Raw genomic sequence first — 72,089 nt, 5'->3', positions numbered from 1 at the left:
TTTTGGGGAAAATTTACGACACTTCATTTGGAGTTCCGTAGCTCTAGTTACAAATAATTTAATGATTGTTGCTCAAGAAAACAGCTTGTAGTGAATCTGTGATTTTGTTGTAAACATTGATGAAACTAATTGAGTTGCTTATAAGCTATTGCTGAATTGATGTACAAGATAAATATATAGGTGGTGAGGCCAAAATGGCTAAAATTTAAATTTGAGTAAGTTATCCGAATGGCTATTTTATAAACGTAAGCAATGTATATGAAATATGTGTTGATAGTTTTATAAATTGAAGGTGTAGTGACTTATATGTTGTTTAGCCGAATGGTTGTCATGAGAAGAATGTAAGTCGTGTGTGTATTTTCTTATTTAGTTGGAAGTTTATTGAAAGGGATATACATATATATATATGTATTAAAGTCGAATGATATTATGACATGAAGTTAAGGTACATGCTATATGCTTATATTCGAATAAGGTTAATGAATTACAATGGTGATAGTTTGTGTGAAATGTGGTAACATGTGATTAAATATACATGGAATTTAGAAAGTATCCGGGTTAAGACTCGCTGACTACGTGATGTGGCCTAATGGCTCTGGTGAAATGAGACTAGCTATATTGAGATACGAATAAGCTCGAAAGTGATACCTTATTAATGTGTTTCCGTGTTGGAAAAATCGAAGGTATGTGAATTGATGTGTATACAACTTTGTGAATTAGCTATGATGATATATTCGGGCTTAAAGTTCCACAGGCTTGGTACTGGTAACTGGATTCGGATTTTTTTTAAAAACCTAGTAGGCTATGGCTAAGTGTCTTGAATTATTTCAAACCGAAGACCATTTGTATATCTTTAAGATAAGGATTTAATTAGTTTCATAAACATTTATTAATTTGAGTTGTATTCGCAGATGTGCAAATACAAGGTATGGATTATGCTTTGGTCATTTATGTATATGTGATAAGGAATATGTTTAGTCCCTTATATACGTATACGAAACTTTAATACTTGTCATGATTTGATTATTTGAAATATTATTGTGAATATGAACTAAAGAACTAAGCTCCTAAATACATATATACATTTATGTATGTGCACGAAATGAGTGCATATGATTAAGTGGTTAGAGGTATTGAAAGATTGAATTGGTAATTGGTAACTATGGAAACGGTAAGTGTACAAAGGTTAAGTATATGGTAAGTGATACTTACTTGCTATGTGAACTCGATTTCGTTTGTATTACAAATGTACCTTGGGAATCACTTATGAGATGGTTATAAGTTATATTCAACGAGTATTGACTCTATCAAATTGTTTATGTAATATGAAAACATGAATATGTGTTTCCAAATATGGAAACCGAATGTGATTATAGTGTTATGTGTTAGTTCGACTGATTAAACTAAAAATAGCATTGATGTTTTTTTTAAATGCGAAGGGGTATATACTCTTAAATTTAGATGAAATAGATGAATTACATGTGCATACATAGGGTTTAATCTATTTGACCGAATGGTGATATATCTTGACATTTCAAAACTTGATTTGTGTAAGGTCTAATCTTAAGCGACATAGTAATAAATCAACAATTACGGATGTTCAGCACATTAAGTTGGCCAGGTATGTATTATGTACTTGTGTAGGCTTATTAAGCCCATTGAGACTTCACTTGGATTTTGTGGAAGTTATAAATGTATTTAATCCAGCAAAGTTAATTGTTTTACTTAAGACTTACTAAGCCTTGAAAGCTTACTCTGTTGTTACGTTTCTCTGTTTTATAGATTATCAAATTTGGCCTTTGCTCGGGGATCGTCAATAACTCGTCACACCATCACTATGCACTGTATGGTACTACTATGTTTTGGATTATTTAATGGCATGTATAGAATAGACTAGTAGCGGAATAATACTCTGGTTAATGTATATAAGCCATGCGAAAATGGCATCCTTTGAATGTGTACTTATAGAAGTTTAATTTTATCCTCGGTCAGATTTAGCATTTATCTAAATGAATGATCTTTATTTCAAGAAAAAGTCTAAAATTTTACTGTTCTGACATGAGTTACAAGTCTGGTAATACCCCTTTCCTATTCCGACAACGGTTACGGGATAGAGGTGTTACATAGTGGTTGTTTCAAAAATTTTTCCCTTTTTCTAAAACTCTCTGCCATTTCTTCATCTTTTTCTCTTTTCTTGCTACCGAAGTCTACTTCTTCCTCCCTTACCCTTGTCGTTTCTGTTTTTTTCCCTGCTGCAATCGTTCCTCTGTTGTACAACCTTCATTTCCATCTGTTCGGTAAGTGGAATAAGGTGGATTTGGTTATCGTGCATTAACTCCTATTTATGATGCTGTTAATGTTGATTAGGGGATTAATCGTCCTCGTGGTCTCTGGTTGGAGACTTAGTTCAGTAGTAATGCCATTGCTCGGTTGAAGGTAAATTTTTTAGGAATTTTGGGTCTAATGTCTCGATTTGCTTTCATTTAAGTTTTGTTTTAACACTGAATTGGGCATTGGAATATCAATTTTTAAATTTCGTTTTAACACTGAATTGGGCATTGGAATATCAATTTTTAGGTTCTAGATTGCTTGGGGTTACTTTAGCTCGTGTGATGGCCAGACAGGCCGTGTGCTGTACACTTTGGGCTGTGTGGGCAACACGGGCGTGTGAGCCCACATGGGTAGTCGACATGGGCATGTGGGATTCTGGGCTAGGCCGTGTGATCCACATGGCCAAGGCCAAATTGGGCTTTGTGGGCTATACGGGCATGTGGGCCTGCACAGGTAGGCTATGTAACACCCCTAACTCGTATCCATCACTGGACTAGGGTTACGAGGCATTACTAAACATAAGTACAGTTCTGAACATTCTCAAATTAACATAGGTCATACTCATATATATACATGTAAAGCATGTAAATAATTACATATTAAAAATGCATTATAAATATATTGTAAAAATCAAACTTTACATTTCTTAATTCTAAACGTGCGCATATTTAACCAAATAATATTATCACAAGGCATTTATTCCTTAGCAAATAAATATACATTAAACAAGCTTAACGTCTGAACTCATGTTTATAAATAACTAAACTGTAATATCCTGAATTAGGGCCTAATTGGAATAGTGGTTTCGTGACCACAAATCCAAGATAGAAATAATTATTTTATAATTATTTTGATGTTCATGATATGATTGCATGATTGTGTGAAAATTTCGTGATGAAATCCTATGCCTAAAGTGCTTAAATTGAAATTAGGGACTAAATCGAATAATTTGCAAAATTTGCATTCTAGGAGTTTTTAGTATGAAATTGCTTTGGAATATTAATGAGGAGGTCTTAGATATTAATTTGACCAATTTCTAAGTCTATGGACAAAAATTGGACATGGATGGAATTTTTGGAAAGTTTAGTAGTAAGGGCATTTTGGTCATTTGTATATTAAATAAAATAAAATGGGGAAAATAACACAAAATGATCATCTTCTCCATATTGTTGCTGCCGAATTTTACCTCTCCCCATAGCTAGGGTTTCTTCAACTTTCAAGCTTCATAGTAAGTGATTTCATGCCCCGTTTTTAATGATTTTTATGTTTTTTCGATAGCTCGAATTAACTTATGCTAGCAATAATTCAACCTAGGGTTCATATTTGGAAATATACCCAGGTGAAATTTGTGTATTTTGGTGTTTTATGATAGAATATGAGGTTTTAAATTATGTTAGACAACTTGTGCTACTCGATTTTAAGCGAAAACGAGTAAAAGGGCTTAATCGGTAAAAATACCTAATAGTCATAACATGTTAGAGTGTGAATTTGATGTTCCATAGAAGGGAAAAATGATCAGCATGTCATAAAACATAAGAATAAGGGATGAAGTTTAATTCCCGAGCCTAGGGGCAAAAGTGTAATTATACAAAAGTTTAAGGGAAAAAATGTAATTTTGCCAAAGTTCGTATTAAATGTTGTTTTGATGAATGTATGTATTAAATAAGATTAATTTGGCATTATAGATCAAGAGAAATGAGATTCAAGTCGCGATCGAGGGAAAAACAAAGTTTACGAAGAATAGGCTCGATTGCTAATATTTTGTATCGGGGTAAGTTCATGTGTAAATGTAGTAACATAATTGTCATTTTGAGCAATTTAATGTTGTTTATATGATATGTTGCTTATTATTATCATGAAATGTTATGTTTTGTGGTTATTGTTGAATAATATGTAATTATGTGAATTACTTGATGAGTATGAACTATCACTGAGTATCAGTTCCAATATTCCGTGGAAGACGGCAAAGATGTGAGATCGAGGAAAAAGCCCGTTTGAACCTTAGGAATATATTAGAATACAAGTGACATGTCACTAGGATAGTTGAGTTCCGAACTCGTTGAGTTGAGTCCGAGTTCGTGAGATGTAACTAGGCATCCGAACTCGTTGAGTTGAGTCCGAGTTCACTTATGGATGCGAATGCCCGAGCTCGTTGAGTTGAGTCCAAGTTCACTTATGGGTGGGTTACATGGTAGCTTCGCTACATAAGTTCCGCAGGCTATTGAGTTTGTCTAGCTGTGGGTATGGCACTTACGTTCATGAAATCCGTGTATTCGAATTATATTCCAATGTGTTCAACGGGTGAATCTTAAGTGAATGAGAAGAATGCCTAAAACGAAGGTGACATATTGGTAAGTGTCGTGAATGAGAAAATTTGACAGGTATGTGTTTAAATCCTCGGGTTGAGAACTTGGTATGATGAAATCGTAGAAAGATATTAAATGCAAATGAAACATGAATGTCTTGGTGTTGTTTATGCAAATGATGTTTTATGTGGAATTTCATGATTATGTTACTTGCTATTTGCATGTGAACTTACTAAGAATTTATGCTTACCCCCTCCTTTTCATTCATTGTAGTTGTTGACAAGCCGACTTGAGGATTGAGATAGGTCGAAGATTCGTCCACACTATCCGAAGGCCTAAATTGGTAAAATGGCTTGTGTATTTTGAATGTGGCATGTATGGCAAAATACTCACTTTGTGTAAATGATCTTATGATATGGCTATGGTTTGGCAAGAAAAGGGTTTGTAAATGATTAGCCATTGGAATGGCCAATCTAAGTCATATTTGATGTTATGTATGTTTAAAATGCTATTTAGTCCATGAAAATCTATAGTAAAGTAAAATTTGCCATAAAATGTAATCGACAAAGAAGAGTGATGTAAATTTGAAAATCACTAAAAATAGTAAAATGGAATTAAATAATGAGTAAGTTATGAAATTGAAGCTTGATGAGTCTATTTTCATATGGATGGAACAAAATAGGTATATAAGTTATATTTTGTGAGATATTTAAGTTTTGGTGAAACAGGGTCAGAGTGATCTCTGTATCCCCTGTTCTGAATTTAAAAATTCACTATAAATTGTACAAAAACAATTAGGAGTTTTATTTTACATGTATGAAATGTTTATGAGAAATAAACCGAATAATCATTGAAATTCTTTATATGGAGATATCTGATTCTTAATACACAGAGGTCAGAGCAGTCGAACCCTGAAATAGGGGAGACTTTAACTAATAAACTGTACTAATTGGCTCGAGCAAAAATTATAGAAAAAAATTAGTAAGTAGATATATGAGTATAGTTTCAAGAAAAATTTACAGAATTGGATTTCTAGTTTCGGAACTCGAGATATGAATTTTTAAGCAACTGTGACGCAGATTGCCAGCTTAATTGGAAATGTTAAAAATAAATTGTTTGAGCTGTTTAAGTAATGAATTAAGCCCGTTAACACCTCGTGTTCGACTCCAGCGACGGTCTCGGGTACGGGGCATTACATAAACATACACCAAATTCGAATCATCTAACCATTTTTATTCAAATTTATACACACCATAACCGAATTGTCAACTACAACCAAGTCCACCAATCATTTTCAAACTATTTCCAATACATATAGCACCAATCAAACAAATACCATTCATTCATTTCATATAACATTATAATCAAAACGGAATAAGCCATTACCAAACATAACCATATCCAAACTTAGAAGTTAAGCCATATTTGTATGGCTCAAATTATACATACCAAGGTTGAACAAAATACATATTAGCCTATACATGCCTTAAGTTCAGAAATAGACTTTTAAAAGTACCGTAGGTTGACAATAGTGTGGATGACTTTGATAACGATCCCTGAGCTCGTAACTTACAACCAAAATCTGTGGCAGCCTTAAAACGACCCTAGCCGGAATGTGGTTTCGGGACCACAAAACCGAGGCATAAAAATAATTTAAAAATTTATTTTGATGCCTATAATGTGTGTTAACTCATGTGTGACATTTTTGATGTTTTGATTTAGAGTTATAAATGTGAATTTCACTAGAAAGGACCTAGTAGTAAACTTTGAAAGTATGATGGGGAAATGTGTGATGACTAGTTGATCATGCATGCAAAATGAGGGTTTGCATGTCAAATTTCCCATTTAAGAACTAGTGGCCGCCATGACAAGGGGATGGGCAAAACATGTCATGAAACATGTTTTGTAAGTGGTTTATGTTGGAATAACTAAAATAAGGAGTATGGAAAAAAAATGTGTGTGATGGCTTCTCCCCCCCCCATTGCCGTGAAGGTAAGAAAGAAAACAAAAAAAAAGTGTTCATCTTTGAACATCTTTGGCTGAAAAATTGAAGGAAAAAGGGAAGAAGGGAGTGAAGCATTCGGCTATCCTAGGTCACTATTAAGGTAAGTTTGATGTTGTGCCATGAGATTCAAGCATGTTTTAGTAGTTAGCTTGAGTTCTAACTAGCCCATGGTTCAAATCTTCACTATGTCATGGAGATAATGTTCGGCTAAGGTGGATTTGTGGATGTCATTTGCATGCTAAAAGTAAAGCTTGTAATGATGCATGGGATGGTGGATTGATGACTCTTAAATCTTCTTTTTAGCATTTTTGAGTGAGGCATTATGTTCCTTGTTCAACCATGACCAAAATTGAAATGGTATGGTGTTGTATGGCATTCGCCATGGTAGGAAGTAAAAGAAAACTATGGTCGTTGTTCATGTTATTTGAATGAGAAATGGTAGTAAGGTGAGGTACAAATGTTAGTGTTTGATTTACTAGTGTATATGTGTGTATTAGCCTAGTTTTGAACTTGAAACAAAATGGTGTTTAGTCGATACAAGTGACCATACTTGTAGAATGCATCAAGTGTTGCAATCGGCCTCAAAATAGATGTGTATGTTCGGCCACATGAATGAGTACATATGTTGATGTGTATGTTCGGCCTTAGGTAGCCTATTGATGGCTTTAGCTTGACTTAGAAAATTCGGCTAAGGGGGAAATATTAGCTAGTATGTTGAATTCGATTCGTGATTTCGTACACATGTGACTCTAATGTCTAATGGATATATGGGCTAAGTACCTTGAGCTTCACTTTGATGTTTGAATGAATTGTATTGAATTGCTTGATGTAATTAAAAATGTGCATGACCATTGTGTATTCGAGCTAAAGGGTGGCCATATGACCATTTAAACTCCTTGTCATATTCGGCCATAAGCTAGCATAATGAGATTTTAATAAGTTAAATTTGTGTGAATTAGCTCAAGAGCTTAGAGGACCACAGTTGGATAAGGGGAAGGAAAAAGTGATCGAATAGCCGTCGAAATCGCTCGACCACGTCTGAGGTAAGTCTTCGAGTAATGATCCTACTTGAATTATATTGAAACGATTTGTCATATTATGGCGGATAGCCGAATGTGCGTAGGGACTACGTTGTAAAGTCAATTGAAATCATGCTCTTTGTGTGTGGCTATTGAGCCAAATTGGAAAGGTTTGATAAATGTTTTGTGTTTGAGCCTTAGTAACGAAAATGAAATATGGATGTGTCGTGATTATTGATATATGTGTGCGTGAGCAATTGAATGATACCGGCTAAGCCCAAGGCATTTATGCTAGTGATTATATCCGTGTTAAGACCAAGGCATTTGTGCGAGTTGCTATATCCGGTTAAGACCAAGGCATTTGTGCGAAGTTGTTATATCCGGCTAAGACCAAGGCATTTGTGCGAGTTGCTATACCCGGTTAAGACCAAGGCAATTGTGCTTGTGGTTATATCTGCTAAATTCTGAAGAAACTTGGTTTGAAGGTGAGCACTTTGTGCTGCAATAAATTCAATTAATACGCGAAAAACCCAAACGATAAGGTATGTTTGCATGTGCATCGGAAAAGTCAATTCGTTTGAAACAAGATTCGCTCAATCGACTAACGAACTTTCGGCTCTTAGATAGGTTGATACCTTGTGTGTGTATATGTTGATGAAGTGTGAAGTAAGTATGATTATGAGAATGTGTATTAATAAAGTGATTCATTTAGCTATGTGAATGTAATACTTTAGTCAAAGCTGATTTCATTACTTGAGACTTACTAAGCATTAAAATGCTTACCCGTTGCTTTGGCTCTCTGTTTTATAGATTTTGCTCGTTAGCTATCGGATTCGGGATCATCAAGTCAAGTCATCCACACTATCAAAGCCCTTTTGGTACTCTTTTAGTTGAACTCTGGATATGGCATGTATAGGACTACCCTTTGCTGTTTTCAAGCACGCTTTTGTGATGTATGTGTGTACACCATGCGAAAATGGCTCGTAAAAGTGGAGTATGGCATTAGACCATTTGTGTTTATGTATATATGTATGGTTTCATGATGTGACTATGGACTGGAATGGAAGTGTTGGGCAAATGATCAGCCATTGGAATGGCTAAATATGATTATATGTGGACCTATGTATGACAAAACTCTAGTTGGTCCATGGAAACCACGAAATAGGTAAAGTTTACCTTGAAAACAGATGCTGACAGCAGCAGTGGTGTGGATTTGAAAAATCACTAAAATTTGTAGGAATGGAATTAAATAGTGAATAAATTATGTAATCGAACCTTGATGAATCTATTTTCATATGAAAGTAACAAAATGATTATATGAACAGTATATTAAGGGATATTAAAGTTCTCGTGAAACAGGGCCAGAAAGGTTTCTGGATCCCCTGTTTCGACTTTGAAAATTTACAATAAATTACCCAGAGATAATTAGAAGTCATGCCTCATATTTATAGATTCCCCTTTGAGTCTAGTTTCATTAGAAACAAACGGCATGAGTATTGAAGCTCTGTACAGGGAGATATCCAAGTCGTAAGACATGAAGGTCAGAGTAGTCGAACCCAGAATCAGGGGAGACTTTAACTAATAAAATGTACCAATTTGCCCGACCAAAAATTCTAGAAATAACTCCACAGATGGATATATGAGTCTAATTTCAGGGAAAATTTACGGAATTAGTTTTCAAGTTTTGGAACTCGAGATATGATTTTTAAGGCGACAGTGATGCAGTAACCAGCTAGTCTGGAAATTTTTAAATGGACTGTGGAATAATTAAGTTAAGTCCGTATGCACCTTGTGTTCGACTCCGGTAACGGACTCGGGTATGGGGTGTTACAAAATCTATAAAAGAGAGTAACAAAAACACACAGAGTAAGCAAAGAAAAGCTGATTTTGAAGCCATAGATTCCCGTAAAAGATCATCGAGTAAGACTTTTCACTCAGCATCAAAGGAGTTACCTTGGTCGAATGTTCAAGGTCAATTATAACAATACGTAAATACTTACCTATATAACCGAATATACAAGGTCCAATATATCATCTCATAAATACTTACATGTATGGCCGAATACACAAGGTTCATTATATCATCACAAATGGCCAAATATACAAGTTAGATAGAACATCACATGTAGCCAAATTTACAAATTCAATATATCATCACATATGGCCGAATATACAAGTTAGATGTAACATCACATATGTACATATCTATGTGGCCGAATATATATACAAGGTCATTTAGCTCAATTTTACTTGCTCATTTTCCATAACAACTTGAAATCTTATAAGCATAGACTTGAAATAATTCATCGGTATAAAACCTGCTAGGCATAAGCCTGAATCACACACCGGCACAAGGGCTGCTAGACCCATGGTCTGATATTTATTCACCGGAACTAAGCCTGATAGGCACAAAGCCCAATCAAATTCACCAGCACAAATATCACAATTATAAAATCATTTAATAAGAGTTCATATATCGAATCGTCCAAATATTCCATGTAATTCATACAACTTTCAGAGGTTTTAACTCAGTCGAATAAAACTCAACCACATTAATTCAATGTTAAACCACATTCGGCTATTGTACTATACAACTATAAAATTCGAATCATCATAGTAAACCGTTATATATTCGAACTATGTTTAATTGCTTAAAGACTTACCTCGGATATCGACGGACGTTAAAAATCGGTTATTCAATTATTTTTGCTTTTCCCCGATCCAAGTTCGATTTCTTTTGTTCTTGATCTATATAATTCCAAAATAACCTCATTTAAACACAATTTCATTCAATTTAACCCAACAACGCATAAATAGGCAAATTACCATTTTACCCCTGATATTATATACTTTTACAAATTAATCCTAATTGCACAAAACACAAAATCTCACCACATCATAGTTAGGCCGAATCTTCCTTATGCTCATACTAATCCATATATTCCATTTATTTTGCATTTTACTCCCTCAGTTTATTATTTTTGCAATTTAGTCCTAATAATTCAAAATCATCAAAAACTCCAATACAAAACATATTAATCCAAAACATATCTTTCATAATTTATCATCAAACATCACAAAACACAATTATTCATCAATGGCATAACTCAAAGTATTCACCAAAATAAAAAATTCAAGCATGGGTCGGGTAGTACTCGAAGCAACGATCTCAAAAACGTAAAAATTATCAAAAACTGAGCTTGTTAATGGCCGAACATCACAAAGCTATATTTTCTTTATTTCTTTCTCAAGTTTAGACAAAAACAAGAATTATGCATGCTTATTTAATTTTTATGTTTTATTATAACTTATTATAATAACCATTTTACTTAAATAACCTTTGTAATAAAATAATAAACCATGATTTTATAAGGCTACTACCGTCCAATGCATATTATCACGGGAAATTTGCAACATAAATACTCCATATTAAAAAGCCACTAACAATTCAGCCTTTATGATTTAAACTATCAAGTTTTCATTTTACGCGATTAAGCCCTTTTATTTAATTAAGCATACAAACAATCAAATTTTTATACGAAACTTTCACACATGCTAATTCACATATAATAAACATAGAAAATCATATTTAAATATTTTTTTGACTGTGAATTATTTTCAAGTCTATGCTTATAAGATTTCAAGTTGTTATGGAAAGTGAGCAAGTAAAATTGAGCTAAATGATCTTGTATATATATTTGGCCACATAGGTATGTACATATGTGATGTTATATCAAACTTGTATATTCGGCTATATGTGATGATATATTGAATTTGTAAATTTGGCTACATGTGATGGTCTATCTAACTTGTATATTCGGCCATATGTGATGATATAATGAACCTTGTGTATTCGGCCATACATGTAATTATTTATGAGATGATATATTGGACCTTGTATATTCGGTTATATAGGTAAGTATTTACGTGGTGTTATAATTTACCTTGAACATTCGGCCAAGGTAACTTCTTTGTGTTAAAGTATAACATTAATGATACAATTCGGCTTATTTGAAAGTTTGATTTAATCATTTGAGTTGTTTAATTTGCTTAAGGCTTACTAAGCGTAGTTAACTTACTCTGTGTGCTTTTGTTACTCTATTTTATATATTTTGGTTGTAAGTTACGAGCTCAGGGATCGTTATCGAAGTCATCCACACTATCGTCAACCTTTGGTACTTTTAAAGTCTATTTTCGAACTTATGGCATGTATAGGCTAATATGTTTTTTGTTCAACCATGGTATGTATAATTTGAGCCATACGAATATGGCTTAACTTCTAAGTTTGGATATGGTTATGTTTGGTAATGGTTTATTCTGTTTTGATTATAATGTTATATGAAATGAATGAATGGTATTTGTTTGATTGGTGCTATATGTATTGGAAATAGTTTGAAAATGATTGGTGGCCTTGGTTGTGGTTGATAATTCGGTTATGGTGTGTATAAATTTGAATAAAAATGGTTAGATGATTCGAATTTGGTGTATGTTTAGTCATTTATAAACATGAGTTCAGATGTTAAGCTTGTTTAATGTATATTTAGATAAGCATGATATAGGATGTTATATATTAATGAATGAAACTTGGTTTGGTTAATAACAGATTAAAATGTTAATGAGGCATGTGTATGTTTGAATATGCATAGATTAGCTTGGTTTGGTTTGCATGGAAAATGCATGTGTACTTAAAGTAGTTAAATGGTTAAATATATAGGTATGGCTAATTAAGTTAAATATTGATTATCTATTGTGATTGTTTTGTTTAATATGGTTTATAATGAAAGTGTATATGTATATATCTATCTCTATATATATATGATGCTTATGTGGTTGGTATAAATTGTGAAATTTATAATGATATATGTATATATGTATTTGCTAAGGAATAAATGCCTTGTGATAATATTATTTGGTTAAATATGTGCATGTTTAGAATTAAGAAGTGTAAAGTTTTATTTTTACATTATATTTATAATGCATGTTTAATATGTAATTATTTACATGATATATATTTATATATATATATATATATATATATATATATATATGAGTATGACTTGTGTTAATTTGAGAATATTCAGAACTATACTTATGTTTAGTATTGCCTCGTAACCCTAGTCTGGCGACGGATACGGGTTAGGGATGTTACATTTTATTGGTATAAATCTTGCTAGGCTTAAGCCTGAATCACATGTGTACTTAAAGTAGTTAAATGGTTAATTAAGTTAAATAATGATTATCTATTGTGACTGCTTTGTTGAATATGGTTTATAATGAAAGTGTATACGTATATATCTATATATATATGATGCTTATGTGGTTGGTATAAATTGTGAAATTTATAATGATATATGTATATATATATTTGCTAAGGAATAAATGCCTTGTGATAATATTATTTGGTTAATATTGATAAACCGTAACTTATACATATTTTTACCCTATGTTTAACGCATTTTGTGGATGATTTCCCATTACAATTGGTGAATTCTGTAACACCCCGAACCCAAGACCGTCACCGGAATCGAACACGAGGTGTTAACAGACTTCAAACCACTTATTAAAAATTTCCCAGACAAGCTGCCAATCTGCGTACTAGTTGCTTCAAAAATCATATCCTGAGTTCTGAAACTCCAAATCCAGTTCTGTAAAATTTACCCGGAACTAGACTCCTATATCTATATGGTAGAATTTTTGTAGAATTTTTGGTTGGGCCAATTGGTACAGTTTATTAGTTAAAGTCACCCCTGTTTCAGGGTTTGACTACTCTGACCTTCATGCATTACGACTTAGATATTTCCCTTTACAGAGCTTCAATGCTTATGCCGATTGTTTCTAATGAAACTAGACTCAAAAGGGAATCTATACATATAAGGCATGACTTCTAATTGTCTCTGATTAATTTATGGTGAATTTCTAAAGTCGGAACAGGGGATCCAGAATTCTCTCTGGCCCTGTTTCACAAGAGTTTAATTATCTCCTAACGTAAAGCTCATATGGTCGTTTCGTTTCTTCCATATGAAAATAGACTCATCAAGCTTCGATTACATAATTTATTCCTTATTTAATTCCATTCCTACTATTTTTAGTGATTTTTCAATCTCACATCACTGCTACTACCAGCATCTGTTACTAAAGCAAACTATGCCTATTTTGTGATTTTTCCTTAATCTAACTAATAATTCATCATACATATCATGAATTTAACACCGAGAATAATCAGCCATGACAACATTATCAAACCAATTTTTACTAAGACTTATGACGAAGTATCATAGGACCAAAATTCAACTTAATATTTATGCCATTTTCGCATGGCTAAAGTTTACATACCAAAGTTTAACAAAACATAATAGCCTATACATGCCGAAATGTTCTCCTAGACCAACTAAGAAGAAGATACCCCAAAAGTTGCAATCCGTGTGATGACTTAGATGACAGTCCGAGCACGCAAAAAGACGAGTCCAAGGAACCTAAAATAGGTGGCAAGCAAACACCGAATGAGTATATAACTCAGTGAGTCATAAGCAATGCACTACCATCCATTAATAACATTATCACAAGAGGAAACAAAATGGAACGAGGCTAATTACTCCATCCAAACCGAACTATACCATAGTTCCTTAGACCTTTCGGTTCAATCTCATACCAAGTTACACATTCACATTCCATATACTAATCAATAGGATATTTGAGGCATTTTATACATCATTTTGTTTTCGTTACAATCATACAACTAAATGACCTTTCACTTATTCCACGATAATTCTTATGTACGTGACTTCAATTAAAATTGTCACATAGGTTCAAAACTGACCAAGCTCAACTCCAAATATAAACATAGCGCCTATTAGCCATGAACTCAAGGTACTTACCCGATCCGCTGTCCGTGATCAACTCAATAATGTCGCACACTCAGTGTCAATAGTGATTCAAAAACATATAGTGAGTCCGCACACTTAGTGCTATATAATCAACTCGCACACTTAGTGCTATATAATCAAACTCGCACACTTAGTGCTGTACAAATTTTAAACCCGCACACTTAGTGCCAATCTCATGATCATAAATGTTTATACCCGCACACTTAGTGCCAAATCAACAACTCAATACATCTCACCTCTTTTCTTTTCATTCAATACTTTCATCACCACATACATACATGTATATAAATTTATCATTCCTTTCGGCATAATTACATAGACATTATGTCTATTTAAATCAATACAAAATATATGCTTAGTGACTTACCTTGTGTTGGGTAAAATAGTTCCAAGTCGGCTACTCGATGACCTTCGTCTTTCCCTTGCTTGATTCTCCTCCTTTAACTCCTTGAGCTTAATCAATAAATCAACTAGTTTAACCATCTTGCTAAACATTCATAATTCAATTACACATGCATATGTATGTTTGTATATTCGGCAACCATCCTCACTAATTACCCATTTAGTCGATTATACACATAATTAAAGGTAACATCACGAACGAGCATACTTATGTATATTTATATATATATATATACACTTCCAAATGGGCATCACAATTAGATTTAACACCACCTTCATACTCAATTAGATGGCCGAATGTATGTATATATATACAATGTCAACTATAACATCTTTTAAACACCTAATTTCATCTCATGAACACTTAATCAAATTTTCCTAATCTAGCATATATTTTCACATCTATTTGTAACATCATGTAAATTCACATATAACTACATTTCTTAAGTTCTACATCTTAATGCCCATTATAGCCACTCTCATGGTCTAAATCTAACAATCGGCAACACCTACCTTTTCACTATGTTAGCCGAATACTCATTCTCTTCTTAGTCCTAAATTCGCACTTCCAACAAATTAGCTTAACAATTCCAACTTTCATGCTAACATCCCAAGCAACTTAACACATCCATATAACTAGCATGCTAATAGCATCAAGGTATCAACCAAAATTTTTAGGCTCTTTAGCCAAATTCTAACTCTCCATCAACCCCAAATCCAACCATGAGATAGATAGAATTTAGACTCATCACCCAAAGGTTGTATATACTTCCAAAGATACCCTTGAACATACCTTAATCTAGAGGACCACCTTGGCCGAATCTTCCTTCTTCCCCTTCCTCTAGTTACGGCAATTGCAAAAGAAAGAAAACATGAACACTCCTTCTTCTTCTCAAGTCATGGCAATGGAGAAGAGAGATGAGCATTTTTTTTATTTTTCCTCCTTTTACTAACATTATTTTATTTCCAATAACCCAATTTCTTATTATAATATCTAATTAAACATATGTATTGCCCATCAACATTCCATCTTGGCCGGCCACTATAAAGAAATTGGGCAACTTGACATGCAAGTCCACCTTTGTGTTAACATGCACTAATAAGCCATTTAAAATTAGCCTATCATATTTCACTATGTCTCATATTGATCCCTATTTAATAATTTCTCATGCAATTGGCAAAATTAGAGAATGAAACTTCCACATACTCATGTACACACATAATAAGCATAGAATATAGCAATTAATTATTTTTATAACTCGGTTTTGTGGTCTCGAAACCACTTTCCGACTAGGGTCACACTAGGGCTGTCACAACTCTCCCCCACATAAGAAATTTTCGTCCTCGAAAATCTTACCAGTGAATAATTTAGGATATCGATCCTTCATAGAGTCCTCAAGTTCCCAAGTGGCTTCTTCGATTCCGTGTTTATGCCACAACACCTTCACTAATGGGATCTTCTTATTTCGCAATTCTTTCACTTCACGCATCAAAATGCGAATCGGCTCTTCTTCATAACTCAAATTAGGCCGAATCTCGATCTCAGATGGAGTGATTACGTGCGATGGATCGGACCTATATCGTTGAAGCATCGAGACATGAAAAACATTGTGAATCTTCTCAAGCTCAGGGGGCAAAATTAATCGGTATGCGACTGGTCCAACTCGTTCGGATACTTCATACGGGCCGATGAACCTCGGACTCAATTTGCCCTTACGGCCAAATCTAAGCACCTTCTTCCAGGGTGAAACTTTGAGAAATACCTTGTCCCCAACCCGATATTCAATGTCTTTTCTCTTTGAATCCGCGTACGACTTTTGACGATCCGAAGCGGCTTTCAAACATTCACGAATTACTCGAACTTTCTGCTAAGCATCCTTAATCAAATCAACCCCAAAGATTTTACTTTCACTAAGTTCCATCCAAAACAATGGGGTTCGGCATTTACGATCGTATAAAGCCTCGCAAGGTGCCATCTTAATGCTTGATTGAAAGCTATTGTTGTAAGCGAATTCAATCAAAGGCAAATATCTTTCCCATGAACCACAAAACTCTAAGACGCAACATCTCAACATATCCTCGAGTATCTGAATTGTTCGTTCAGATTGGCCATTAGTCTGGGGGTGAAATGCGGTGCTAAAATGCATCTTAGTACCCAATGCTTCTTGTAATTTCTTCCAAATTCGCTAGGTAAATCTTGGGTCTCTATTCGACACAATGGAAATGGGTACCCCATGCAATCGAACTATTTGGGAGACATATAATTCTGCCAATTTATCGAGCGAAAAATCCGTGCAGACGACAGGATAAAATGAGCGAGACTTGGTCAACCTATCGACAATGACCTGCATCGAGTCTTTCTTACTCGAGTCAATCGTAACCCGATACAAAGTCCATTGTTATTCGATCCCATTTCTATTCGGGTATCATGATTGGCTGAAGTAATCCCGATGGCACTTGATGTTCCGCTTTCACTTGTTGACATATCAAACACCTTGAGACAAATTCAGAAATGTCTCGTTTCATATCGGGCCACCAAAATTGGCGTTTCAGGTCATTGTACATTTTAGTACTACCCGAGTGGACTGACATTCGACTACTATGAGCCTCGTCCAAAATCGTCGAAATAAGTTTCGAATTTCTTGGAACACATAATCGACCTCTGAACGTCAAGCAATCATTGTCGTCAATCCAAACTCCGATTCCTCATTCAAGCACATTCAGATCGTTTAGTGACCAATTCAGCGTCGACTTTCTGAGATTCAAGTATTTGACGAATCAATAATGGTTTGGCCTCTAATTCAGCTACTAGCACCCCATCGGGTGAGACGGATAAGTGAGCATTCACCGCTCTCAAAGCAAACAGTGCTTTCCGACTTAAAGCATCGGCAACCATGTTAGCCTTTCCCGGGTGATAATCAATAACAAGTTCATAGTCCTTCAACAACTCAAGCCAACGTCTTTGTCGTAGATTTAGATCTCTTTGAGTCATCAGATATTTTAGACTCTTGTGGTCCGAATAAATATGACACCTTTCTCCAAACAAGTAATGTCACCATATTTTCAAGGCGAACACTATGGCTGCTAATTTAAGATCGTGGGTCGGATAGTTTCTCTCATGCGGCTTTAATTGTCTCGACACGTAAGCCACAACTCGACCTTCTTGCATCAACATACAACCTAGCCCAAGTAAGGATGCATCACTATAAATGACAAACTCTTTGCCGGACTCCGGTTGTACTAGCACTGGAGCTTCGGTTAAACAGGTCTTTAGTCGATCGAAACTCTTCTGATAGTTTTCTGTCCATTCAAACTCAACATCTTTTTGGAGTAGTTTCGTTAATGGTGCAGCTATCATCGAGAAACCCCTTACAAACCGTCGGTAGTATCCGGCAAGTCCCAAAAAGCTCCTAACTTCAGTAATATTCCTCGGAGGTTTCCAACCGAGTATGGCCGAAATTTTGTTCGGATCCACTCTAACACCGATGCGACACCATGTGCCCCAAAAGCTAACCTCTTTCAACCAAAATTCACATTTACTTGAATTTTATGATAACTCGCTTGTCTCGCAAAATCTGTAATACTAACCTCAAATGCTCGGCGTGTTCGGCTTCACCTTGTGAATAAACTAAAATATCATCAATAAACACAACCACAAATCGATCCAAGTATGGCCTGAATACTCGATTCATTAAATCCATAAATACCGTAGGGGCATTAGTGAGCCCAAACGGCATCACTAAGAATTCGTAGTGACCGTACCTCGTTCTAAAAGCGGTTTTGGGTATGTCCGAGTCTCGAACCCTCAACTGATAATAACCAGATCTCAAATATATCTTGGAAAATACTGAGGCTCCCTTTAATTGATCAAACAAATCATCAATACATGGCAACGGGTATTTATTCTTTATGGTCACTTTATTCAACTGACAATAGTCGATGCACAATCTCATGGTTCCATCCTTCTTTTTCACAAACAATACGGGTGCGCCCCATGGAGAGAAACTCGGTCGAGTGAAACCTCTATCCATCAATTCTTGCAATTGAACTTTCAATTCCTTTAATTCCGTTAGTGCCATACGATACGGGGCTATTGAGATTGGCGTGGTACCAGGTACAATCTCGATGCCGAATTCCACCTCTCGAACCAGTGGCAACCCCGATAACTCCTCAGGAAAAACATCTGAATACTCACAAACCACTGGTACTGATTCAAGTTTCCTTTCCGTCTCTTTGCTATCAAATACATATGCAAGGTATGTTTCACACCCCTTTTTCACATATCTCTGAACGGTCATTGAAGATATTATCGCTGGCACCCCCTTCAACTCGGTAGACTCAACTCGGACTACCTCATCATTTGCACCCCTCAAATCGATGGTTTTTCTTTTACAGTTCACCACTGCATCATGTACGGTCAACCAATCCATACCAAGAATAACATCAAATTCGTCAAACAGTAAAAGCATCAAATCGGCCGGAAAACAGGATTCTCGGATTATTAGAGGGCATCTCTTACACACTTTATCAACAAGTACGTATTGACCCAAAGGGTTTGACACTGAATTACGAACTCAAGAGACTCAACGGTAGAGTCTTCTTTGGATGCTAAGGTTTCACATACATATGAATGAGTAGAGCGTGGTCAATCAATGCAATCACATTAGTATCAAAGAGAGTGAAAGTACCAATGATGACATCGGGAGGATGCCTCCTCTCGCACGAATGGCATATGCTCTAGCAGAGTACGGGTCTCGGCTTGAACAGTAGTATCGAGGCCCTCTCGACTACCACCCCTACCCCCGAAATTCTCGGTGATCTACCTCTAGTCATCATTCCACTAGGTCTTGCACCTTGCATCTTATTCTTCTCATCAAGCTCGTGCAATCTCTAATGAAGTGGTCCTTCAACCGCATCCATAACAGCCCTGTTAGTAGACTTACCCCAACATTCACCTAGGTGTCGTCTTCCGCATTGGGGACATTCAGGTTTCTCTTGACGATTATTGCCCACACTAGCTACCAAGTAGCTCAGAGTCCGTCGATGGTCGTGCTTTAATGGAAATTCCGCCGTCATCCTCGATTTATTAATGTCCTCCCCGAACTTCTTTACGTACCGAGAATGGAGCTTTACCGTCGATCTTTTATGATAGTCTCTAGCTTCAAATTCAGCCTTCTTCTTTTCCTTTCCAAGTTCTTCCGCCTTGCGTGCTCGTTCAACTAGTGTTACGAATTCTTTTATCTCCAAAATACCCACTAGTAGCTTTAAATCTTCATTCAATCCTTCTTGAATCTTTTGCACATAGCAACCTCATCACCACACACTCCGGGCATACCGATCGAGTCTTACGAACTCATGTTCGTATTCGACATCTTGTCATACGGCCTTGCTTGAGTTCCAAGAATTCCTTACGTTTTTGATCGATGAACCATTGACTAATATATTTCTTTCAAATTCGCTTTGAAAGAAATCCCAAGTAACTCGCTCGTTTGGGACTATGGAAATCAAGGTCCTCCACCAATAGTAGGTGAGTCTCGCAACAAGGATATAGCACACTTTAGACATTCATCGTGTGCATGATAGTTCATCAAACACCAATGGTGTTATCAAGCCGTAACTCGGCCCTTTCGGCATCATCAAGAACTATGGCCCTGAACTCCTCGGCCCGCTTCCTAATCAAGTCTACAGTGGCTTACTCAGCCTCACAAGATCAAGAATCGATGGCATTACGGGCTCTTGGGGTGGATTATTCAAATTCGGGAATTGTTGGACAGCCGGATTGGTTCGGGCATATTGCGCGACCCACTCATTCATCACGGTAAAGAAGGCTTATTTAGCCCCCTCACCTTGATTATTCGCAGATGACTGAGGTTCAACAGGCGACATCCCTTGTGCAGGAGTAGCCGCTACACTTTCAACGTCATCCGCGAAGGTTCTCTCTACACCGGGATCCATTTACTAATCAAAACAAAAATTTTAACCGTCAGAAGTCATCACACATTTAAACATTAACATTAAGGCATGTATAGCTAGACTCATACGCGCTATGGTAGTCCTAGAACCGACTAAACCATAGCTCTGATACCAATTTAATTGTAACACCCCGAACCCGAGACCGTCGTCGGAATCGAACACGAGGTGTTAACAGACTTCAAACCACTTATTAAAAATTTCCCAGACAAGCTGCCAATCTGCGTACTAGTCGCTTCAAAAATCATATCCTGAGTTCTGAAACTCAAAATCCAGTTCCGTAAAATTTACCCGGAACTAGACTCCTATATCTATATGGTAGAATTTTTGTAGAATTTTTTGTTGGGCCAATTGGTACAGTTTATTAGTTAAAGTCACCCCTATTTCAGGGTTCGACTACTCTGACCTTCATGCATTACGACTTAGATATTTACCTTTACAGAGCTTCAATGCTTATGCCGATTGTTTCTAATGAAACTAGACTCAAAAGGGAATCTATACATATAAGGCATGACTTCTAATTGTCTCTGATTAATTTATGGTGAATTTCTAAAGTCGGAACAGGGGATCCAAAATTCGCTCTGGCCCTGTTTCACAAGAGTTTAATTATCTCCTAACGTACAGCTCATATTGTCGTTTTCTTTCTTCCATATGAAAATAGACTCATCAAGCTTCGATTACATAATTTATTCCTTATTTAATTCCATTCCTACTATTTTTAGTGATTTTTCAATCTCACATCACTGCTACTACCAGCATCTGTTACTAAAGCAAACTATGCCTATTTTGTGATTTTTCCTTAATCTAACTAATAATTCATCATACATATCATGAATTTAACACCGAGAATAATCAGCCATGACAACATTATCAAACCAATTTTACTAAGACTTATGACGAAGTATCATAGGACCAAAATTCAACTTAATATTTATGCCATTTTCGCATGGCTAAAGTTTACATACCAAAGTTCAACAAAACATAATAGCCTATACATGCCGAAATGTTCTCCTAGACCAACTAAGAAGAAGATACCCCAAAAAGTTGCAATCCGGTGTGATGACTTAGATGACGGTCCGAGCACGCAAAAAGACGAGTCCAAGGAACCTAAAATAGGTGGCAAGCAAACACCGAATGAGTATATAACTCAGTAAGTCATAAGCAATGCACTACCATCCATTAATAACATTATCACAAGAGGAAACAAAATGGAACGAGGCTAATTACTCCATCCAAACCGAACTATACCATAGTTCCTTAGACCTTCGGTTCAATCTCATACCAAGTTACACATTCACATTCCATATACTAATCAATAGGATATTTGAGGCATTTTATACATCATTTTGTTTTCATTACAATCATACAACTAAATGACCTTTCACTTATTCCACGATAATTCTTATGTACGTGACTTCAATTAAAATTGTCACATAGGTTCAAAACTTACCAAGCTCAACTCCAAATATAAACATAGCGCCTATTAGCCATGAACTCAAGGTACTTACCCGATCCGCTGTCCGTGATCAACTCAATAATGTCGCACACTCAAGGTCAATAGTGATTCAAAACATATAGTGAGTCCGCACACTTAGTGCTATATAATCAACTCGCACACTTAGTGCTATATAATCAAACTCGCACACTTAGTGCTGTACAAATTTTAAACCCGCACACTTAGTGCCAATCTCATGATCATAAATGTTTATACCCGCACACTTAGTGCCGAAATCAACAACTCAATACATCTCACCTCTTTTCTTTTCATTCAATACTTTCATCACCACATACATACATGTATATAAATTTATCATTCCTTTCGGCATAATTACATAGACATTATGTCTATTTAAATCAATACAAAATATATGCTTAGTGACTTACCTTGTGTTGGGTAAAATAGTTCCAAGTCGGCTACTCGATGACCTTCGTCTTTCCCTTGTTTGATTCTCCTCCTTTAACTCCTTGAGCTTAATCAATAAATCAACTAGTTTAACCATCTTGCTAAACATTCATAATTCAATTACACATGCATATGTATGTTTGTATATTCGGCAACCATCCTCACTAATTACCCATTTAGTCGATTATACACATAATTAAAGGTAACATCACGAACGGGCATACTTATGTATATTTATATATATATATATACACTTCCAAATGGGCATCACAATTAGATTTAACACCACCTTCATACTCAATTAGATGGCCGAATGTATGTATATATATACAATGTCAACTATAACATCTTTTAAACACCTAATTTCATCTCATGAACACTTAATCAAATTTTCCTAATCTAGCATATATTTTCACATCTATTTGTAACATCATGTAAATTCACATATAACTACATTTCTTAAGTTCTACATCTTAATGCCCATTATAGCCACTCTCATGGTCTAAATCTAACAATCGGCAACACCTACCTTTTCACTATGTTAGCCGAATACTCATTCTCTTCTTAGTCCTAAATTCGGCACTTCCAACAAATTAGCTTAACAATTCCAACTTTCATGCTAACATCCCAAGCAACTTAACACATCCATATAACTAGCATGCTAATAGCATCAAGGTATCAACCAAAATTTTTAGGCTCCTTAGCCAAATTCTAACTATCCATCAACCCCAAATCCAACCATGAGATAGATAGAATTTAGACTCATCTCCCAAAGGTTGTATATACTTCCAAAGATACCCTTGAACATACCTTAATCTAGAGGACCACCTTGGCCGAATCTTCCTTCTTCCCCTTCCTCTAGTTACGGCAATTGCAAAAGAAAGAAAACATGAACACTCCTTCTTCTTCTCAAGTCACGGCAATAGAGAAGAGAGATGAGCATTTTTTTTATTTTTCCTTCTTTTACTAACATTATTTTATTTCCAATAACCCAATTTCTTATTATAATATCTAATTAAACATATGTATTGCCCATCAACAATCCATCTTGGCCGGCCACTATAAAGAAATTGGGCAACTTGACATGCAAGTCCACCTTTGTGTTAACATGCACTAATAAGCCATTTAAAATTAGCCTATCATATTTCACTATGTCTCATATTGATCCCTATTTAATAATTTCTCATGCAATTGGAAAAATTAGAGAATGAAACTTCCACATACTCATGTACACACATAATAAGCATAGAATATAGCAATTAATTATTTTTATGACTCGATTTTGTGGTCCCGAAACCACTTTCCGACTAGGGTCACACTAGGGCTGTCACAAATTCGATGCTCCTAATGCCTTAATTTCATGTTTTATACTTATTAATTTCATGTTTTATACTTAGAAGAGTATAGGAGAGCAAAAGGAACGTGAAACAGGCCAAAAACGGAGAAAATGGGCCAAAGTACGAAATCAACACGGCCTGGACTTCCTCACACGAGCAGACCACATGACCGTGTCAATTTGACAGATTCGAAGCACGATTCACACGGGTGTGTCACATGAGCGTGTCCCTGCCGAGCCTAAGTTGAGTCCAATTCGGAAAAGGCTAATTTTGAGGGTTTTTAGGCATTCTAAAGCCTATAAATAAGCCTTAAAGGAAGAGAAAAAGGGAGGCACAGAGAGGAAGGAAAGAATTACTCGAAGAAAGCCGATTGATCCATCTTAGAAGGCGGAGTCACCATCAAGACTGAAGATCTCCCCTCAATTTCCCTTCAGGAGTTTTGGGTTTTCTTTATGTTTTGCATTCGTTATTCTTCTGAGATGTTTTTCTTTTTAGTTATGAACTAAATCCCCTAAATACCCAAGGGGAATGAAACCTAAGACGAATCTTGTTATTATTTTCTGAATTGTATGATAAATATTTAACTTGTTTTTAATTATGTATTCTTAATTCTTATTTTGATATCCCAGGATACTGATTCAAGATAAGCTCTAATTCAGAGGAGGAATAGACCCTGTCTAAGAGTACATTTGTCATAATGAAGCGGAGTTGTTTGTGCACCTAAACATAGGGTGACAAGATTACCGGATTAGGGTGAAACCTAATAAGGGGATCCATAGATCGAGTTAATGCAACCCTAGGGTGTTAATTAGAGAAAAGTCTCAATTATTAAATCTAGGGATTAGACGTTATTAGTCTTGAATAGGGATAATAACATAACTTAGGGATCTCCACGGAACAAGTTAAATGAATAAATCGTCCGATTCGGAGCCAGAATAACAAGTATATTTTAGGTGGATTTTTCCTTAGGTATTGTCTTAATTCAATTGTTTTCGAAAAATAATCCCCCAATTCCATTCTCTGTGAATTATTAGATTAGTTAATTAGTTAGTTAAAACAAAACTTGTAACGCCCCCACGCCCGAAACCGTCACCGGAGTCAAGCTTGAGGTGTTACTAAACTTATCTTACCTTTTAAACAACTCTAAACCACTTATTTTAATTTTCAGAATAAACTGTTTTTCTGCATCATGGTTGCTTAAAAATTCATTTCTCGAGTTTAAAAACTCAAAATTAAAATCCGTAAATTTTTCCTGCAACTAGACTCATATATCTATCTACTAATTTTTTTCTAGAATTTTTTGACTTATTAAATTAGTACAGTTTATTAGTTAAAGTTACCCCTGTTTCAGAATTCGACTGCACTGGCCTCTACTTACTACGAACCACTTTTCTCTCTGTAAAAAAATCATATGACTATACCGTTTGTTTCTATTAAAACTAGATTCAATAAGGATTCTAACCATATAAAGTAAAACAGCTAATTATTTTTTTAAAATTTATGGTGAATTTCTAAAGTTGGAACAGGGGATCCAGAAATCGCTCTGGTCCTATTTCTCCAAAACTCAGATATCTTATAAAATACAAAACCTTTACCTGTTTTGCTTATTCCATATGAAAATAGACACAATGAGATTTAATTTCATATATTATTCACCATCAACCCATGTCTCTACAATTTCTTGTGATTTTTCAAAATCATGTTATTTCTGATACTTGAATCTGTTTTTAAGTTACTTTCACATTTTTCTTAGTTTTTCATGTGATAGTTACTACTTAATCATACATACTATTAAACATGTATATCATCAGCCATTGTATTAGTTAATCACTAGCAAGTATTTACACATCATTCATTGATCATATCATATCAAAAGAAACCAAGTTCCTATACATGCCATACACAAAACGAAACGTATAACTATACCAATGTGATTTCTTCGATAGTGTGATCGGTTTTCGACATTTCCTTCGATCCCCGAGTGGCTTGATAAAAACTATAAGAAAAATAAAATAAAGAGAGTAAGCACTAGGCTTAGTAAGCTTACAAGAAAATAAATTACAACATTCAACATAATGAATAAATATACATAATGTCACCTAGCCTCATAAACTTTCTTTACATTCTCATTTTCTACCTTCTTCTTTACTCACTTACCTTCTTTCTTACCTAACCTTTCACTATTCATAAATATAATCTACCTTCCCTTTTTGCTGATAATTCACTGTAATTTAACATGTACAATGACCCGTTGAACCACTCGGAATACTAAGGATACTAGGTCGCTCCTCGCTCATCAATATCCCGCCAATGCCATGTCTTCAACATGGACTTACATGAATTATTCCTGTCTCCAATGCCATATATATATCTAATATGGGCTTACATGGCTCATTCCTATCTCCAAATCCATATATCTGATATGGACTTACATGGCTCATTTCATCTCCGTCTCCGTCTGTCAACCCCAATATCCTAACATTCCTAAGGTTCAAACGGGGCTTCCTAATGCTTTTCTCTCACTTACGCCTTTAATTCGACTTTAAATATTCTCAAAAAATAAGTATATAAATGTTGAAATTGACAATAATAATGTAAAATAAAAGAATATTGCATTTATTTATCAGAAACTTACCTCGATACAAAATGTGACTCAACTTTACAATTTAGTCCTTTACTTTTTCTTTTCCTCGATCTACTCCCGAATTTCGTTCTTCTTGATCTATAATAGCAAATTTAACTTATTTAATATTCACATTTATCAAAACAGTCCTTTACTCAAACTTTGCAAAAATTACATTTTTGCCCCTAAACTTTTGCATATTTACATTTTTACCCCTAGGCTCGAGAATTAAACTTTATCCCTTATTCTTATGTTTTATGACATGCTGATCATTTTTCCCTTCTATGGCAGCATCAAATTCACACTCTAACATGCACTTATGACTATTAGGTATTTTTACCGATTAAGCCCTTTTACTCGTTTTTACCTAAAACCGAGTAGCACAAGTTGTCTAACATAATCTAAGACCTCATATTCTATCATAAAACATCAAAATAAACACTTTTCACCTATGGGTATTTTTCCAAATATGAACCCTAACTTAAATTATTGCTAGCATAAGCTTTATCGAACTATCGGGACTCCGAAAATGTAAAGAACATTAAAAATGGGGCTTGGAATCACTTACTATGGAACTTGAAAATTGAAGAAACCCTAGCTATGGAGAGAGCAAAAATTCGGCAGCAACTAAAGAAGATGCTAACAAATTTTGTGTTATTTTTCCCTTTTTAATTCATTTATTATCCAAAGGACCAAATTGCCCCTCCTTACTAAACTTTAAAAAAATTCCTTCCATGTCCTAATTTTTGTCCATGAACTTAAAATTGGTCAAATTTTATTTAAACCCTCCTAATTAATATTCCAAAGCAATTTCATACTAAAAACTTCTAGAATGCAAGTTTTACAAATTATTCGATTTAGTCCCTAACCTCAACTTAAGCACTTTATGCATAGAATTTCATCACGAAAGTTTCACACAATCATGCAATCATATCATGAACTTCAAAATAATAATAAAATAAATTTTTATACCTTGGATTTGTGGTTTCGCAACCACTGTTCCGTTTAGGCCCTATTTCGGGATGTTACAAAACCATCTTATTTTTAGGCTAGATAATAAAAAGACAATCATTACTAGTACTTTTAGTTCCTTTGGGTTCGACAATCCAGTCTTGCTAAAACTATACTACTGTTCGATAGGTACACTTTCCTACATCACGATAATAGTTAGTTTCAAGAATGATTAATTATAAATTTATAAAACTTATCACACAAAATCACACAATCAAGTTTTTGGTGCCGTTGCCGGGGAACTAAGATATTAGGAACACTTAATTTTTATTACTTTAGCCATTTATTTTTCTTGCAATTTAATTTTTATTTTATTTTTCTTATTATTTACTAATTTACTTTTTCTTTCTCTTGGCAGGTTTTTATAGTTTATGACTAGAAGAAACCCGTTAGGACCACTACTCTTTGACGAAGAAATCGATCGCATAGTTCGCAGAAACTAACGAGAAATAAGGCGAAGCTTAAGATACACAGAGAATGAGCAAGAAGACGATACTCAACCCCCAACCAAAGAGATGACTAAAAACCAAGACAATCAGCTACCTTCTGTAATTGCGGTTAATCAAAATCCTGCTCCATGCACTATGTATGATTATGCTAAACCTTCTTTAACAGGAACTAAATTAAGCATAGTTAGACCTGCTGTAGCTACAAATACTTTTGAACTAAAACCTAACACTATTCAAATGATACAGCAATTTGTTCAGTTTGATGGTTTGTAGGATGAGGATCCCAACGCTCACTTAGCAAACTTTTTGGAACTATGCGATACATTTAAAATCAATGGTGTTTCTGATGATGCCATTCGCCTTCCGTTATTTCCTTTTTTTGTTGAGGAACAAAGCTAAACAGTGGTTGAACTTTTTACCACGAGGGTCAATTACTACTTGGGAACAAATGACCAAAAATATTTTTCGCCAGCTAAAATGGCTAAATTACGTAATGATATCTCTTCATTTGTGTAGATGGACTTAGAAACACTCTACGATGCATGGGAGAGATACAAGGACCTTTTGAGAAGGTACCCTTACCATGGGTTACTGCTTTGGCTTTAGGTTCAAACATTCCATAATGGCCTAAATCCTTCGACTCGACAAATGGTTGATGCAACTGCTGGCGGAACCATCAATAATAAAACACCTGAAGATGCTTATGAGTTTATAGAGGAGATGTCACTGAATAACTATCAGTGGCAAGTCATGAGGACAAAACCAATAAAAATAGTCGATGTTTATAACATTGATTCGGTCACCATGCTCTCCAATCAGGTAGAACTCTTAAATAAGAAAATTGATGGCTTTCTTAGTTCTTCATAGGTTCACCCAGTAATGCGGTGCGAGACGAATAGAGGAGGAGCATGCACAGAGTATCAACCCTACAACCATAGCATCGAGAGGAACAAGTTCAATATATGGGTAACAATAACTCTAGATCCCAAAATAATCCATATAGTAACACTTATAATGCAGGTTGGAGGAACCACCCAAATTTCTTAAAGGGAGGCCAAGGAAACCAGAAACCACTTCCAGGCTACCAACAACCACCCTACCAATAGGAAAAGAAGCCGAACCTTGAAGAAATGCTCTCAAAGTTTATATCGGTGTCAGAAACTCATTTCCAGAATACCGAAACAGCACTTAAAAATCAACAAGCATCGATCCAAGGGCTCGAAACTCAGATAGGCCAGTTTTCTAAACTAATCTTCGAACGACCACAAGGTAGCTTGCCAAGTAATACTGAACCCAACCCAAGGGAACAACTCAACATAATTAATATTCAAGATAACAAAGGAGTCATTGAGCCTGAGCCAGAACCGAGGCGAGAAACTATGGTAAGCAAAGGTCAATGTGAGATAGGTCATAATAAAAACAAATCAGTGAATGTCGAATATAAACCTCGTGTGCCATACCCCAACGCGACAAGGAAAGACCGCTCAGATAACAATTTGGTAAATTCCTTAAACTCTTAAAAAAATTACATATTAACTTACTGTTTATTGAAGCCCTATCGCAGATGCCAAATGCAATGAAATTTTTAAAGGAGCTTTTAGCAAATAAGCGGAAGTTGGACGAGGCGTCGCATGTGGAGCTAAATGCAGTTTGCTCCGCTATCCTCCAAAATAAACTACCCAACAAACTAAAAGATCCAGGGATTTTTACGATTCCTTGCTTAATTGGTAGTTTAGATGTTAATAATGCATTAGCTGATTTAGGGGCTAGTATTAACATCATGCCCCACAAAATGTTCAAACAATTAGGTCTCGGGAAACCCAAACAGGCTAAGATGAGCATTCAATTAGCAGATAAAACTATAAGATTTCCTAGGGGTATTATTGAAGATGTGCTAGTTAAAATCGATAAATTTATATTTCCCGTTGACTTCATTGTTCTAGACATAGAAGATGATAACAACACTCCTTTAATTCTAAGAAGGCCCTTTTTAGCAATTGCTAAAACGATCATTGATGTTGGCATAGGTGAACTCACACTCCATGTGGGAGACGAAACAATCACCCTTCAAACTTGCAATTCTGGCAGCAAATCAGAAATTGAAGGTGATCTTTTAACCCATTCTACTAAAACTGACAATATGGTACAACCTACTTTGTAGGAAATGAATCTAAAGGAAGCACATGAGTCATTGCCAAGCAATAGTACCTGCTCATAAAGATCGAAGGTTACAAATCGAGGAGCTAGATGAATGGCAGACACATAAATCGAGAACACACGATAAACCAAAACTACGCCAGAATGAGCTCAACACCTTTCCACATCAACTTAACATTGGAGATAAAGTCTTATTAGATGCCGCAGATCCTCACATTGTCACTACAACATCGAACGAAGAAATCCCCCTTACGGTACTTAGCATTTTCCCATTCGGTACAGTCGAGGTAAGTCATCCCAAGTTCGGCACTTTTAAGGTAAACAACACCCGTCTGAAACCTTATTTTGATGAGAATGATAGCAAGAATGAGGAGTATAAACTCCTCAAACCACCATGACCATTCAATGGAGAGGTAAGTCGAGCTTAGACTGTAAATAAGTGATTCTCGGGAGGCAACCCGAGCACTAACTGTATTAACTTCTTTAAAATTTAGTTTTCAACACCTAACTTACTAATGGAGCTCTTGAATATAGGTTATCCACAGAGACACGACCAAGCATACAGGCGTGCTTAGGCCTGTGTGAAAATAGGGCAACGATTTTCCCAATCACGGGCTACGATAAAATGCCACAGCCGTGCGACATGGCTGTGGTCGAACCTGCCAAATCAATACGGGCGTTTGAGACGCCCGTGTCGAATAACCGTGGGTGAACCTGTTAAAACAGCACCGGCGTGTGACACGCCTATGTCTAGCACCCGTGGTCAAACCTGTTAAATTGACACGGGCATGGGCCTCCATACACGGGCGTGGGAAAAGCGAACAACGCCAGACGCGACAATGCGACACGACTGTGTGCACCCGCACGCCCAAGGAACACGAGTGTGGCTAAACGCCAGACGTACCCAAATTCAAAATTCACGAATCATACGAGCAAAAATTGGGAAACACGAGCGTGTCCCATGGCCGTGTGCCCCAAAATCCATAAATAGGCTGCACTATTCATTGTCTTCTTCACCCAAAAACCCTAACCCTAGCCGCTGGAAGTCCACACACCCTCCCTGCCACGCCCGTGCGCCGCCTCCAACTCCATTTTTACCGCCCATTCTCCCTTTTCTAGTGTTTGTTTACTTTTTTCCCTTTAATTGCACTCATTTTTCATGTTAGTTATCATAGTACTATGCATTTTTCATGTTATTTTCATCTTTCTATCATTCAAATTTCATTTATAGAACAAGTTATCATCTTTTTCATGTTCAAATCCTTACTCATTATATGATTTCTCTACTCCATTTGATTAGCTAGAAGTAAATATTCATGGTTAGAATAATAGACATACTCATGCCTTTAGTGTTAACATTTTACGTCCTTCAAACATGTTGCATTCCATGGAATCTGCTGCCATTTTTATGTCGTACAATTGATTGCTTTGGTTAACTTGTTAGTCTTAGTCGTTGCTGAAATTATGATTGTTATTTAAAATTTGTCTTCATTTTACTTTGATCATTCCTCAAGATGAATTAATGGTTTTGATTACAGGTACCATGTCGTCTTCACGAGGAAAGAAAACCGCCGTACCTGTTTCAAAGAAAAGGAAGGGAGCGTCATCTTCCGTGGGTTCAATCGCAAAAAATTCGTCACCCTCTCCTACAGTTCCCCCGTGGGCCCCAAGAAGAACTTTACCAAATACTCCGGGCCCGACCTTTAATTGTGGGCCGCTGCATTACTGGGCTGCCATAGAACAAGTTCAGTTGGCTAATGCAGTTCGAGCCCTCCTAACTACCGACCCTTGGGAGCTTTTCTTTGGGATCATCGAGCTAACGTATCTCGAGCTTGTAATGGAATTATGATCCACATTCCATCTTCAGACCGTGATGATGAACTACGATGATCCTAGAACGATGCAATTTCGCCTAGGTGGATTAGTCCACCAGCTCAGCATCCCAGAATTCGGTACTGCACTGGGTTTATAGACAGAGGAATTCAAGGAGGAGAATGACTTACATACTCTCAACCGCCACATCCATCATTCTCATTCGCGATGCTGGGATGCACTAGTACCAGGTGGGGCCACCTACAATCCTAGCCACTCCAAGGCATCGGCTCTCCCTCCATCTCTGATGTACTTGCACGCTATTTTGGCTTACAGGATTACAGGACGGCGAAAAAGTACTGGCATCGTCAACACTCACGATGCCTACTTTTTATGGTGTATGTCGTACAGTACATCATCGACCTTGCCTATTTTAACGCCCTCGCGATTCCACACTAGACGGAGCGGCATAGGAAGGGGGTCATCTCTATTGGCCCCTATGTTACTCAGTTGGCTCGACATTTCGAGCTTCTCAGCACCGCAGTCCAAGAATCATCCTTAACCCTCATTGGCCAAATGTCTCTACAAGGCATCTCGATATCGTCTCGCCCAATCTACCTAGAAGGAGGCCTACGAGGACATTTCTGATGATGTCCCTTCACAGCATGAGGACCCACTGACTCAGCCACCACCACCCTCTAGTCTAGTTCATGTGGCGGCTTCATATGCTGACATCTCTGAGCACCTCACTTGATTCGAGTAGCAGTGTTTTCAGCTATTTGACAACATTGATGCTACTCTACAACAGATTTGTTAGCACCTCCACATCTTATCGCCAGTCCCATCTCGCGAACCATCCAGCGATGAAGATGTTTAAAAACATTTATTTATTATTTTATGTTTTTGATTTTTATTAAAACTACTTTTTATTTTTATTAAGATTTTAGAATTTTATTTTATTATCAATTTCAGTTATTTCATTAAGAGTAATTATTCCTATTAAAAAGTTCCTGATTTTATCACAGTTATATAGAGCTCCAAAGCTCATCAGTGCATAGGAACTAAAAACTCCACTGGGAAAGGTTCTCCACGATTGCCATGTCCTGATCGACCACGACCATAGATACCACTAGATATAATATTCTTTTGGCGTAGGACTTATGGACTAATGAACCTCTACCACCGCCAGAGTAGCCTCCTCCACTCTCGCACTGATTACTTTCCAAAACTCCAGTTCGAGGAATTCATCATACAGGAAGTTTCACTTCTCCCCCTATCTTATGATTGAAAATTTATCTTTTCTTATCTATCTTTGTACATTGAGGACAATGTACATCTTAAGTGTGGAGGGGTATTTATTTCATTATCAGAAAAATCCCTGAATGACTGCCTTGTTCTCTTGAAAAGCTCTCATATCGTATTTAGGATAAATTTTGATTGATTTATGATTTTGATTGATATATCTTGAATTAAAACATAAGCATTTATGCATTGATTGTTTAAACCTTAATACATTGGAGAATCAAGCATGATAAGTTGATTTGTAAGAATTTAAAATTTTAGGTTGTTTCCCAAAGTCTAGGTATTATCTTGAATTGGAATTCACGAGTTTAAACATCAAAAAGCCATAATTTTTGTGAGATTTTTGAGCCTTTTGAGCATCTATTAATTCTTTCATGCTCACTTTTATTATTACTTTGAGTGCGTCAGTATTGAACTGTTATTCTAGAACTTGCCTGATTATGCATGTCAAGACCACACTATTTGAGTTGATATGTCAAGATGATAAAAGCACTTAGGATTAACCCACTCATGCCATGAAAAGCTTACCTCCACGGTTAACCCTTAGTAAACTCGTTGAGCTAACAGACCATTTCTTGTATTACCCTTAATATTAGCCCTTAACCCATTATTGTTAAAATCCCCTAAATTAATTTGATCCCCATTTTTGTCGAGATTGGAATTGAAATAGTTGCTTAGCTATGTTTTATTCTATTTTGTAATTTAACTTGTTCTTAAAAAAAATGTATACATCTTAGTAGTAGTAATCTTCTGAGCTAAAGAAGTTAAATTCCATATTCTGAAAAAAGCTCTGTTGTACGCAATTGATGACTAGCTATTTTTTTTCTAGTTAGGCAATTTTTCAATTCAATCACGATTCTAACTTTTTCTTTTAGCTTGTGACCATACCCCCTAACCAAGCCTCATTACAACCCTCTAAAGACCTTTTGATTGATGTCTCATCTCAATTTATAAGTGGTGGAGATTTGATTTTCATGCAAGCCTATGGTAATGACTTTTCATTATTGATTATTGAGTGCTTCATTTATTGTCCTTAAACACCTTGAGTGATTTGAGTGAATCTTTAGTGAGGATGTGAAACTCTGTGATATTCTGAATCAAAGGTAATTACTTAGACGAGGAGAGACACCTACGTTTTCAGGATAAAATGCTCAACTTGGAATGTTTGAAACTTTGATGTTCTTTTAGTTGAATTCTCAATGTATGATTACCTATGGATTATTTTGAGATATTATCGATAGAAATTATAAATTGAGAAGAATTTATTTTGATTATGAGTCGAGAATTTTGCTTGAGGACAAGCAAATGCTTAAGTGTGGGGGTATTTGATAAACCGTAATTTATACATATTTTTACCCCATGTTTAACGCATTTTATGGATGATTTTCCATTAGAATTGGTGAATTCGATGCTCCTAATGCCTTAATTTCATGTTTTATACTTAGGAGAGCATAGGAGAGCAAAAGGAACGAGAAACGGGCCAAAATGGAGAAAATAGACCAAAGTACGAAATCAACATGGCCTGGACTTCCTCACACGGGCAGACCACATGGCCGTGTCAATTTGGCAGATTCGAAGCACAATTCACACAGGCATGTCCCTGCCAAGCCCAAGTTGAGTCCAATTTGAAAAAGGCTAATTTTGAGGGTTTTTAAGCACTCTAAAGCCTATAAATACGCTTCAAAGGTAGAGAAAAAGGGAGGCACAGAGAGGAAGGAAGGAATTACTCGAAGAAAGCCGATTGATCTATCTCAAAAGTCGGAGTCACCATCAAGACTGAGATCTCCCCTTAATTTCCCTTCAGGAGTTTTGGGTTTCTTTATGTTTTGCATTCGTTATTCTTCTGAGATGTTTTCCTTTTTAGTTATGAACTAAATCCCCTATATACCTAAGGGGAATGAAACCTAAGATGAATCTTGTTATTATTTTCTGAATTGTATGATAAATATTTAACTTGTTCTTAATTATGTGTTCTTAATTCTTGTTTTGATATCCCAAGATATTGATTCAAGATAAGATCTTATTCAAAGGAGGAATAAACCCTGTCTAAGAGTACATTTGTCATAATTAAGCGGAGTTGTTTGCGCACCTAGACGTAGGGTGACAAGATTTTGCCGGATTAGGGTGAAACCTAATAAGGGGATCCATAGATTGAGTTAATGCAACCCTAGGGTGTTAATTAGAGAAAAGTCTCAATTATTCAATCTAGGGATTAGACGTTATTAGTCTTGAATAGGGATAATAACATAACTTAAGGATCTCTACGGAACAAGTTAAATGAATAAATCGTCCGATTCGGAGCCAGAATAACGAGTACAGTCTAGGTGGATATTTCCTTAGGTATTGTTTTAATTCAATCATTTTCCAAAAGTAATCCCCCAATTCCATTCTCTGTGAATTCTTAGATTAGTTAATTAGTTAGTTAAAACAAAACCATCTTATTTTTAGGCTAGATAATAAAAATACAGTCATTACTAGTACTTTTAGTTCATTTGGGTTCGACAATTCGGTCTTGCTAAAACTATACTACTGTTCAATAGGTACACTTGCCTACATCGCGAATAGTTAGTTTCAAGAACGATTAATTATAAATTTATAAAACTTATCAAACAAAATAACGCGATCAAATATGCGCACGTTTAGAATTAAGAAATGTAAAGTTTGATTTTTACAATATATTTATAATGCATGTTTAATATGTAATTATTTACATGCTTTACATGTATATATATGAGTATGACTTGTGTTAATTTGAGAATGTTCAGAACTGTACTTATGTTTAGTAATGCCTCGTAACCCTAGTCTGGTGACAGATACGGGTTAGGTGTGTTACAGGATACATGGGCGTGTGAGCCCATTTTGTACTATCCCGAATTAAGGCCTAATCGAAATAGTGGTTTTGAGACCACAAATCTGAGATAGAAATAGTTATTTTATAATTATTTTGAGGTCTATGATATGATTGCATGATTGTGTGAAAATTTTGTGAAGAAATTCTATGCATAAAGTGCTTAATTTGAAATTAGGGACTAAATTGAATAAGTTCCAAAACTTGTATTTTAGAAGATTTTAGCATGAAATTGATTTGGAATATTAATTAGGAGGTCTTAAATAGCAATTTAACCAATTTCTAAAATTTTGGACAAAAATGGGCTTGTACATGAAAAATTACAAAGAAAGGCATTAAGGGCATTTTTATCATTTGATAAATATAGTCATTAAAAAGGGAAAAATAACAAAAAAATGGACTCATCTTCTCCATAAGGGCTTCCAAAATTTGCTTGTCACCATAGCTAAGGTTCCAACATTTTCAAGCCTTGATTGTAAGTGATTTCCATGCCCGTTTTTAATACTCCTTTTGATTTTAAAATCTAGAAAGCATGTTCTATCATTTTCTGGCAATATTTTGAGCTGGGATGCATGTATGAAAATTTACCCATGTGTGACATAATTTTATTTTGATGAATAATGAAGGAATATGATGGTTTGATGTGTGTTTAACAACTTTTACCTAGTAGTTTTATGTGAAAACACCTAAAAAGGTACTTAATTGTAAAAAGGGTAAAATTGATGGTAAAAATATGATTTTTAGTGTGAAATATGGGCTGTTATGGACACTAGGAAATTCGGCCATGCTTGGATGTCATGGGAAATGCATGTAACTCATTGTACAAACTTAAGGACTCAATTGTAAATAATTGAAAAGCTAGGGGTAAAATGGTAATTTTTATCTGAGCCCGTATTGGGGGCTGTTTTGATGAATGTGTATATTGAATAAATTAATTTTGCATTTTAGATCAAGAGAAACAAGATTCGAGTCGTGATCGAGGGAAAAATAGAGTTTACGAGGAATAGGCTCTATTTCTAACATTTTGTATCGAGGTAAGTTTAGGTGTAAATGTAGTAACATAATTGTCATTTTAAGTAATTTAATGTTATTTATATGATATGATGATTATTATCATGAAATATTATGTTTTGTGGATTATTATTTAGTAATATGCAAATTATGTGAGCTACTTGATAAATATGAAATGCTACCAAGTATCGGTTTCGACATTCCGTGGAAGACGGCAAAGATGTGTGATTGAGGAAAATCCCGTTTGAACCTTGGGAATAGATTAGGATACAATTGACATGTCACTAGGATATTTGAGTTCGAGCTCGTTGAGTTGGGTCCGAGTTCGTGAGATGTAACTAGGCATCCGAACTCGTTGAGTTGAGTCCGAGTTCACTTATGGATGCGAACGCCCAAGCTTGTCGAGTTGAGTCTGAGTTCGCTTATTTTTAGGTTACATGGTAGCTTGGCTATGTAATTTCCACAAGCTATTGAGTTTGTCTAGCTGCGGGTATGGCACTTATGTGCATGCAATCTGTGTATCCAAATTATATTCCAATGTGTTCAACGGGTGAATCATAAGTGAATAAGGAGAATACTTAAGACGAAGGTGACATGTTGATAAGTGTGGTGAATGAGAAAATTTGGACAGGTATGCGCTTAAACCCTCGGGTTGAGAACTTGGTATGATGAAATCGTGGTAAGATAGTAATGCAAAAGTAACATGAATGTCTTAGTGATATTTATACAAATGATGTTTTATGTTGGATTGCATGATTAGTTACTTGCTATTTACATGTGACTAAGCAATTATGCTTACTCTCTCCTTTCCCTTCTTTGTAGTTTTGACAAGCCAGCTCGAAAATTGGGAACGGTCGGAGGCTCGCTCACACTATCCGTGGATCATTTTGGTATAGTGGCTTGTATATTTTGAGTATGGCATGTATAGCATTATAATCATTTTGTGTATATGATCTTATGATATGGCTATTGGGTGGTAAGGAAATGTTTGGTAATGATTAGCCATTGGAATGGCTAATCAAGATCATATTTGGTGTTATGTATCCTTAATGTGTTATCTAATCCATGGAAATTCATAAAAAGGTGAAATTTGCTATAAAACAGTATCATACAGCAGCAATGATGTGAGTTTGAAAAATTACTAAAAATAGTATAGACAGAATTAGATAATGAATAAAATATGAAATTTAAGCTTATTGAGTCTATTTTCATATGGAAGAAACAAAACAGGTAAATGAGTTTTATTTTTTGAGAAATTTCAGTTTTAGTGGAATAGGGTTAGAGTAATTTGTAAATCCCATGTTCTGAATTTAGAAATTCACTAAAAATTGGAAAAAAATAATTATGAGTCATAATTTATATGTATAGATTCCTTATTGAGTCTAATTTTAAGAGAAACAACTTCATAATTCTCTAAATTCTCTCCAGAGAGAAAAGTGATTCGTAGTGAACAGAGGTCAGAGCAGTTGAACACTGAAACAGGGGAAATTTTAACTAATAAACTATACTAGTTGGCCTGACCAAAAATTCTGGAAAAGAATTAGTAAATAGATATATGAGTCTAGTTTCAGGGAAAATTTACAGATTTTAATTTCAAGTTTTTTCACTCGAGATATGATTTTTTTTAGCAACTGTGATGCAGATGAGCAGTTTATTACGAAAGATGAAATAAATTGTTTAAGTGATAAATTAAGTCTGTTAACGCCTCAAGCTCGACTCCGGCGATGGTTTCGGGTAAAGGGTGTTACACATTTTACCGAAATGACTGCTAAGGTTGCATGGGTTGAGTTTACTGTGAACCCCCTGTCGAAACCATTTTAAATTTGAAAAATAGGAGTCGACTTAAAAACAAAAATGGAGTCGCCACTGATCCTTTCCAAGGTGTGACCTTGAGTTTGATCATCTTAATAAAACATATTGATTTATTAAAAAGATGATTTTGATCTACGAAATTCAAGAATAAAGATTCGGGACTCGGTTACGCACAAGGAAGGGTTAGCACCATCATAATGCCCAAAATTGGTACCGAATCGATTAATTAATTTCTTAACGTCGAATGTTTGAAAAGATTTTAGAATACGATCCTTTTATTTTTTTTTAAAAAAGAACAATTGAATAAATTAAATGGAATGCTAAGACCCTCTTATCTCGAAGAAATAAAATGTCACACCCAGTAAGTTAGGATACAACATTTCAAACCCACAAAAATAAGTTTATCTTTTAATTTTCAAAACTCATGCATTTCAAAAAAATATATATTTGGTTATTTGGGGCAAATGAAAAATCGGAACCCAGTAAGTTAGGGTACAATCTCTCAAAATTTCAAATACAGAATATTGCCTCATTTAAAATTTTGAATAAAATGCAATAAATAAATGGAATGTATTTTTATTAGAAAGGATAATCTATTACATAAGGAATAAAACACGTGGCAATAACATTTCATGAATAATCTAAAATAATTAGGAAATACAAAGGAACAACTTAGAATACATGCAATACCAAAGATATCATATAACATATAAATATCCCGTTTATAACCAAGGGCTAATGAATAAGAAACCAATTTTAAAAGAAGTTTCAAATAAATCACACAAATAAAATATAACAAGTTTTAAAGTAAAATAGAATGAATAATAAGAAAGAGGAAAATTTGGAAATATTACTATACAAACTATACAAAATTTTTAAACAGTAATAAATATAAGAATTTAAAAATAAAGAAAAATAAATAAAAGAAATAATATATTAAATAGTAATGTACAAATAGATTTTAAAATAAATATTATAAAGTAAATAATTTGAATGAAAGTTTGAACTGTATTAAAAAATAAAAATAAAAATAGATAATATGTAATACGTAAATGAAATTCCAAAATAAATAATATGCATAAAAGATTAAAAGTAAATGATATATACATGAAAAGCCTAATATAAATAATATATATAGTAGTAATAATAATATATGAAGGTGTTTTAGATAGACAAGTATGCACATGAAAATAAAATAAATACAAAAGTGTGAAATCAAAATAATTTAAAATAATATGTTAAAACAACATGTTTATTCTAAAAAAATGAATAACTAAAACTTAATTGAGAGAAAAACAAAATCCAAGGGATAATTTATAAACAAGACAAATAATTAAAACAGAATTTTGGGTCGAAATTAAATGCACACAAATGTTCGAGGACTAAAACTGAAGATGCCCCAAATCTCAAAATACTGCGCAAAGGGGAGGGCCAGATTGAAATAGCGCGCAGATTACAGGGAAAATTTAAAAGAATTTTAAAAAAGCTTAAACATGGCTCGATTGAAAGCTAGCGCGAAAGAGAGGGACTGATCACACAAATTACCCATTTAAGGGTAAAATGCGCATGGATCTAGTCAAAACACGTACTGACTCTACCCCCAATGCTGTTTTGTCTTATTACCCAAAATTAAAACCTGTTTTAATTCATTTTTTGCTTAACAAACATTTTAACTTTGATTTTTTATTTTAAAAAAACTTAAAGTTTTGGAATCCCTCATTCTCCCCTCTGCTCTACGCCGAAAGGCTTATGTCCAAGCCTTCAACTACCCCAAAATTCGCTTGTGACCAGTGAAGCAGAGCCCTCCGACAGTGCAAACACGACGCGCGGTGAGTCCTTCTCCTTCTCTACTATCCTTTAGTTCGTGTTGTGGATCCGAATGGAAAGTTAAAAAGAAAAATGAAAAGAACGAAACAAAATAAAGCTGTAGTAAATAATCACCTTTGAAAATATTCCTTAGTTGCTTTCTACTAATTTTTGCGTGTATTTTGTATACAATCTGTAACCAATCTTTCTGGAAAAATAAGAGTAAAAAAAACTCCCTTTACAATGGATTTTCATGAGGCTTTTATAGCCTTTTTACAATTGTTTTTCTACACGTTTGTAGCTACGTGGGCGAGCATGCCCTTGACATGGTGCGGATAGTGCGGCCTTGGAGACCCGAGTGGCATGGGACGTAGAGGTCATTGGTGGAGCAGCGGCTGTTGCAAGTACTGGGGGCTAGGGGTTTTTTGATGAAGAGTTTAGGTTTTGGGCCCCTTTTGTCTTTAGGGTTATTTAGGGTTTAGATTTAAGTTTTATTTTGGGCTTTAGATTTGGGTTAAAATAACTGTGCTTGTAATCTAGACTGTAAAATTTTTTGTTTCTGTTTATTTGTTTGTGGGTCTTGGGCCCGGGCTAAAATTGGGCCCTACAGCTGCCCCTCTTTGCTCATTTTCATGTAACGAGAATAAAGCAAAGACTTTAAAAGGACCAATTTTGCCCAATCTTTGCTGAGTTTTGACTTCCTTTGGCCTCTCTTCTTCAAGTAGCCTCGTTAAGGCTCCGTGTCTTCGATCTATTACCCTACTATTTAGGGAGATAAGACTTGTAAATTTCAGCCTGTTACTCTACTACTTAGGGAGTTAAGGCTCACCATCTTCGATCTGCTCCACTACTGCTTAGGGAGATAAGATTGGTGGCTAAAATCTGCTCCGTAGACAATACATGGATATAAGACTCGCCATTTCCGATCTAATCCATAGCCGATACATGGAGGTAAGATCCGTTATTTTCAGCCTGTTACTCTACTACTTAGGGGGTTAAGGCTTGCATCTTCAACCTGTTCTCTTGCTACCTCAGAGAGATAAAGACAATGGCTAAAATCTACTCCATACCTAATACATGGAGATAAGACTCGCCATTTTTTATCTGCTCCATAGCTGATACATGGAGATAAGATCTGTAATTTTCAGCCTGTTACCCTACTGCTTAGGGGGTTAAGGCTTGTATCTTCAACCTACTCTCTTGCTACCTCAGAGAGATAAGGCTGGTGGTTAAAATCTGCTCCATAGCTGATACATAGAGATAAGATCTGTAATTTTCAGCCTGTTACCCTACTGCTTAGGGGGTTAAGGCTCTTATCTTCAACCTGCTCTTTTGCTACCTCAGAGAGATAAGGCTGGTGGCTAAAATCTGCTCCATAGTCAATACATGAAGATAGGAATCATCATTTTCCATTTGCTCCATAGCCGATACATGGAGATAAGACATGCAATTTTCAACCTGCTCTCTTGCTACTTCAGAGAGATAAGGCTGGTGGCTAAAATCTGCTCCATAGCCGATACATCGAGATAAGACTCACCATTTTCGATCTACTCCATAGTTGATACATGGAGATAAGATTTGTAATTTTCAGTCTGCTTCCTTGCTACCTCAGGAAGATAAGACTTGTATCTTCAACCTGCTTTCTTACTACCTTAGAGAGATAATGCGGGTAGCTAAATCTACTCCATAGCCAATGCATGGAGATAAGACTCACCATTTTCGATCTGCTCCATAGCCGATACATAGAGATAAGATCTGTAATTTTCAGTCTGCTCCCTTGCTATCTCAGGAAGATAAGACTTGTATCTTCAACCTGCTCTCTTGCTACCTCAGAGAGATAAGGCTGGTGGCTAAAATTTTCTCCATAGCCGATACATGGAGATAAGACTCGCCATTTTTTATCTACTCCATAGTCGATACATGAAGGTAAGATCTGTAATTTTTAGTCTTCTTTGCTACCTTAAGAAGATAAGACTTGTGAATTCACCGATGTCGCTACACTGTCCTCTTGGGAACATGCCCTGCAGACTCGGTTTCATATGCTTATGTTTATGCCAAATGATTAAGATGCTATGATCAAAATGAATCAGATGCCCCTAATCAATGCACTATGTATGATATGAATGTAAAAATGTCATGAGAATGATTCATTTTTTAAACGTTTAAGCTGTTATTGCTTGCTGTTTGTCATTGACATATTTCATCTCGTTCAACCGATATCTTTAACAGACATCTGAAGTAGTAGTCTTAACTTTAACTTCTCAAGTAACTCTAACCCTTAGGCTAGGTGGGTTCTGAATAATTGACCTGTTTCGGGTTCTTGCACTACTTAGACGCTTCTAGAGATATGCAGAACTCCTTTTATGAAAGTGTTATTAGTCCATTGATTAATATTTCAATAGGAAATGCTTTGAAAAAGATTATCAAAATGGGAAAGATAAAACTTTATTGAGAATGAAGCTCGAGGTAGAAAATCAATCAAGATAATAGATTTTACTAAGGTACAAAAGATGTATAAGATGGAAAATTGGTGCCCCAGATATCGCAGCATGAGTTTCTCTATTCGAACTGTTCAAAAACCCCTGGAAGCCAAATGTATGTTTAGGAGCTCTGAAGTATTTCGTTGATGGCTTCAAGATGTAATGTTCCTCCTTCTTGTTAATCCTGGTAGAATAAGGTCGCAACCTGCCCCATTCTTGATCACAATTTGAGCTGCCTTTTTTCGGGTTTTTAACTCAAAAACCCCTTTGATCTCAAGCGCCCCTTTGCGGGTTTTCTCTTTGGCCTCTCCATTTTTTTAAAGTGCCTTTTTCGGGTTTTCGCCTTGGCCTTTACTTTTTAAGGTGAAGTATTTCTTGACGAAATCTGAATTTACCGGGTTGGAAAGGCTTTTACCATCCATTTCTACTAATATCAGTGCCCTCCAAAAAAAGCCTTCTTCACTACATAAGGTCCTTCCCAGTTTGGCATCCATTTCCCTCAAAAATCCTTTTGCATAGGGAGAATCTTTTTCAATACCAAGTCCCTTTCCTAGAATACTCTTGGGCGAACTTTCTTGTTGTAAGCTTGCATCATTCGTTTCCGGTACATTTGCCCATGATGGATAGCCTTCAACCTCTTTTCTTCAATCAAGTTCAGCTAGTTGTACCAGGATTAGACCCATTCTGCTTCATCTAGCTTCAATTCAGATAAAACCCAGAGAGAAGGAATCTCGACTTCAATAGGCAAAACTACTTCCATCCCATAAACCAACGAGAAAGGTGTTGCCCCGGTGGAAGTTCTGACTGATGTTCGATAGGCGTAGAGAGCAAATGGTAACTTTTCATGCCAATCCTTGTAGGACTCAGCCATTTTTCCCCCGATCTTCTTTATATTTTTATTAGCCGCCTCAACTGCCTCATTCATTTTTGGGTGATATGGTGATGAGTTGTGGTGCTTAATTTTGAATTGATTGCAGACCTCTACTATCACACTATTATTCAAATTTAACACGTTGTCAGATATGATCCTCTTTGGCATGCCATATCGACATAGGATTTCCTTTTTCAAGAACTTGTTGACTGGCGACTTCATGACGCTGGTGTATGAAGCAGCCTCTACCCACTTGGTAAAATAATCGATGACTACAAAAATGAAACGATGTTCGTTAGAAGCCTTTGGCAAAATCGACCCAATGACATCCATGCCCCACATTGAGAAAGGTCATGGGGAAGTTATAACATGTAGAGGTGAAGGAGGCACATGGATCTTGTCATTATAAATTTGGCACTTATGGCATTTCTTGGCATAGTTGATGCAATCTCCTTCCATTGTAGACTAGTAATACCCGAATCTCATAATTTGTCTTGCCATTGTGAACCCATTGGCATGAGTCCCACAAACACCTTCATGGACTTCTTCTAGGATTTTCTTTGCTTCAACAGCGCTAACACATCTTAGTAGCACTTGGTCTTTCCTTCTTTTATACAGGATTTCCCCATCTAAGACGTAGTCAATGGCCAGCCTCCTCAACGTTCTTTTATCATTTTCTGTTGCCTAATTAGGATATATACGATTTTTCACATATCGTAGAATATCCTGATACCAAGGATGATCATCCCTCTCTTCCTCTTCGTCGATATTGTATCAATGAGCTGGAGTATCACAAATACTCATCTAGATTGGCTTCATATCTTCTTGTTTATTTGCTCTAATCATGGAAGCTAACGTAGCCAGGGTATCAGCCATCCGATTCTCCTCACGCGGGAGATAATAGAAAGTGATATTATCAAACACATTCATTAAGTCCAGAACCAGCTCTCAATAGTTGATCAACTTTGAGTCTCTTGTTTCCCATTCACCATTGAGCTGATAGATCACTAGTGCAGAATCCCCATACACCTCTAACACCTTGATTTTATACTCTACGGTCGCACGAATGCCCATGGTACATGCTTCGTACTCTGCCATATTGTTTGTGCAATCAAAATCCAATTTGCAAGTGAATGGATAGTGATCTCCATTTGGGGATATCAAGACTGCCCCAATTCCATTACCAACGGCGTTTGATGCTCCATCGAAATTCAGTTTCCAAGGATGATCCTCTAGAGTGTCTTCTTAGCTGGCTGCCACATACATTAGATCTTTATTGGGAAAATTGAAGTTCAAAGACTCGTAATCCTCTAAAGCTCTACTGGCTAGAAAATCTGCTATTACACTCCCTTTTACAGCCTTCTGGTTCACATAAACTATGTCAAATTCAGAGAGCAGGATTAGCCATCGGGCCATCCTTCCATTCAGAGCGGCTGACTCTATCATCTACTTAAGAGGATCTAATTTCGAGATTAACCAAGTCGTATGGTACAACATGTAATGCCTCAATCTCCGGGTTGTCCAGACCAAAGCGTAACATAGCTTATCGATTGGCAAATATCTCATCTCACACTCAGTGAATTTCTTTCTGAGGTAGTATATAGCCTTTTCTTTCTTTCCTTTCTCATCATATTGACCGAGCACACATCGCATTGAATTGTCAAATACTGTCAAATACAATATCAATGGCTTACCAGGGCTAGGTGGCGTTAGCACTAGGGGATTGGTCAAATATTGTTTAACCTTGTCGAAGGTTTTCTGGCATTCATCATCCCATACACCTGGGTTATGTTTCTTGAGAAGACGAAATATGGGATCACATTTCTCTGTCAATTACGAGATGAACCGGGCAAAGTAATTTAGTCTTCCCAAAAACCCTCAAACTTCCTTCTGAGTGCGCGGTGGAGGCAATTTTTGTATAGCCTTGACTTTGTCATGGTCAACCTCAATTCTCTTCTCACTTACTATGAAACCGAGCAGCTTCCCTAACCTAGCCCCGAATGTGCACTTTGTTGGATTGAGCTTTAGCTAAAACCTTCTCAGCCTCAAGAACAATTTCCTCAAAACCTGTATGTGCTATTTTGCTGTTCAGGATTTTGAAATCATATCATTGACGTAAACCTCAATTTCCTTGTGCATCATGTCATGAAACAAGGTTACCATGGCTCTTTGATACGTTGCTCCCGTATTCTTCAACCCAAATGGCATCACTTTATAACAAAAAGTCCCCTATAAGGTTATGAATATGGTTTTTTCCCTGTCTTCAGGATGTATCTTTATCTGATTATACCCAGAAAAACCATCCATGAAAGTGAACAGTGAATAACCTACCGTGTTATCCACTAAAGTGTCAATGTGAGGCAATGGGAAGTTGTCCTTTGGGCTGGTCTTGTTTAAGTCTCTGTAATCTATGCACATCTGCACTTTTCCATGTTAGCTACTCATTTTGAATAATTAACAACTTGCAATAACCCAGCATCAAATTGCTTCCTGACCTCTTCTTTTATTTTTACTGCAACATCGGGTCTCATCCTTCGAAGCTTCTGTTAAATAGGCTTGCACTCTTCTTTTATGGGGACGCGATGCACCGCAATATCAGAGCTTAGGCCAGGCATGTCCTGATATGACCACATGAAGATATCTTTGAACTCTTGCAGTAAATCAATGAGGTCCCATCTTGTTTCCTCAGTTATGCAAGTTCCAATGTTCACCTCTTTCCCCTCTTCCAAGGTCACACTGTCGATTGTCTCTTTATGAGGTAGAATCTGTTTCTCTTCCTGTTCTACCATCCTTAACAAATCTAAAGGTAAGCTATAGTAATCATCAGTTTCAAAATCCTGAGATCCCTCCAGACACACGTCTCGCTCAAAAAGGAACTCTGGGTTTGTAACAGCGTCACTCATGCCATTGATATCTAGAGACCTATTGTAGGCACGAAAGAATATCCAACAAACAAATGATCCTAAGTATAGCTTTATTTGTATGGTATGATTATAAATAAAATGCAAGAAAAGAAAATTTGCTCAAGATAAAAGAATATTTGCTCAGAATAAGACATGAAAGTGTATTTATATTGAAATAAACATTTTGAACATAAGCCTATTTCATAAAAGATTCTTATTACTTCTAGGCTTTAAAACAATAAGTGTGTTTTGAACATTACTATGTATTAGCACTAAAAACTACAAGAATTTCCTCCGCAATCCAGTTGTTCAGAATACTTCCAGGCTCATAAGGGCGAATGCTTGCTAAGTCACGTTTCATCACTTTCTCTTCAGATATGACATTGATATTCAAATTTTCCATTGCGTCTTCAGCTGTTCCCTCTCTTGTCATCTTCAATTCAGGATAAATAACTCCACCTGACAAAAATGTATACGATATATGGGGAAAAGTCATTGATTCCCACTCGACTTTTGCCCCATTCAGTCTTGCCCTTCGTCTCTTCTGCCTCCTTTCCATCTCCTTTCTTTTCTGCTTTGCATTTGGCCTATACCCTAAGCCAAAGCGATCTTGTTTATCAGCCAAAACTGGCACCTCAACTCATCCATGAAGATACTTTCCAAGTTCTCTTCCAAGCAATGCTCCTTTTCCCACTGTTAATTGCAAGCTCATTATCGTAGCCTCAGATAGTCTTGGCATTGGGACCCTGCCCCCTTCAATGATGAAAGTTGCATTTACAAACTCCAATGACCGAAAGGAACACTCAATTGCTTCATTATCATTTTCTATATATGCTGCACTACTAGTAACAAATGCAATAATGTCCTCCTCAGAATTTATTGTTATCAAGCAGCCCTCCGTCACCAACTTGAACTTTTGGTGCAACGATGACGATACTGCCCCTGTCGAGTGAATCCAAGGCCTCCCTAACAAGTAATTATAACAAGGCGTAATATCCATCACAAGGAAATCTACCTTGTATGTGTTTGGTCTGATCAACAGGGGTACCTCAATCCTTCCCATCACTTTCCTCTCAGTGCCATCAAATGCCCTTACTATGTTCTGGCATGTCTTTATATGAGAGCTGTCTATTGGTAACCTATTTAATGTGGACAAGGGCAAAACATTCAGTACTGACCCATTATCAATTAATACCCCTGACAGTGTATACCATTTGCAGTGAGTGGTGATGTGCAAAGCTTTGGTGGATCCCATGCCCCCTAGTGGTATTTTATTGTCACTGAAGGAGATGAAGTTATCGACGCTTATGTTACTGACAAGGTGGCCTAGCTTGTTCACTGAAACATCTTCAGCGACATAGGTCTCGTTCAACACTGATCGCGTGATTTCGTGATAGGTTTTAAAAATTTATAATTACTCGTTCTTGAACTAACTATTATCGTGATGTAGGCCAGTGTACCTATCGAACAGTAGTATAGTTTTAGCAAGACCGGATTGTCAAACCCAAAGGAACTAAAAGTACTACTAATGACTATTTTTTTGTTATCTAGCCTAAGAATAAAGAGGTTTTTGTTTTAATTAACTAATTATCTAAACTATGAACTCACAGAGAAAAGAATTGGGGAATTTCCTTTTGGGGAAAATCGATTGACTTAAGACAAAACCTAAGGAAAAATTCACCTAGACTTTACTTGTTATTCCAGCTCTGAATCAGACGATTTATTCATTCAACTTATTCCGTAGAGATCCCTAAGTTATGTTATTATTCCTGTTCAAGACTAATAACGTTTAATCCCTAGATTGAATAACCGAGACTTTTCTCTAATTAACACTTTAGGGTTGCATTAACTCGATCTATAGATCCTCTTATTAGGTTTCACCTTAATCCGGCAAAATCTTGTCACCCTATTTCTAGGCACGCAATCAACTCCACTTAATTATGACAAATGTACTCTCAGACAGGGTCTATTCCTCCTCTAAATAAGAGCTTATCTTGAATTAGTATCTTGGGATATCAAAACAAGAATTAAGAACACATAATTAAGAATAAGTTAAATATTTATCATACGATTCAAAAAATAATAACAAGATTCGTCTTAGGTTTCATTCCCTTTAGGTATTTAGGGGATTTAGTTCATAACTAAATAAGAAAACATCTCAGAATGATAAAGAATACAAAACATAAAGAAAACCTAAATCTCCTGAGGGAAAATTGAGGAGAGATCTTCAGTCTAGATAATGAATCTCACTTCTAAGATGGATCAATCGACTTCCTTGGAGTAATTCCTTACCCCCTATTCTCCGTATGCCTTTCCTTCCTCCTCTAGGGTGTATTTATAGGCTTTGGAATGCCTAAGAACGCTCAAAATTAGCATTTTCCAAATTGGACTCAACTTGGGCTCAGCAAGGACACGTCCGTGTGACACGCCCGTGTGTGATTACTTCAGGCCGTGCTTGAGCCTGCCAAATTGACACGGTCGTGTGGTCTGCCCGTGTGAGGAGGTCCAGGCCGTGTTGATTTTGTACTTTGGTCCATTTTCTTCATTTTTGTCCCATTTCTCGTTCCTTTCGCTCTCCTATGCTCTCCTAAGTATAAAACATGAAATTAAAGCATTAGGAGCATCGAATTCACCAATTTTAATCGGAAATCATCCATAAAATGCATTAAACATGGGGTAAAAATATGTATAAATTATGGTTTATCAAACACATTCATCAACGCATATCGGTGAACCTCCGAGTTTTGGAGCAGAGTTAGTATCGATGTTCGTGTCAGTTGCTTGTGCAACTATTCCACAACACTATACTCACAGTGTTTTAGGAACTTTAAAAATTCTTTAGCTTCATCTTCAGTTACTGGTTCATTAACCAGTGGTTTTGTCCTCTCTTTCCCTTGTTCAATCATCATGGACTTCCCTTTTCCAGGCTCAACCTTTGTACTTGGCATGCTGACCAAACTCTCCTCTCCTGGATATGTCACATTATAGTTGTAATTCCAAGGCACCCTTTTGTTATCCTTGTACGGGAAAGCCGCAGGTCTCTGGATTACAACTTTCAGCGTAATTTTTGCTCCAACTTCATTAATTTTCGGTCGCAAAATGATCACCACTGGGTGATTGACCTCAGAAACCTTCTCTATCAACCCCTCCTTCGAGGTGCATACATCTTCCTTCTCAGTAAACTCAAAGAACTCCAGCTCTTTGTTGTCCATTAGAGCCTGTACCAGGGCCTAAATTCATTACATGTTTCTATCTCATGGTCCTCCTCTCCATGGAACTCACAATAGTTCCCTGCTTCTCGGGATTTGCTCCCAAAGTCTTGCATGATTGACCTTTCTCTACCATCTTCTTCAAAACCTCTCTCATCGGGGTTCTCACTTCTGCCACATCCAACTTAATTCTCCTCCTATATTCTTGACTATTGTGTTTACCCCTTTATCAGTATGATTGGGTAACAGATTTCCTACACCAGGTGTATCATCGAATTTCACAACACCCATGTTGATCAGCTTTTCGACTACCCTTTTAAAAGAGGTGCAGTTCTCTATTGAGTGTCCCACGATTCTAGCATGATATTCACATTGAGCGCTTGCATCATACCACTTAGGGTATAGGGGTTGCCGTGGTTTTAAGTAGAAAGGAGATACGACGTGTGCATCAAACAAACTTTTGTACAGCTCTCGATACGTTACTAGAATGGAAGTAAACTGGGGCCTCTCCGTGTTCTGCTTTGTATTGGGCTCCTGCCTTGGCGAAGCTTGCTGGCCCGTGGCTACCACTTTCAGTTGATTTACGATGATTGGTTTCGCATAACCCATGTTCACATTGCTGACTTCATTTTCTTTCTTTTTTGGGGCTGACCTCCTAGTGCTTTCCCCTGCCTCTATCTTTCTACACCTTATTGCATTCTCAATCATTTCACCAGACATAACTATATCCACAAAACTCTTAGTTGTGCTTCCCAATATTTGATTAATAAAAGGTGCCTTCAAGGTATTAATGAAAAGCATGGTTGTTTCCTTTTCCAACAGTGGGGGTTGGACTTGTGTAGCAATCTCTCTCCATCTTTGAGCATATTGCCTGAAACTTTCATTTGACTTCTTCTCCATGTTCTGTAATGTGATCCTATCAGGCGCTATGTCAGTCACATGGCCATATTGTTTAATAAATGCCTGTGCTAAGTCTTTCCATGATTTAACTTGGTTACTATTCAACTAATTGTACCATTTGGCCGCAGCCCCAGTCAAACTGTCCTGGAAACAGTGGATCAATAACTGATCATTATTGACATGACCAGTCATTCTCCGACAAAACATCATAATATGAGCCTCAGGGCAACTGGTTCCATTGTATTTTTCAAAATTTGGCATTTTGAACTTCGGAGGGAGTACCAGATCTAGAATCAGGTTCAACTCCTTGGCATCCATTCCGCAATGATAATCAGCGCTTTCCAACACCTTGAATTTTTCCTCCAACCATTTATATCGGTCTTCTAGTCACTTTGGAAATTCTGCTCCTGCTTTTCCTACTTTCACGACCTCATCGAAGTCAGGGACTGTAGGATTTTCCCGATGGTCTTTGGGGTTGGAACACGAGCCCATCGGGACATTTATCAATGTCGAAGTACCAGTCTGATATTGGGGTTTGATACTGACAGACACCTTTTGCGGAGGCACTGGGGTATTTATTGAGGTGAAACCCGAAAGGTAAGTAAGAATCCCACTATCATCCTCAGCATTGACCATGAGACTCTTCCCCTTTTCTAGCCTTCCAACTAGTAGCTGAGTCAATTCGCTCAACTTATTCCTTTGAGATTCTAGCATTTGATCTTTCATATCTTGCTGGATCTTAGCTAAATGCTCTTGCATTTGTGCTTGCATCTGTTCCTGCATTTCTTTCTACATTTGCTCCAATTTTTCCAACCTTTGATCCATAGCTTTGGTCTTTTTCCGTGTGTAGTATTGATGTTCCAGGGTAGCTATAATTTAATTTTCAATTAATTTTGGTTCTTTTTGTGAAATTTAATGCACATGATGCAATGAAATGAAAATGCATGAGATGAATGTACAACTAAAGAGACGTCTATTTTGATTCAATTGCATTTAAAAAACTTTATTAGAAAGAAAAATCCTTTACATAAACAGATCATATATACGGCCTAGCCCTAATGCTCAAAGCTTTAACTTTCTTAAGAAGGCAAGCCAGCTCACGACCTCGGTCTAACTCTAACTCATACTTCACACTTAGCACATCAGCCTGAACCACTAAGGTCTGTAGATGATCGGCCACTTCTCGAATCTGAGCCAAGGCCTCACCCATGATATAATCTCTTTCCCTGACTTGGTCTTGCGATTGACGGAGCTGTTCCTTCCGTTGCTCATTGTTCGACTCAAGGAATTCAATTCGGAGCTCACAATTCTGTAGCTTAGTCTCAAGTTCTTCCACTTTTCCTTTCAAATCCTCGATCCTGTTCAAGTTGGCCCTTAATTCAATGTCGGAGCTACGTCCACGATACTGATGCAGTGCCTTCTCTAACTCCGCTACCCTAGTTACCAACATCCTCTTCTCATCTTGGCCTTCAACCAAGCTCTTCTTTAAAGAATTTTCAAGTGCTTGAGCATTATGGAACCTCTTCTCCCACTGACCAACTATAGCCTTTTCCTCTTAAATTTCCCGTAGCCACTATTCTGACATCTTCCCCAATCTGGCAGTTCTCATTGACATACGTAGTTTCTTGTAATCAGTTTTCAGACCTTCTAAGTCTTCCTTAACCCTTATTTTCCTTTTCCTTAAATTTTTAGCCTCAAGTTTCTGAACATCGGCATCCAACCTCAAATGCATCTTTTCTTCCTCCAACTATTCTATCTTTTTCCCTAACTCAGCATTTCTCTCTTCGAAGTCCCGTTTTATGATTTCAAGCTCGGAGGGGATTATTTGCAAGTATTATTCCATCGTATGAACACCCTCTAAACTCAGCTCAGGGATATTATCATGAACTCTTTTACTCAACCAACCCTTGTATTCAGGAGTCATCATTGATCCAACAGCTAATCTCTTCATCCAGCTCGTCTGTTTCCAAGTATCAGAAATCTCTCGAACCTTCTTCTTATAATTGTTCTCCCTATACGAGAACTCACTCTGGGCTAGTCCATGTGTCATCAGTATAAACTGTCTTGACCTGTATTGTCTTAAAACGAGCAAAGGGGCATATCCAATAGCTCCCCAAATTCCAGGCAAGGGGACCCAGTCAAAACTTCCACATCGGTAAAGAATTTTATCAGGAACTAACCAAGGAGCTCTCCACTAAATATCCTCCTCTTGGAGATTTTGAAGGAGTGAGATCCAATTTTCTTTTGATATGTCGTCCCTCTTGGGTGTGGCCGCTATCTCCTTTAGCGGGGAGTAATTCTCAGAAAAAACCCGATAAGAAACTTTATCCACCTTCCAAAAATGGCTGTGGAACTAAGCTAATAATAACTGCGCACACCCTATAAATCTGCGCTTGCCAGCCCTCCTGCATGCATTCAGAGATCTAAATTGTAAGAGTATGCCCAAAGATCAATCACGAGATGGTTGTAATAACATACTTGGTTTATCATGTTTATTAATAATAAGGCGTTGCCATTATTATTTCAGCTTCTTTTCTGTGTGCATAAATAAACTGTTTTATAATAATGTCCTAAGAATAATATGATTATTCTTAAAAGATCCTTAGTCAAGTATTATTCCTTAGTCAAGTATTATTGTTGGCTAGGACAATAATAATGTATGAAGACTAACATGTAGTTGATTGATGATAAAGAGTTGTCATTGATATGGAGTGTCAGAATCAATGCATGAATATGTGTGTTAGAGAATAACATATTGGATTGACCCACTATGAGTATGTTTCTTGGATTATTATGTAATTGTCACAACATTACTCATAGTGATTAATATGTATATAATCCTCATACTTGAGATCATCTTTATCCCAACATCGTGAGTTGTATATTTTGATACAGTCAAACAAATATCGTAACTGGTTGTTCTATAAAGACTGATGTTGTGTAACACCCCAAACCCGGCCTGGATGTTATGACCGGATCTAATGCGCCACATTGATGCGTTCAAAACACTTAGTTTGGAACAATTTGAGTTGGTGTTGTAAAGACACTTTTAAAAGTAAGTTAAAGTGAATGGAAGTGCGCACTGTAGGAAACCGGAAGAAGAGGAGGTGAGTCCGTCGGACCGCTAAGTACCAAGCTCTCTTGGATCCAATCCTAGACATGCACACCGCCATTGCCATACTCTAACATCTCGTATAATTTTGAGAAAACCGTTTGATTATGACCACTTAAGAAAATGATTAAGGTTGCAAATCGTTTGCTTAAAATATTTATTTTCTTGGGAAAACATTTACTTTATGGAAACTTTATGCGTCATCATGATCTTTTAAAAACAAGTAGATTTTATAAAACGAACCCTAGTGCTAGCCAGTTTAATAATCCCCAAAATATAAGTAATTAAAAGAGCGACCTTATTACAACTTTAAGCATAATAAAATAATCCAAAATAAATGCTAAACTTATTTAAAATCGGCAATCAATCTTCATGGCCACTCAAATCCCGCCTACTCCAAGTCCACCAATTCTAGGGCTCACCGCAAGGATGGAAGAGGAAGGGGTGAGTTTGGGAAAACTCGGTGTATATAGAAACCCATCCAAAGCCCAATTCAGCTCGAGCCCATTGGGCCCGAGCCCTATTCAGATAACAAGACACAGAGGTCAAGCCCTTTTCGAATCACATAGCAAGGCCTTAGCCCTTTTTACATAACAAGTGTGGCCCATAGGCCCGCTTCAAGAACATGAGTATCAACAGAATAATGAATGCAAGCCCATCCGGGAGACTACTCAACCCACCAACCGCTACATCGCCTGCACCAACCCTACACACCATGTGGGAATATCTCAACCCACCCAAATTTCACACACACAGTTGCAAAGAACGCACTCAAATTTCAGTTAGTTGAGGCAAAGCCTCCAAGACGTGGATGAACCACTTTCGATTTCCTCCATTAATACCCGAATCCCATGCAATGATATTAATAAATACATATCATGCAAAATACAGAGTAATCAATCAAGCGCTTCACCCATTTAAAACCTTAGGGGTATATCGGTAATTATGCTCTTTAGGGGTAATTTGGTAATTTTGCTCTTTAGGGTAATTTCGTGATCTACGCTCATCGCACAAGCTAATTCAGTAATTTTTATCAGTTTTATGCAATTTGATTCCACCATCTACCTAACAGGGTAATTTGCCCATCTCTTACCCATATTGGTCCGTAAGCCTATTGGGCCCAGTTTTGGCCCATCGAGCCCTTTTTTCCGAAATACGCTAAAACGTCACGTGAACGTGCTTACCACCTTGTGGTGCCAGATCTAACAATTACTCTATGACTTGAGAGCATTCGCATACCCACATGACCATGAAATGCCGGAATTTTGGCATTTCGGCTTTTGCCGAATTGAACTAAAGAAGGGTGTTCGGTACACACCTAATTTGCGATGACTGCTACTGAGATCTCTTCCGATATCCTACAATTGATTAGCACAGTGCTTATTTACAAACCATAATCACTAAACTCCAAAACTTAACTCACCCATGATCGAACCATGTCCCTACAAGCCTTTGAAATCTTACCTTTTGCCAAAATCGATAGCTAGCTCCGAATCCGATTGCTCCAATGATTCACGCTTTCAATCCAACACTTAAGAAGGCACTAATCATTGATGAAAACGTCGATTAAAAACCTTTAGAGCCACATGCCCAATTCGACACCTCTCTATATTTTAGGGACTTCGCTTTTCCTAACTTTGTAAAATATAACCAGATCCGAGATGATGAACACTTACCCTTACTCCTTTTGATCTCCACGCAACTGGTGCGATTTATCTTTCAAACGATGGTAAAACTCGACTCCTGAGTTCGAAGTTTCGCTATAAGCCCCAATTCTATGGTTTTTCGGCTTTTGTGTGATGAAGGAGATGATAATGCGGGCTACAACCTTGAAGTAGAATTGCGGTCAGAATCCGTGATTAAGAAAAGATAATTTGTAAATTAATAAAAGCAAAAGAACATAGGAGAATCGGCTTTAAAGAAATCGGCAAGCAAAGATCACGAGATTTCGGCTTTTATGGATTCGCAAAAGTGTTGATGAATAGTAGGTATGATGAATAGTTTGAAGAAGAAAAATAGAAGAAGAAGAATAGGGAGGTGGTAGTTTTGCTAGAGAGGAAAAAGAGAAAAAGAACAATCCTAAGGTGTAAAAGCGAAGAAAACGGCACCAACAATACCCTAAGTGCCAAATACTACCCTCATAACCCCCCGCCGATTTTCCTCTTCAATTCCCCATTCGGCTAACTCCTAGCCTCATCCCAATCCCTTAAATCTCTCCCTTATCACTCCTTAATCCAAGCAGCTTAAACCGATCCAACTCTCCTCTAGCGTAATCCACCAACTCCAACACTTACCCTCCCGCACTAAAAATAAATGCATCTATTTGCCAACAAAGGAATCAAACCTGTGTCTTCCCCAACACTTACACGCCACCTTCATAGCTCCCTAGTGGCGCCACTTAGCCACTTTACTAAAGGCTCATTTGTGTCATAACTTACGCAGTTCTTCTTAAAAGCCCACTTAACCAAATCTCCTATTCACTTAAAAATCCCACCTTGATATTTTACCGTGTTTAGCTTAGTCTTGGGCCTTCTAAAGGTCTACTAACACATTTAAACATAATTCCAATATTTAGAACATGAAAATTTCAAGATTTACTAAAATCACAAAACCCAAAAAATCCGAAAATTAAGGCATTACAACTAATATTTTTTTTCCTTTCCGATAATAATAATAATTTTATAAATATATCTAATAATAAAATTTCAAATATCAATAATACAAATACATAATAATAATTTTCATAAAATTTTCAAACATACATACAAGAATATTTTTCTAATAATAATAATACTAATTAAAATTTCATAAAATTTAAAATATCCGTAATAATAAATACAAGAAAAATTTTCTAGTGGTAATTTAATAAAATAATTTTTTTTTCGAAACGATAATGTTTAAAACTTCCTAATTATTCGTGTTTTCTTCTATTCAATCCTGCACTCAAAACCCAACTCTTCTAGGCCCCAAATTCGGGATGTTACAACTCTACCCTCCTTAAAAAATTTCGTCCTCGAAATTTCAAACTATCAACTAACCGTATTACTCAAGTCAAACCACTATGCTTTCACTGCAAGACTCGATTAAAAATAATTCTTAGTACGACCCGAACATCTAATTACCAAATAAAGAAACGTTTATCGTGCACGCATACAACTCGTAACATATATTTAAATAAAATAAACTTGGCAATCCCGAGCTCGATGCTCCTTGGACCCACATCTACGACATGCTCCTGTCTTCCTATGGCATTCACCCGAATGACGTCCGCTGCGCTCTTTGCAGATTGGATAGTTTGGTCGTGCCTTAACATGTTTCACGAACGAGGCTTGGTTTTCGAGAACTAGAATCCTTCCTTTTCTTACACTCCAAGCACCTTGCTTGAAGCGCTTCCTAATTTCCTTAATTTTGTATCCAATACTTCCTCTACCACTTTCCTTACTAACTCGGCAAGGCCTCAGTACCAAGCTCGAGTTACCGCTACCGAAGTTGGCGGACTTCGCTACCCTCGTAATCCATATCAACACTCTACATTATTAGCATGCATACAATAACTACTAAGATCTCAATTCAAAATTTCAGTATTTTTCATATGTTCTATGTAGAGATAGTATTTTAAAGTTTTGTTTTATAGAATCATATCCTAACAACGGTTTCAATCTTTTAGGGTTTTTAGTTCTACCCTATCTACATTTTCATATCAAAAGGCTCGATTCTAACTACAGTATTATTTCAGTACATTACAGTATAGGGAAAAGAAGTACTTACAGACTTGGTGCCGGGGATTCAGTGTGCCACTTCCTGATCAGTCCATAAAAACCCATGTTCTAGTTTACCGAAAAAAAAAGATTTGATTTAAAACCACTTTTATTTTAAAACTATTGATTTAACCCCGTTTAACAAATAGAAAAACTTGAACATCTTCGAAAAACTTACCATTTCCAAAAATACCCTTCTTAGGCCCAAGTTTTTGAAAAGATTTTCGGACCAGATCCACAGCCGAGTTGTTGCAACCTAGGCTCTGATACCACTAAATGTAACACCCCAAACTCGACCTGGATGTTATGACCGGATCTGATGCGCCACATTGATGCGTTCAAAACACTTAGTTTGGAACAGCTGAGTTGGTGTTGTAAAAGACACTTTTAAAAGTAAGTTAAAGTGAATGGAAGCTTCGCACTGTAGGAAACCAGAAGAAGAGGAGGTGAGTCTGTCGACCGCTTAAGTACCAAGCTCTCATCGGATCCAATCCTAGACATGCACACCGCCATTGCCACACTCTAACATCTCGTATAATTTTGAGAAAACCGCTTGATTATGACCACTTAAGAAAATGATTAAGGTTGCAAATCGTTTGCTTAAAATATTTATTTTCTTGGGAAAACATTTACTTTATGGAAACTTTGCGCGTCATCGTGATCTTTTAAAAACAAGTAGATTTTATAAAACGAACCTTAGTGCTAGCCAGTTTAATAATCCCCAAAATATAAGTAATTAAAAAGAGCGACCTTATTACAACTTTAAGCATAATAAAAATAATCCAAAATAAATGCTAAACTTATTTAAAATCGACAATCAATCTTCATGGCCAGTCTGAATCCCGCCCAGCTCCAAGTCCACCAATTCTAGGGCTCACCTGTAAGGATGGAAGAGGAAGGGGGGTGAGTTTGGGAAAACTCAGTGTATACAGAAACCCATCCAAAGCCCAATTCAGCTCGAGCCTATTGGGCTGAGCCCTATTCAGATAACAAGACACGAGAGGTCAAGCCCTTTCGTAATACAAGAGCAAGGCCTTAGCCCCTTTTTACATAACAAAGTGGCCTATAGGCCCGCTCAAGAACATGAGTATCAACAGAATAATGAATGCAAGCCCATCTGGGAGACTACTCAACCCACCAACCGCTACACGCCTGCACCAACCCTACACACCATGTGGGGAATATCTCAACCCACCCAAATTTCACACACCACAGTTAAAAGAACGGCACTCAAATTCAGTCGATTGAGGCAAAGCCTCCAAGACGTGGATGAACCACTTTCAAGATTTCCTCCATTAATACCCCAATCCCATGCAACAGATATTAATAAATGCATATCATGCAAAATACAAGAGTAATCAATCAAGCAGTTCACCAATTTAAAACCCTAGGGTATATCGGTAATTATGCTCTTTAGGGTAATTTCGTAATTTTGCTCTTTAGGGTAATTTCGTGATCTACGCCATCGCACAAGCTAATTCAGAATTTTTATCGCTTTTATGCAATTTGATTCCACCATCTACCTAATGTGCTAATTTGCCCATCTCTTATCCATATTGGTCCGTAAGCCCATTGGGCCCAATTTTGGCCCATCGAGCCCCTTTTTCCGAAATACGCTAAAATGTCACGCGAACGTGCTTACCACCTTGCGGTGCCAGATCTAACAATTACTCTATGACTTGAGAGTATTCGCATACCCACATGACCATGAAATGCCGGAATTTCGGCATTTCGACTTTTGCCGAATTGAACTAAAGAAGGGTGTTCGGTACACACCTGATTTGCGACGACTGCTACTGAGATCTCTTCCGATATCCTACAATTGATTAGCACAGTGCTTATTTACAAACCATAATCACTAAACTCCAAAACTTAACTCACCCATGATCGAACCATGTCCCTACAAGCCTTTGAAATCTTACCTTTTGCCAAAATCGATAGCTAGCTCGAATCCGATTGCTCCAATGATTCAAGCTTTCAATCCAACACTTAAGAAGGCACTAATCATTGATGAAAAACGCCGCTTAAAAACCTTTAGAGCCACATGCCCAATTCGACACCTCTCTATATTTTAGGGACTTGACTTTTCCTAACTTTGTAAAATATAACCAGATCCGAGATGATGAACACTTACCCTTACTCCTTTTGATCTCCACACAACTGTGCGATTTATCTTTCAAACGATGGTAAAAACTCGACTCCGGAGTTCAAGTTTCGGCTATAAGCCCCCAATTCTATGGTTTTTCGGCTTTTGTGTGATGAAGGAGATGGTAGTTTGATGAATAGTTTGAAGAAGAAAAAAATAGAAGAAGAAGAATAGGGGAGGTGGTAGTTTCGGCTAGAGAGGAAAAAGAGAGAAAAGAACAATCCTAAGGTGTAAATGCAGAAGAAAACGACACCAACAATACCCTAAGTGCCGAAATACTACCCTCATAACCCCCCTGCCGGTTTTCCCTCTTCAATTCCCCCATTCGGCTAACTCCTAGCCTCATCCCAATCCCTTAAATCTCTCCCTTATCACTCCTTAATCCAAGCAGCTTAACCGATCCAACTCTCCTCTAGCGTAATCCACCAACTCCAACACTTACCCTCCCGCACTAAAAAATAAATGCATCTATTTGCCAACAAAGGAATCGAACCTGTGTCTTCCCCAACACTTACACGCCACCTTCATAGCTCCCTAGTGGCGCCACTTAGCCACTTTACCAAAGGCTCATTTGTGTCATAACTTACGCAGCTTCTTCTTAAAAGCCCACTTAACCAAATCTCCTATTCACTTAAAAATCCCACCTTGATATTTTACCGTGTTTAGCTTAGTCTTGGGCCTTCTAAAGGTCTACTAACACATTTAAACATAATTCCAATATTTAGAACATGAAAATTTCAAGATTTACTAAAATCACAAAACCCAAAAAATCCCAAAATCAAGGCATTACAACTAATATTTTTTTCCTTTCCGATAATAATAATAATTTTATAAATATATCTAATAATAAAATTTCAAATATCAATAATACAAGACATAATAATAATTTTAATAAAATTTTCAAACATACATACAAGAATATTTTTCTAATAATAATAATACTAATTAAAATTTCATAAAAATTTAAAATATCCGTAATAATAAATACAAGAAAATTTTCTAGTGGTAATTTAATAAAATAAATTTTTTTTCCGAAACGATAATGTTTAAAACTTCCTAATTATTCAGGTTTTCTTCTATTCAATCCTGCACTCAAAACCCAACTCTTCTAGGCCCCAAATTCGTGGATGTTACAACTCTACCCTCCTTAAAAAATTTCGTCCTCGAAATTTCAAACTATCAACTAACCGTATTACTCAAGTCAAACCACTATGCTTTCATCACAAGACTCGATTAAAAATAATTCTTAGTACGACCTGAACATCTAATTACCAAATAAAGAAACGTTTATCGTGCACGCATACAACTCGTAACATATATTTAAATAAAATAAACTTGGCAATCCCGAGCTCGATGCTCCTTGGACCCACATCTACGACATGCTCCTGTCCTCCTATGGCATTCACCGAATGACGTCCGCTGCGCCTTTGCAGATTGGATAGTTTGGTCGTGCCTTGACATGTTTCACGTAACGAGGCTTGGTTTTCGAGAACTAGAATCCTTCCTTTTCTTACACTCCAAGCACCCCGCTTGAAGCGCTTCCTTAATTTCCTTAATTTTGTATCCAATACTTCCTCTACCACTTTCCTTACTAACTCGGCCGGTGCCTCAAGACCAAGCTCGAGTTACCGCTACCGAAGTTGGCGACTTCGCTACCCTCGTAATCCATATCAACACTCTACATTATTAGCATGCATACAATAACTACTAAGATCTCAATTTAAAATTTCAAGACTTTTTCATATGTTCTATGCAGAGATAGTATTTTAAAGTTTTGTTTTATAGAATCATATCCTAACAACGGTTTCAATCTTTTAGGGTTTTAGTTCTACCCTATCTACATTTTCATATCAAAAGGCTCGATTCTAACTACGATTATTTCAAGACATTACAAGATAGGAAAAGAAGTACTTACAGACTTGGTGCGGGATTCAGCAGCTACTTCGATCATCCATAAAACCCATGTTCTAGTTTACATCAAAAAAAGATTTAAATTGAAACCACTTTTATTTTAAAACTATTGATTTAACCCCGTTTAACAAATAGAAAAACTTGAACATCTTCGAAAAACTTACCATTTCCAAAAATACCCTTCTTAGGCCCAAGTTTTTGAAAAGATTTTCGGACCAGATCCACAGCCGAGTTGTTGCAACCTAGGCTCTGATACCACTAAATGTAACACCCCAAACCCGGCCTGGATGTTATGACCGGATCTGATGCGCCACATTGATGCGTTCAAAACACTTAGTTTGGAACAGCTGAGTTGGTGTTGTAAAAGACACTTTTAAAAGTAAGTTAAAGTGAATAGAAGCTTCGCACCAGGTAGGAAACCAGGAAGAAGAGGAGGTGAGTCCGTCGGACTGCTTAAGTACCAAGCTCTCTTCGGATCCAATCCTAGACATGCACACCGCCATTGCCACACTCTAACATCTCGTATAATTTTGAGAAAACCGCTTGATTATGACTAGCTTAAGAAAATGATTAAGGTTGCAAATCGTTTGCTTAAAATATTTATTTTCTTGGGAAAACATTTAATTTATGGAAACTTTATGTGTCATCGTGATCTTTTAAAACAAGTAGATTTTATAAAACGAACCCTAGTGCTAGCCAGTTTAATAATCCCCAAAATATAAGTAATTAAAAGAGCGACCTTATTACAACTTTAAGCATAATAAAATAATCCAAAATAAATGCTAAACTTATTTAAAATCGGCAATCAATCTTCATGGCCACTCTGAATCCCGCCTCCAAGTCCACCAATTCTAGGGCTCACCTGTAAGGATGGAAGAGGAAGGGGGTGAGTTTGGGAAAACTCGGTGTACAGTAAATCCATCCAAAGCCCAATTCAGCTCAAGCCCATTGGGCCTGAGCCCTATTCAGATATCAAGACACAGAGGGTCAAGCCCTTTTCGTAATCAAGAGCAAGGCCTTAGCCCTTTTTACATAACAAGGTGGCCCATAGGCCCAGCTTCAAGAATATGAGTATCAACAAGAATAATGAATGCAAGCCCATCCGGGAGACTACTCAACCCACCAACCGCTACACCGCCTGCATCGACCCTACACACCATGTGGGGAATCTCTCAACCCACCTAGCCCTACACACACACAGCTTGCAAAGAACGCACTCAAATTCACCGATTGAGGCAAAGCCTCCAATACGTGGATGAACCACTTTCAAGATTTCCTCCATTAATACCCCAATCCCATGCAACAGATATTAAGAAATGCATATCATGCAAAATACAGAGTAATCAATCAAGCAGCTTCACCAATTTAAAACCCTAGGGGTATATCGGTAATTATGCTCTTTAGGGTAATTTCGTAATTTTGCTCTTTAGGGTAATTTCGTGATCTACGCATCGCACAAGCTAATTCAGTAATTTTTATCGCTTTTATGCAATTTGATTCCACCATCTACCTAACAGCTAATTTGCCCATCTCTTACCCATATTGGTCCGTAAGCCCATTGGGCCCGCTTTTGGCCCATCGAGCCCTTTTTCCGAAATACGCTAAAACGTCACGCTGAACGTGCTTACCACCTTGCGTGCCGATCTAACAATTACTCTATGACTTGAGAGCATTCAGATGCCCACATGACCATGAAATGCCGAATTTGGCATTTCGGCATTGCCGAATTGAACTAAAGAAGGGTGTTCGACACACCGATTTGCGACGATCGCCATCGAGATCTCTTCCGATATCCTACAATTGATTAGCACAAGGCTTATTTACAAACCATAATCACTAAACTCCAAAACTTAACTCACCCATGATCGAACCATGTCCCTACAAGCCTTTGAAATCTTACCTTTTGCCAAAATCGATAGCTAGCTCGAATCCGATTGCTCCAATGATTCACGCTTTCAATCCAACACTTAAGAAGACACTAATCATTGATGTAAAACGCCGCTTAAAACCTTTAGAGCCACATGCCCAATTCGACACCTCTCTATATTTTAGGGACTTCGCTTTTCCTAACTTTGTAAAATATAACCAGATCTCGAGATGATGAACACTTACCCTTACTTCTTTTTGATCTCCACGCAACTGGTGTAGATTTATCTTTCAAACGATGGTAAAAACTCGACTCCGGAGTTCGAAGTTTCGCTATAAGCCCCAATTCTATGGTTTTTCGCTTTTGTGTGATGAAGGAGATGATAATGCGGGCTACAACCTTGAAGTAGAATTGCGATCAGAATCCGTGATTAAGAAAAGATAATTTGTAAATTAATAAAAGCAAAAGAACATAGGAGAACTCGGCTTTGAAGAAATCGGCAAGCAAAGGATCACAGGATTTCGGCTTTTATGGATTCGCAAAAGTGTTGATGAATAGTAGGTATGATGAATAGTTTGAAGAAGAAAAAATAGAAGAAGAAGAATAGGGGAGGTGGTAGTTTCGGCTAGAGAGGAAAAAGAGAGAAAAGAACAATCCTAAGGTGTAAAAGCAGAAGAAAACGGCACCAACAATACCCTAAGTGCCAAATACTACCCTCATAACCCCCCGCCGATTTTCCTCTTCATTCCCCCATTCGGCTAACTCCTAGCCTCATCCCAATCCCTTAAATCTCTCCCTTATCACCCTTAATCCAAGCAGCTTAAACCGATCCAACTCTCCTCTAGCGTAATCCACCGAACTCCAACACTTACCCCTCCCGCACTAAAAAATAAATGCATCTATTTGCCAACAAAGGAATCGAACCTGTGTCTTCCCCAACACTTACACGCCACCTTCATAGCTCCCTAGTGGCGCCACTTAGCCACTTTACCAAAGGCTCATTTGTGTCATAACTTACGCAGTTCTTCTTAAAAGCCCACTTAACCAAATCTCCTATTCACTTAAAAATCCCACCTTGATATTTTACCGTGTTTAGCTTAGTCTTGGGCCTTCTAAAGGTCTACTAACACATTTAAACATAATTCCAATATTTAGAACATGAAAATTTCAAGATTTACTAAAAATCACAAAAACCCAAAAAAATCCCGAAAATCAAGGCATTACAACTAATATTTTCTTTTCCTTTCCGATAATAATAATTTTATAAATATATCTAATAATAAAATTTCAAATATCAATAATACAAGACATAATAATAATTTTCATAAAATTTTCAAACATACATACAAGAATATTTTTCTAATAATAATAATACTAATTAAAATTTCATAAAAATTTAAAATATCCGTAATAATAAATACAAGAAAATTTTCTAGTGGTAATTTAATAAAATAAATTTTTTTTCTCAAACGATAATGTTTAAAACTTCCTAATTATTCAGTTTTCTTCTATTCAATCCTGCACTCAAAACCCAACTCTTCTAGGCCCCAAATTCAGGATGTTACATGTTGGATATACCACAATCTATATTGAGGGATATAGTTGATCAATATAGGATAAGTCCCTCCTACATAATGGGAGTAATATCTCAGGCCACTTGATTTAGTGAGGCTAGAAATGCATGGCCATGCTCAAATAAGTTGATATGAGATGTCATACTTATTTGTGTATCATAGTCTACTCAAGGTATCAAGAAACATGGGATGGACTATGCAAGTGTGACTATTCCATGACTTGTGTCCATTCCAAAGATATGGGACTTAAGGATTAATGCATGAAAGGTTAATCACAAAAGGTTATGTCGAATCATGACTTCTTGTAACTTAGGTAGCATTGATGCATTGCTAGATGCCACTCATTGTTTGTAACATTAGATTCGTTCTAATATTACTGCTAATGTTACAATAACCTATAGGGTCACACCCTATGGTTGAAATGAACGAGGTAAAACATAGTTGGTATATTGCTTGGTTGTCACATGAATTAAATTAATTATAGAATTAATTTAATTGGGCAATCAAATTGTTGAACATACTATATGTACAAGGATGTTGTACATATAATCGTAACATAATTTTATTGATATATGAATTTAGTTCAGATATAAGTTTAAATAAATATAGTTTATCAAATCTTTATTATAATTAATGTAATTATAATTTTTCGGTTAAACATTATTATATTTATTTGAATGATAATTATTATGTTCGGATTAATTTTAATGAATTAAAATTGTTATAAATATATACCAATTAAGAGGGAGTTATATATAGAAAGGGTAAAACCCTAAAAGTATATATAAAACTATCCCGAAAATATACAAGGTGGTCTAGCAACCGCTTAGCAAAATACTTTCTCAAAATAGTTTTCGATTTCTACCGCTCATTGTCAATCGGTGGATTCACGAGAGGCCGACAACGGAAAAGGTTGTGGCTCGGTTCGATAGTGGTTCAAGATTCCTGTTGCCTAGGCATCATTGTCTACTCGCATTGAAGTTTCGGTAATTTCGAAACCCTTTTTATCACCCCGATTTGTTCCTTACACATGGATCCTCAGTTTCGATCACTGGAATGTTTTAATTATTTTATTTTTCCGCTGCGCCTTGCAGGCACCGATGTTCCAACATAAATGTCTCAGCCAAAATTGTAGGAACAGGTGTGACTCCTTTGTCAAGTCGATCAAAGAGATCTGAAACCGCCTCATCTACATACCCTAATGCCCTAAGGAAAATCATCCAACCATAGATACTCAAAGCAAAAACATCAGCCTTCTTCTACTTGTTAGGATGCACTAGAATCAAATCCCTCAAATTCCCCCATGGGATGCACTTATACTCCCCCTTCTACTTGACCCTTGCTGCAACCCACTGCTCACTCATCCCCGTAATGTTGATCAATTTCTTCAAAAATGTTGGGACATAAGCAGCTCTCGAATAAGCCTTATCGACTTGGATCTTCGGACAATGAAGTAGAGTTGTATATTCTTCTACAGTAGGTACCAAATCTACCCTCCCAAAGGTAAAACAACTGTAGGCAGGATTCCAATACTTAGCGAAGGCCCGAAATAAATGCTCGTCTACTTTGATGTCAAGTAAGTAAGGCAAATCCCCATAATTACCATAGAACAACTGCTTGGTCTCTTCATCCCACTAGTCTCATATCTCCTTTAATTCCTAAAGATTATTTTGCGTCACACTAATGCGGGTGTAATCACACAGTTCTGATGTATACCCCTCAGCTAGACTGTCCCCTTTCTCTAGTTGCTTTTTCTCTGACCATATATGGACAGTCGCATTATCTTCCACTTTATCAAGAAATTCGTTCCCCATGATAAGCTCCCTAAATTAGTAATCGAGCGTAAACCAACACCTCTTTAAAATGAAATGACATGCAATCATGGCCAACATAAAACACAACAAGTCAGTATCATATACCAAAAATAAAAGTCAAAGCAAACAAGAAAAATAATCAAGCACCTATTTGGGTGATTGCTAGGGTTTGGCGTAGTTCTACCTGGGATAAGCTCCTAAGGCTCACTATATATGGTTTGGTTCTAAAGAACAGGGTACCTGAATCGGCAGATTCATCAATCCTCACCCATTATAGGCTCATATGGATCGAGTTCAGTTCAGGGGAATACATTTCCCTATGACAACACGGAGGTGAAAACCTCACGAAGACATAGGTACAGATGTATCCCGAAAGTGATCCACTATCTTGCACGGAGGTGAAAACCTCATGAAGGAAATAGTTTCTCACTCTTACTTAAAAGGTGTGACCGCAATGGTCATGCAAGATGATGTAAGGAGATATAAAAACTCAAATTTCAAAACATGAATAAGATGATGAACCATAAAACCAATAAAATGCAATGAAAGGATTGTATTTTAAATTTCTGACAAAAAGACAGAAAAATAATCAATTTTACGGCTTGACTCTCTAATAGTCCCCAATGGAGTCACCAAGCTGTCGAAACCATTTTAAATTTGAAAAACAGGAGTCGACTTAAAAACAAAAATGGAGTCACCATCGATCCTTTCTGAGGTGTGATCGGATCACCTTGAGTTTGATCATCTTAATAAAACATTTTGATTTATTAAAACGATGATTTTAATCTACAAAATTTGAGAATAAATATTCAGGAGTCGGTTACGCACGAGGAAGGGTTAGCACCCTCGTAACGCCCAAAATTGGTACCGAGTCGATTAATTAATGTCTTAATGTCGAATGTTTGAAAATATTTTAGAATACGATCCTTTTATTTTATTTTTTTTAAAAAAAAGAACACTTGAATAAATTAAATGGAATGCTAAGACCCTCTTATCTCGAAGAAATAAAATGTCACACCCAGTAAGTTAGGATACATTATTTCAAACCCATGAAAATAAGTTTGTCTTTTAATTTTCAAAACTCATGCATTTCAAAAAAAAATATTCGGTTATTTGGGGCAAATGAAAAATCAGAACCCAGTAAGTTAGGGCACAATCTCTCAAAATTTCAAATACAGAATATTGCCTCATTTAAAATTTTGAATAAAATGCAATAAATAAATGGAATGTATTTTATTAAAAAGGATAATTTGATAACATAAAGAATAAAACACGTGGCAATAACATTTCATGAATAATCTAAAATAATAAGGAAATACAAAGGAACAACTTAGAATACATGCAATAGTAGCATATCATATACTATATAAATACCCCGCTTAAAACCAAGGGCTAATGGAGAAGAAACTAATTTTAAAAGAAGTTTCAAATAAATCACACAAATAAAATATAACAAGTTTTAAAATAAAATAAAATGAATAATAAGACAGAGGAAAATTTGGAAATATTATTATACAAACTATACAAAATTTTTAAACAGTAATAAATATAAGAATTTAAAATAAATAAAAAGAAATAAAAGAAATAATATATTAAATAGTAATGTACAAGTGGATTTTGAAATAAATATTTTAAAGTAAATAATTTGAATGAAAGTTTGAATTGTATCAAAAATAAAAATAAAAATAGATAATATATGTAATGCGTAAATGAAATTCCAAAAGAAATAATATGCATAAAAGATTAAAAGTAAATGATATATACATGAAAAGCCTAATATAAATAATATTTATAGTAGTAATAATAATATATGAAGGTGTTTTAGATAGACAAGTATGCACATGAAATGAAAATAAAATAAATACAAAAGTGTGAAATCAAAATAATTCAAAATAATATGTTAAAACAACATGTTTACTCTAAAAAAATGAATAACTAAAACTTAATTGAGAGAAAAACAAAATCCAAGGGATAATTTATAAACAAGACAAATCATAAAACAGAATTTTGGGCCGAAATTAAATGCACACAAATGTTCGAGGACTAAAACCGAAGATGCCCCAAATCTCAAAATACTGCGCAAAGGGGAGGGCCAGATTGAAATGGCGCGCAGATTATAGGGACAATTTAAAAGAATTTTTAAAAAAACTTAAACATGGCTCGATTGGAAGCTAGCGCGAAGGAGAGGGACTGATCGCGCAAATTACCCATTTAAGGGTAAAATGCATATGGATCCTGTCAAAATGCGTACTGACTCTACCCACAATGTTGTTTTGTCTTATTACCCAAAATGAAAACCTGTTTTAATTCATTTTTTGCTTAACAAACATTTTAACTTTGATTTTTTCTTTTAAAAAAAACTTAAAGTTTTGGAATCCCTCATTCTCCCTTCAGCTCTACGCCGAAAGGCTTATGCCCAAGCCTTCAACTGCCCCAAAAGTCACTTGCGACCAGTGAAGCAGAGCCCTCCGACAGTGCAAGCACGACGCGCGGTGAGTCCCTCTCCTTCTCTATTATCCTTTAGTTCGTGTTGCGGATCCGAATGGAAAGGTAAAAAAAAATGAAAAGAACGAAACAAAATAAAGCTGTAGTAAATAATCACCTTTGAAAATATTCCTTGGTTGCTTTTTACTGATTTTTGCGTGTATTTTGTATACAATCTGTAACCAATCTCTCTAGAAAAATAAGAGTAATAAAAACTCCCTTTACAATGGATTTTCATGAGGCTTCTATAGCCTTTTTACAATTGTTTTTCTACACGTTTGCAGGTACGTGGGCGAGCACGCCCCTGACGTGGCGCAGGTAGTGCAGCCTTGGAGACCCGAGTGGCGTGGGACGCGGAGGTCGTTGATGGAGCAGCGACTGTTGCAAGTACTTGGGGCTCGGGGTTTTTTGTTGAAGAGTTTAGGTTTTGGGCCCCTTTTGTCTTTAGGGTTATTCAGGGTTTAGATTTAAGTTTTATTTTGGGCTTTAGATTTGGGTTAAAATAACTGGGCTTGTAATCTAGATTGTAAAAAAAATTATTTCTATTTATTTGTTTGTGGGTGTTGGGCCCGGGCTAAAATTGGGCCCTACACCCACTGTAGGGTCGGTAAGTGTTATCTAGACCTCTAAATGTATGATCTGAATGTATGTGGTGCATGAATAATAATGGATGATTTCTGGTTTATATATGTATACGTTTGACTGATGGTTGCATAAAAGTATCGTATAATGTATGTTTGCATTGCATCGAGTTGGGATGATGATATCTAGAGGAAGTGTACTGAAAGGCTCATAAGCCTAATATACTGGCAGCTCAACTGCAAATTACTGTTTTGTGCCGCATACGGTACTATTTGGAGTGTAGAGATGGGTGGGTTGATTAAATCCCCACGTGGAGTGTAAGGTTGGATGGAGATGGTGTGTAGAGGCTGGTTGGGTAGGATTTTCTGCATATCTGTATTGATTCTGTAATGGGCTAAGGCCCATTTGCCACTGATACTGAAAAAGGCTAAGGCCCAAACTGAGTATGATTGTATACTGATTGCTTGTTTTCTGTAGGATTACACACTGAGTTTACGTAAACCCATCCTTTTGTTTAATGTGCACAGGTAATCCCTAGACTTGAGGGATCGGTGCAGTGGAGGACTCGATGGTGGCCACACGAATTTTAAACTTTTTTTTAATTCTGGATTTGGTATCTATTTCTTAATTATTTTTCTGCGTTATTTTTTTATGTAAATTGGACTTCTTAGACTGTTTGCTTAAATTTGGTTTTATTTATTTTTATGGATGATAATTGTTAGCAATAAGGAAAATTTGGTTTCAAAAATGAACAAATGATTTCTCTTAAACCACGATTACTTAAACTGTTTTAAAAAGCTTCATCAACGAGTAACATTTTGAAACAATCAATTAAATAAGTAAAACGTTTATGAAACTAAAGTGAGATAAAGAGAAGTAATTAAGAGAAAATGGTTTTGTTGCGACAACACAGTTTTCTTAAACACCCTATCATGTGACATTACCATAACGTCTAAGCTGGGTTTGGGTGTTACAGATCGGGTTGGAAGTCATCGAACATTTCAACACACTATCTAGGTGTTGATTTGGGATTTTTGAACTCTTTAAAATTGGTAATATGGCATGTATAGGCTAGTTGATGATATGAGATATATGAGTTATTTTGCTATTGAAGCTTATATGTATTGCTGGGTTTAAGCCGTGTGATTTGGCTTAACTTGGCTAAATATTGGGTAAATATATGTGTACTAAATATGGCATGTTTTGGCAAGTAGTTGATGAGATGAAGATATGCAAATTGTTTGAATTATTGAATAGATTGTATGCATATATTAGCTTACAAGTCATATTGGTTTGGTATGTGTTTGATGGAACAAATGATATTAATTTGAGTATATAGATGCTTGGATTTTTAAATGGAACATAATGTAAATTGAATAAGAGTATGGTGTTATATGTATGCTTATAGGTGATTGAATTTGAGTGAGGAAAAGTGGCTTAAATAAGCCAATTTCTCGTCCACACAGTTAAGCACACGGGCGTGTGACTCA

This window comes from Gossypium arboreum, chromosome 9 (genome assembly GCF_025698485.1).
Source record: "Gossypium arboreum isolate Shixiya-1 chromosome 9, ASM2569848v2, whole genome shotgun sequence".
Classification (NCBI taxonomy): Eukaryota; Viridiplantae; Streptophyta; class Magnoliopsida; order Malvales; family Malvaceae; genus Gossypium; species Gossypium arboreum.
The sequence above is the reverse complement of the archived record's forward strand: the minus strand, read 5'-3'. Positions refer to the sequence as shown.